The following is a 60948-nucleotide window of genomic DNA, read 5'->3' as shown; positions in this document are numbered from 1 at the left end:
TGCACTTTTGTTTGCCTTTTGAATAAAATACAAAAGTTTTCTTCTAGCTTCTTCTAAAGGTAGACTCACTCCTTAAACAATTCCTATAAATAAGAAAGAATATGTTGATGTAGTCGTACTATATAATGTGCTCTTATAGTTAATCGGCCAAACACACAGGTTTCTGTGTGCGCGCATGTGCATGGTCAGGAGTGTCGGTGTGTGCAAAGTGCAAATGAGAAGATAAGCGATCCATTTGGAGCTCCATCCTGTGATGTAACAGCTAATGACAGTAAATGAGTTGAGTTCTCTGCTCGGGCAGATCAGTGGCTCCCAGAGGAAAAGAGCCCGCGGTTCACTCTAAGTGCTGTGTTGTTATTTCTGAAGTGAATGGAGTTTGTTATCACAGCTTGGCCCCCCTTTTCGCTCCCCCCTCCTCCGTCACTCTGCAGAGCGACAGAGCAAGGCCCCTGCTGTGTTTCTCATGCTAAACACCACATGGCTGCAAACACACACATACACACACTGATTTGGAGGGTGAATGCACACACAGACATTTCTGTTGCAGTATATACGTATGGACACATGGCGAAGAAGGAACTGACTGATAAAGGTGTGTTAAAGCTTGGAGGAACTCATGGCGTGCGACTTGCCTGCTACCGCCATGAATCTGCTTACATGTTACTTATCTTATCTGCTTATCACGTTGGCAGACAACAAAGCACACACACACACACACACACACACACACACTTTTTGGTATGTACCAAAGTAACCAGTATTTTGGCAGGTGTTCCCCAGTTTCTTTAATCAGAAAAAGATAATCTTCCCTTTGAGTACACAGACGCAAATAAGCACACCCACCCACCCACACACACACACACACACACACACACACACACACACACACACACAGGCAACTACAGCCAAATACTTCAATAATTAACTCACATATTATCCATGTTCGCACATCTCAATATTTTGACAGTATGAAAGAGGCCATTCCTTTTAGTGTACTTTTACTTGATATAATTTATGAGACAGATTCTGGCTGCTGCACATCCCGCCCTCTGTGCTTATGGTAACTGGCTTTGAAACATGCTCTGCCCTTAAAATAAAACAATAACATGGAGCAGCGTAGCAGGTGAGTGCTTGTGTCGTGTGTCACTCTTATAGATGCAGCGATCAGGCGTGGGCCCTCAAGCCGACAGGACGGAGGAATGTCTGGCTCTGCATACCAGCCTCAGCTCGTGTTTACGTCAGGAGGAGACTGCGTGGTGTAAATGCTGCATGGCGCTGCTAATGACGTGCGCGCGGGTGTGTTTGTGTGGGAACATGGCAACTGGGAGGGGGTATAGTTTCTATTGTCTGGCCAGTGACTTTAAAGAAACCTCAAATTAGAGATGCTTCTGCTACATCTGGGTCAGTCACCGCTCTTAGCACTGAGTAGACTACTGCTTTTTCCCAAAAAATAAATGTTGTCCAGAAATTGAGATATTATTACGGCCAAGCAAACATTACGTGATCGATCAATGAGCTGCTGAGCTGTATGAGACCAATCCTGACGGCATCTCATCTCCTTGTCAATGTATTAGACACCTCACTCATTAAATACTGCACGTGGCCTTTTGCTGTAAAATGTATAGCATCAGTCCAAATGTTCCCTGAAGATTAATATAAGGCCCTGAAAGCGATGTTTTTTTTATTGGGCTAGATACTTGACTGTTAAATAAATGCTGAATAAAAGCCAGCACACACTTTTTTTTACACCTCTGGAACTCAGAGAAGATTTCTCCAAAAGCTGTAAACTGTTGTGACACATTTTGAAAAGCTCAGAAGTGAACAGGGTTAAAGTTTAAATAAGTTGACCTCAGTCTACAGCTGTGTGGCCTCAAAGAAAGTGCAAGACCCAATAACTGAAATGGACATGTTAACATTAGACTAAATCCATAAAAGTGTCAAATTAAACTTCTCCAAATGACACACAGTCAGATGCGCTTCAGGTGAGTCACATAGAAATAAATCAATTTGATCTCACACTCAAGCTTCAAGACTAGTTTTTTATTATAATTAGAAAATATATCAAAAGTTTAGCAGTTGTTTCTCAGTGCACTTTTCCTTATTTCAGTTGGCACCAGATGCAATAATGATACGTTGGTTGATTCTTTCAACAGGTTTGGTTCTCTTTACACCTATTGTTTCCTCTGGTCTGAATCGTTGGTGAAGGGAACCTTATTGCAGCGACACAAGCCCTGTGAGATTGTTCTTTTCAGCCATTGGCCAGACGTGTCTGGGGAGGGAGCAATAACGTAGTTCCTGAACTGCTCAACAGTTGGACAGAATTTCCATGCAGTAAAACTACAGAAAGAAACTACAGCAAGTAGATCATCATCCTAATCCCACAATGCATAGCAAATCTGGCAACGGGGACCTGTTTTAAATCCAAAATACTCTGTGCTTCCTGCAGTTGGGTCGGATTGAGGCCGCTCATGTTCTCACCACAAATGAACCACATCAGAGTTTGTTTGGAGATGTACCATGAGCACCTCTTCAACAAGGTTTGGTTTTGCTGGTTTGGTCCGTTTTTGATGCACAGCCGAGTACCATTGCCTTGTTCTCACCTGCCAAAAACAAACCACATAAAGGTGGGAAAGAACCCAAGTTCGTTTCCATCCAACCAAACAAGGCAGGTGTGATATAGCGCTATAGGATCCAATGTTTTCACTGAGCGGTACTATTCTACATTCTGCTGTTGCAAGTAGTCAATAAATTAGTCATTTGTCATTTGCCCCAGAAATATCTAAGATTCCATGTGCAGGCAGAATATTCAGCTGGATCAATCTTCTGCAGAGCTCATGAGTGAAAAGCTCAAGGATATTTGCCCTTAAGGGAAATTTTTGGTGCAAATACCTGCAGGATTAGCACACGCTCAGTGAGCTCTTGAGCAAAGACACAGGGGTACAACAATGTGGGGTATGCACCTGGCCTAGACCATCTGGATCAGCAGCGTGCGGTCACACCTGGGAGACAGGTGAGTTTGAGGAGCTCGTCACTCACAGACCTGGTGGCCCTGCAGCGGTCTGCCAGTTCAAATTTACTGCCCTGTTCGGGTTAAAATACAAAGTTCCTGTTCTGAGATCTGCGCTATATAAACATGCAACCACATATTCCACACACTTGACAAGTGTGTGGGTGTGCGCATGCCCACAGACACACAAGCAAGCACCGACACACGCAAACAGATTATCTTGGATGTTTATACAGAACGACTCAAGCACAGATCTGATAGGGCTTATCTGATCCGGGGGCACAGCTAGTTAAATCAAGTGTAAGAAATTCTCACGCACCTGTGTGCGGCGGAAAGAATGCCTGTTTTACATTTTTTTAACTACAGCCAGGAAATGATTGCTACATATTTCGGTCTGTGTTTTACAAATTTTGTCGCAAGTCTAATTTGAACAATACATTCCTTCACTTCCGTTTTTTTATCCCGAACGGGATTTCATTATCTTTTAAGACGATTGTTCCTACCGACTAACACAAACAGTAACAGATTACATGAAGACATTAGCCAATTACAAAAATAAAGTGAAGCTGTTTTATAGTGTCAAAGGATGATAAGATAATGGTGGCATGTTTGAAGTCACACCCCATCCTGCTGCACCAGTTAGTTAATCTCATGTTTGTTTCCTGGATTAGATTGCCGCATTTAACAGTTTTACATGTTAGTGTTACTTTAATGGCAGAGTTGGTTGATGGCAAACACCAACCATCCCTCCCTCAAACACTCATTCTCCATTCCCTATAATATTGACTGCAAAGTAAATAGTACGTTGGCATTCAAGCCTCTTGTGAACCATAGCTAGTGACTATATAGCGTCACATACCAGTGAGTTACAGTTGTGGCTGACACATTGTATTATTTCTGGCTAGAACTAAAACAAATTAAAATATTTCCATTGTGGGCATTTTTGATGGCATCACTATTAATGTAAAGTTGACACTTTTTTTGTATATACACTGACAAGAAATGCTAGAAAATTTAACATCACATTTTTGGCTGACCAGGCCAAAAGCAGAATTAGAGTTCCGGGTTAGTTTTGAGATCAAAAAGATTCCACACATTCTGCCAATGATGCTATAAAGATAACACCCACAGCTAATGTCTGACAGCTGACACAGGCAGAGAAAACTTTAAGATGCCTCACAACTAAAAACACACACACACACACACACACACACACACACACACACACACACACAAATCACAAGACTCTTGATAAATAGTTATTTGTGGATATACTTCGGATTTTGCCTGTTAAACAACCTAAATCTAAAAATGTAAAATGTTAGCAGCATTGTTTACTTAGATTTGAGTTTTTGAATTGCACATTTTTGCACAGTTCTCACACCCTGACACTAACGGGCCATCATACATTAGACTAGTCCTGCATAAAACTAAATGTTTAGGCTTAACTTTATGGACAAGTCCAACATATCTTTATGACAGTGCTGTATTTACATGTATGTTGTGTTTAATAGAAGTTAGGGAATATTTATAGCTACATATAATAAAGCTGTCTAGAAGCCTTGAAGTCCATACAGCACCAATACATGGGGTATTGTTGGGTACATCGTTATGCTGTTCTCATGTTGAGATAAGATATGTGAACAGTGTGTGTTTAGTGTTCAGTTGCTCTAGGAGCACATAGCAGTAGCACTCTTGTTTCAATTGTTAGTTCAAAAGGTAAAAACATGAGAAGATGAACAAAGAGCACACTCTTCACTTGATGTTCTTGTCATGCAAATTCATTTGAAGATCAAAAGAACACAACAATCTGGTTTTCCCTTTTCTTTTGAAGTGTTAAGACCTCTCAGGGAGTTTGATGTATACTCTTAAAAGACATTTTTGGCGTGGTGGGAAAAAAAGCCTTTTTAAGGCTTAGTGGCTATCTGATTGATTGTTTTGTGGACTGTGCTGTCATGCTATGCTATGCAGTGTGCTACAGCTGCTCGGCTGCAGTCAGATCTGATCTCTGGCCCTGCCCTCTGTTACGTCACACACCTCGCTGAGCGTGCCAACCCCTCTGAAGCGACAGAAAAAGCCTGCATACACTGGCACGTTATTGTCATTTGCGTGATAATCTGGCTACAGCAGACACAGAGCGGTGATGAGGGGACAGATAGACCGCTCGTGGTTCTGCCCCCCGACTGTGCAGAGGAGGTGAGAATAAGAAATGTGAGAAGATTGTTGTTACATCTCTGTCTCTGATTGCTGGAAAAACACATGCCTCTGTTGAAAACACACATGAGTATCAGCACCATTTAACAAAAAATGTTCCTTTCAAGTTAAACTCTAGATCACATTCAGCCATCTCAGATCAAAGGGAGACATGCCGTAAATACATCTCATGCAAGTAGACGGCATGAAACTTTTGTAAACACTTTTCTCCAGCTTCACCATCCATACTAGGGTTAAATATAGGGAATTCCTTCAGAAATGTACTCCCTTTTCGGAGGAAAAATACCTGAAGGAACCAGGGATTTTTAGCGTGTGCCCTTTTACTGTATCTGTTTGTTCCCATACTCCTTCACCACAACATAAATGTCAAGCCTCAATGATCAACTCAGACCCTGAAATGTCAATTAATACACTTTCAAGCTGCATTGGTGGTTTGGAATTAGATTTCACACTACAATAGCTGCTTAAAATCCAGCTTTAGAATAAAGGGTTTATTAAGAAAAAGTCACAAATCAAGGAACAGAATGGAGGTAAACAGGAGGGTGCAAGTAATCTTATTTGTCCTGGTGAAAAAGTGATACATCTCTGTTAAGTAACTTTAACGTCAAGGGCAAACCTTCAGGTCTAACTAACCCTGCGTTCCAGATCACATTCTTTTTCTTCAGGGTAGACTGAAGAACTAGAAGTTTTTTGACAAAGAAAACAAACAAAAAAAACTCAAAAGTGGTAGACTATAAAAACCCACTCACCAGAACAAATTCTGCAAAACCCCAGATTATGTTCAGTTTGTCATTTAAATCATTATTTTAGTTATGGTTGGAGAAGCATCTTAGTTTTGGTTAAAAGGAATTCCAGCTTCATACCATTCCGACTTCCAAACCCGCACAACGTTATGGCTTTCTGCATTGGCAGATCGTGGGTAGTCCATTTAGAAATAAAGAATCATCCAATAATGAAATAATTACCAGGGTATACGTGTTGTCACCTTCAATGTACATATATAAAGAACCCTTCCTCTAAACATTGCCATTGATAATTCAGTAAACCCAAGAATACATTTCTAAAAAGTATGAAGTTATGATTAGGGAAATACCATGCTTATAGCGAATAAACTATTGCGTAAGTAAACAACACATGTTTGGGATAGACCTTTGTTAGGGTAAAAACAAAATACTAAGGCTGTGTGCGTCAAAACAGGCAGTCTGTCTGTTGAGTCACCGTCAATAATGTCAACCGCAAGTTATTTTTGTCTGTCTCTGACGTGACATACCAAGCTAATTTCACATGCATGGTACGCAGATCTTTTTTTTCACCTGTAATCATTTAACGATTAAAACATTGTATAAAAATACAAGTATTTTGCATTTTCATAACATTGCATTAACTTGCATTTAGCAGGAGTTTCGGGCCTTTTCATCGTTCAAGCACATCGTTCAAGCACAGATTGGAATATATTGCAATATAACTATTGGATGGAGCACCGTCACATTTGGTACAGACTTTGATGTTTCCTTGAGGATTGATCCGCCTGACTTGGGTGATCCCCTGACCACTCCTGTATATTCGCGAAGATGACATGTGTGAGTCAGACTGAAAAATCTTGGCAACTATTGGGTTGATTTGCTTGACATTTGGTACAGATATTGACGATTCCCAGGAGGATAAATTCTCACAACCTTGGTGATTTCCTGATATTTCTAGTGCATGGTTCGCATATGAATCTACATTATCATCTAAATGCCACTTTTTCCAATAGAATTGTTTTAGTTTTTATTATTTTACATTTTTCTAATTTCTATTTATGTTTCCTAACTTCTTGCACCAAAATACCAAAGTAAGGTACCTTGTACATGCAAACTTTCTTGGCAATAAATTAGAATTCTGATGCCAATCTGCAGAACTAATGATAATCCCTTTATTTTAGCAGCGTCATAGTACAGCTATAGCATAGCAGTAACAGCTCTTAGTTTTGTTTAAATGTGTATACACTCTGAAGATAAGTCTTGTTGTCTAACTTACTGTCAACATGGCCTGAAGCCGCGGGAGAGTAACTCCGAGAGGTGACAATTTATCCTCAGTGCCACACCCTGCCTGCCAACACAACACATGCACTGTAAATAAACTCATTACTACTGTCAAGGAGGGCAGGAACCTTACGCCAACAGTTTCCATAGACGTATAACGCTGTTGGGTTTGCTGTTACAGCCAGAATGATTCTTTCTGACATCACAGGCTGCATTCCTCATGTGAAATCTGACATACTGATGGCAGCCATGCCGTAAATCACCTGGCGAACACAAAAGCACTCTCTCACTCACACACACACACATACACACACACACACACACACACACACACACACACACACACACACACACACACACACACACACACACTCACCTACCATAAATCAGCACAGGTGCTAAGCAGGAGAATAGGAGAAGGGAGTGAAGCTTTAAAGTTAAAACCATAATTATAGGCTTTGTGTTATTTTTAGAGCGGCAGTCAGAGAGCTAGCAATAGGAACAAAAACAATAACAGAATCTCCTGCAGACAAACATGTACGTGTGTGATTCTACCCCATGTGAGTAATGTCACACCTGATTCATCACCTGGGCATCGCAGACAAAGCCTGAAAAAAAAACCCAAGACGAAATAAACGGCAGGTAAATCAAAATGAACTGTGTCTGTGACTGTGGAGGGAACCCCCTGTATCTGGTGATCCCTTTCAAAACATCATTACACAAGAAACCAGTTTAAAAAGAACCGACAAACACACACACACACACAGGCCTAACCTCATCTGCTCAACACACACACGCACGCGATGGCATACTCTCAACAATGACTCACAGCAATTACCTGACACTGTTAAGCATTGTGAAACACTAGCCGGGTTACCCTCAGTCGCCTACTCAGTCAGTCACTGTTTCCTCATATTTCACACTAATCCTTTTTTTCAGACAAACACGGCTGAGCGGCTAATAGCTAAGTATGTTTGGACATGTTGAGTGAATGGACAGCCTAAATGTGATGGGTGATCCGTCATGCTCACTGTAGATAAATCATCTTAAAGCACAGAAACCCAACTCACAATAACTTGGGTCAGTGTGATAAGATACAAGATAGAGTCTGCGTTGTACCAGGTGAGAGGACAGCCAAGACCCCGAAGGGTCAATGTCATACACGAAACAAGCTGAACCTCTGATAAGAGAGGCCTCAAAAACATGGCAGTTATGTAAAATGCTATCTAAACATTGCATAAAGCCGAGAGGCGTCTGGTATTGTAGGTGTAATCCCTCACCTGTCTTGACAATGAGGGACACACTTGTCAAGTGATACTGTGTGTGTGTGCGTAGTTGTATGGAATGTATTTTTCCATCTTGTAAATCTATGGTGTGACCCTGCGCTCAGGCCTGCGTCTGTCTGGAGCAGCTCACAAAATAAACTATAGATGTAAACAAGCACAGGACCAGAGTCCTAGTTTTAAATTCCGATAAATGGGATAAAGCGAGATACTTTCAGATGTACTAGATTATTCTGATTTTGATAAACCTGCCATATGAAAACAAACAAAAAGACCTATGATCTTCCTTTTGTCTTTTTCCCTTGTGCAATTAAATATGACTGTATTTGGGTGTGGGATAAAACTGGAGCTGCCCATGTTTTGTTTTTTGGGCCCTTTCCACTCCTAATTTTTCGGGTCATATCAAGGCCATTTATTTATAGAGCAGATCAAAATCGAGATATTGTTGACTTTTACGAAAAGTAAAAACAAATCAAAGCAATTAGACAGCTATAATTACAGTAATTTACACAATATTTATAACAAATCGAACAAATTGGAAAACGTAAAAAGGATTTGAACAATATCCTCACAGTATAAAAGCATGTATGATTATACAATGGCGAAATAACCAATTTGTTACATTAACACACCCTTGTGTTATACGATCTGACCATTTGCACAAATTTAAAACATTCTGCTCACTCCGCACAATAGTAAAGATATTCATTCTAAAGAACTAATAACTGCACTTATCTCACTTTGTGTTTTTGTTTATTTGAAATGCTCTATTCATATTCCTGGACTTGTTGCTTTTTATCATGTTTCTTATGTTCCTGTTTCTGTTGTATGTTATTTTTGTGCACAATCAGACCATGGCAAATCCCTTGTTTATATGAACATATGTAAACTGTTTTCTGATTCTGATTCTGGAAGTATCCCTAGCAGTCCTATGCAAATGTTGCAGAGAAGGGCGGTCTGTATATAGCCATAGCGGAGAACGTGGAAAAAGGGTCATAAGACACTGAGCGGACAATGTTGTGTGTGACTGAACATGTAAGGGAATCAATATGCAGAACTTTTACAAATTTCTGTTTCTTTTATATTTGGAAGCGTTTTCAATGAAACTCCCATGTTTGCTCGTCTGCTCGTCTTCTGGCCTCAAACTATTCAGTTGATTTGGACTTTGCAGATCTCTCAGCTATACAAGGTTTAAGATGCTGCTAAATCAGCCAGTCAGTCTAGAGTGCAGTTCTTTGTTGCCAGGAAGCTGTAAATACTAGGAATAGTAAATATAATGGCATCAGCAGAAGTTCAGACTTTCACTAAGTAACCGAGGGAGCTCCTGACATAAGAAGATCCGGGTCTGTGATTGCAGCAGCAGCAGCAGCAGCAGCAGGCCTCTCAACCAGCACTGCGTTCCCACTCTCACACATGGACCACCTGGGTGATCTGTTTATGGAAGCCATCACAGCTTCTGGCCCTGAGCACATTCAAGCTATTCATGCCTCTTTTGTTTAAAGAAAGTCAATTTATAAAGTCTACTGCACAAGCAGTATGCCGATCAGAAACAGAGTGACTGGTCCAATCAGTCCAATGCGTTCAATCTGGATACAAAAGCAGCTCGGCCCTATATATAACATAAAAACCAGGACATTAAAGGCATATTCCACTGTTTTCTATTAACGTGATTCCTTTGGTGGATTACATATAAAATACATCTCCTTAATCTCATACAATTATTCCATGCTCCCACAGAAACATCATAACTTTGACTTCACAAAAAAAAAATTTAAAAAAAGGAGGAGGAGCAGGTATTGCGTATGTGTTTCGTGCGAGGCCAAACATTTTTTTTCCACAGGTTAATTTGTAGGGAGCAGCTCCATGCTGTTATCACGCACTACGGAGCACTTTGTTTTGCTGCTGCCGTGAAAAGTGTTTTTGAGCTAACCCAAACACAGTCTATAGTAACAGTGATATTATCTACCTGGGCACGCGGGGCCCACCTGCGGGGCTCTGACACAGCGAGGGAGATGTTTTACCTCGTCTGCACGAATGGGCCCGGAGCAGGGGAGGGAGGCGATGTATGGGGGGGAGGAAACACACGCATAGGAGGGGGGAGGGGGGCGGGAGAGAGAGAGCATTTTACAAGCTAACACGCATGATGCTGTTTGGGCAGGTTGAGCCTGCAGACTTTTCATCAGCTAGTTTTTTCTTCGCTTCTTAACGGCCACACTATAATTAATCAGATGTCTGGGCTGGATAGGCACGCAAGGGCTGGGTTCAAGACCTTTTGTTTGGATAGATGCCTGGTCAGGTGTGTATAGCTGTATAAATAGTTACCGCCTGTTTTTCTCACAACGCCTTTCAGAGAAAGTTCAATTAGAGTGGTGTGGCAGCAGCGGCACATCTCCCGACATGAACCAGCCTAACAGTGCGGCAATTATGGTTTTTCTCCTTTTTATAGCATAATTGGAGATAATTGCACTCGATCGTAACGGAGGTGAACACGATTCACTAACACATGATACTATTTATACCTCAATGAACTGTTCATGCTCTCTTCTCTGCACTGAACCTCAAACTATCAGTTTATCCCAACAATGGCTTCATTTGACTGAAAGGCTTCATAATACAATGAGTTTATAATACAATCACACCACTGAATTAGATAATCCTGTGTATCCACTGTTATCATGGCGCTTACCCATGACCACCAATCCCAGTCAACAACAACAGCAGGTGTTGCAGTTTCTGCCTGTACACTCTTTTCCTTACACTCCATCCACCCATTGCTACCCCCAATGGCCAAACGTGTTCCTCCGGCATGCAGGGGAAGTTCACACATTTTACGAGTATATTCAAAGGCCAAATCAAACAGGAGAGTTGGTGTATTGTGCTATAGAAATCACATCTGCTGAACATCAGATTTTGGCGTATGAGTAATGATTGTATTGGATGGATAAAGGTGTTATTTTATCTTTGTATTGTAATTAATAAACCGCCTGAATAAACTATAATTGTTTCCATATTAATTCACAGTCGTATGTAGCTTCTCCCCCTGCCCATAGAACTCCATAACCTTGCAAAATCTACACATAAAACAATCAATATTTAACATGTATTGGGGCAATACTGTTGCACTGGGGACAATACATTGACTTGCAAAGTGGGAGAAGCTATTTTGGGAGCCCTTGGTTCTGGACTTACAGTTACAATCCCATTATAATTGTGTCCAAGATAATGTTATGATTCCCAGGCTTGGATTGCCGTGGAACTCTCCTGGTTAAATCAAACGGACCAAATATGAACAATTGCATCGGAAAAGATGATGTTGAAAGATGTTGACGTATACCCGGAGAAAGTCTAATTTTACAGGTTACATTGCTAACCATTCATCTATGCAATATATAATAGGGGAGAACGGGGGAATCTGAGGCATCGGGTAATGTGAGCCACCCCCTGTATCTAGGCAACGGAAAATATTTGTGGTCAAGTGAGATATATGTTTTCAAGCCCCTCCCATGGCCCTGAAAGAGAGAACCTCATGGTGCTGTGGTAAGCATGTTTTTTTCACCAAAATAGGTATTTTGCATGTAAAAGTAAATGATCTTGCTGTCAACTTAATCAACTGTTGTGCCAAAGCAAATGTATTCACGTAGAAAAACTTCTATCATACGTGTTGATGAACTACCAACAAATGAAACCATGTGATGCTGATAACTGAAGATAAGCCTGAAATGCTAAGAGAGGTAGTTTTTTCTCAAATTGTGGTGGTGGGGGAAAGTGAGCCAAATGCTGTGGGGGAAAGTGAGCCACTGTCTCACTTTCCCCCACCATGAGGCACAAGTTAAGTTTAGTCTTAAACATATTTTAATGTAATATTACATAACATATGTTTTATTTTAATGTCATACACATTGTAGAAAAGCCATCATGCCAAGGAAATACACCAGGAAGACGACCTGGGGCAACCACATGGAAAGAGCACCTTCTCATCTTTCCCTGTAACCTTCAGGGCTGGAATTTAGAGTAGGCCTAGTTGTAGAGTATGACAGGCTGATGTTATAATCCAGTTGGGTCTTCTCCTGCGTTCTGAGTCCCAGGCTGTTCTTGCTGGTTCTGATTTTCCTATGCTTTGACCCCCAGACACTAGCTGGCTTTAAGGGTCCTTTCATTTGAATCTTATTAAAACCTTTTGAATTATAATATGTTTTATTTGATTTTGTTCAGAGTTACTTTCAAGTGTTTAGAAAATTTGCTTTGCTTAATTGACCAAACCCCATCATTCTTTTACTAGTTCGACATTAGTTCTAGAATGTGTGGTTAGCTTTCAGGATTCTTACTGTTACAATATGTGTTGTTATGGTAGTTTCAGAGTGGAAAAAGTAAGTGGATCAGTTTACCCCACAGCTGGGGTAAAGTGAGCCACATGACAACTTTTTTTAAAACAATCATATTGTCACTGCCCTTTGTCTTGAAAAAATTCTGCTGATGACCATTTCTAGGAAACATCCTGAATTAATGGGAAATGTGTAAATTTGAGTGATAAATCATTTTAGCTCCCTTAGAGGGGAGCAAATGTAAAAAGTGGCTCAGATTACCCCGTTCTCCCCTATATTGTTTTGTAGATGTTACATATGGAACCTGGGTCTCATTTGAATGAATTCAGCAACTCTGGCAGTAGCTTCTTCTCATGTGTAATCTAGTATTTACTAGTATCAACTGTCCGATAATGCAAAAAAAAAAAGAAAAACTATAGGGTTGTTGCATTATTCTGTGTTTCCAAGCAAAGTATCATGTATGATGTCTGACTGTCATGCAGCTGCTGGACATGCTTGACGATTTGTTTAAATATTGACACAGATTTTTGACAAGCTGAGAGGAATAAGCTACAGTGTTAATGGTAGTATAGAAATATGTTTTACACCGGATGGGTGTAAAATGCTGGGGTTTGTTACTCAGCCAGGCAGCTGCTGTTTGCTCCAGTGGATCAATGCAGGACACATTATAACCCCACAGCCAGCTGGAGGAGATTAGGCCTTTTTTCCCCAATCAAACTTCCGATCCTTAATGATATTTATTTACGAATTATCGCCGGATCGATATCTAATAGCATTTACTACAAACAGTAACATCTGCCCAGGAGACCAGGTTTCTAATTACCCATGCAGTGAGTCATGTATAGACTAAAGAGATTACAAAGAATACAAATAAAAATTTAGAAATGAACGAGTATTGCGGGTTGGGGAAAAACAGGTTATTCTAGAGCTTCTACATTGAGTTTGGAACCTATCTCTATAGGCAGACAGAGATACTCGTATTTAATATCTTCGCACGTAGAACTACAATAATAAACAATTTGGTCAAACAATTTGCTAGGTGGACTTAAGTGTCTGAAGTCATGAGATTTTGTCAACCTCTAAAATGAGGTTTTACACCAAAGCGCATGAGTAACGTAGATACACACAATCACACATTCAGTTTATCGGCAGTATAACCTTCCTCCTGTGTTAACTTTCTGCTACCATCCATGGTGTTAGCGGGTCGGTTTCGACCCGTGTCTGAAATCAGCTGTAAAAAACACTAAAAACAATTATCTATCATCCAGTTTGTTTCTCATCTCTTGGTTACCTTGTTAAGCTTCCTTATCCATGAAAATATTGTTTTTAATATTTTTGGTATAGGCGGCTGGGCCTTTTTTTTGTCAGTATGCGCCTCAATTTCAGTTTAAAAAATGGTAAAATGAACCTTAAGAGAATCATATATATAAATATTTGGTTGTTGTGTTACCTGATTATTACTGAGGGGTATGAGAACACATTTCTTAACAAAATTTGTTTTATTTATTTTTTCATATTAATATTATTGACCTTTTTAACATCTATAGTGTTACCGGTCAATTACGACCTATACATATTTATTTCAGAAAAGAGCAAAAAAACTTTTATTTCAGCATTATACAAACACACAATGAAAACCAGAACAAGTCACAACACAAAATATAGATTTGTAAGGTCAAATAAACAACAACCAATCAACAAATCAAACCAATCGAAATCAATTACTAGCTCCAAAACTAGTAAAAAGAAACAGAGTAAAAGTCTCTGTGTGCATGTGCATGTGTGTGTGTACAGATGTGTGACAAAAAGCAACACTGTTAGTGTTCTTTGCAGAGATATTTATTGCAGGTAAAGCACAATCCGTTTATCTTTCTGTCCTTTGTGCTTCGGCAGACCTGACACCTCTTATTTTTAGAATCAGGTGGCCATTTTCACCAAAAACATGATCCAGAACTTGGCTCACTGTATATCTTCTCATTTTTTAATACTGCAAATTGGAGATGTGCACTCTGCAAGTCACCAACTCTATACTGAATTGACTTCACATGTCTGGATATGCCCGTCTGTTTGTTTCACTTTTATGCAGATATAAGGGCAAAAAAAGTCAAAATGAGAACCCCCCCCCCCCCAGAGCTCACATGATTGGGAGAGGAGCTGACTGTCATTGTGTTGGCTGACAGTGCACTTATGATTTCAGTTTTGGCTCTAGTTATTGTTTTTTACATCTTATTCTACAACCGGGTCGAAAACGACCCTAACACCACCATTGTTATAATTTCCACCAGAGCATTTTATAATTAAGTGAAACATTTTTAATTTTTTTTATTTTGTTGAAATGGAGGTTCCTGACAAAGTCAAGAAATTTTTATGCAATAAACAAAATGTAAGTGGTTCTTTTATGCATTTGAAAACCAAAACGGGTCGGTGGCGACCCTAACACGAGAGGAAGGATAAGCAAGCACTCGTGCCACCACACCATTGAGTGGTTGGCTTTAAACACAAATCAGACTCTTTGTCAAGTTCATTGTCTCTGTGTGTGCGCTTCCTACAAGCTAGTTCAGCTAAAAACTACTCCTTGCAACTGAAGAGCTGCGAGTGCCGACCTGAACTGGGTTCAAATAACATAAAAGGGTCACCACAGTGATTTCACACACTTTCACTGAAAACACGACATCTGCCTTTTCGGATTTTAGATTTAGTTATACCTTGTGTAAATTGACAAATAAAGAAACTTAACTTAATAGGTAAGAGAAGCCTAAAAATCCTAAGAAAACTTGGTTTGGAGGTGAAAATCTGAAAACATTACAGCTGCATGCTACATTCATAGTCATGTACTCTCGTGCTTAACTGACACTTAAAGGTTCATGATGTAGGGCTGTGGTCGTCCTTTTAAAAACTGTTAATTGTGGTAATTTATACTGGTGAGAAACAGTAGCTCCAAATATTACCCACACACTAATGTTTTGAATCAGAAAGGTGTTTGTTGGGGTTGTAGGTGGAATGACTCCATGGTAACTGCTCAGTGTTTGCAGTTAAAGCCCCCGAGCTAGATGTTCCACCTCTCAATCAAAGAAAGAAGAGGGGCGGTTAAGGTTCAGACGGTGCAAAAATAGCACTACGGAGCCCCGTGGTAGGTTGAGAGGCGGGTGAAGCATCTCGTGCAAACCACTATGCGTGAGTAGAGTGTTTGGATCCTATTTCAAGTTTAGACAGAAAAGGGCTGAACGGCTGCCAGGTAAACAGTTCATCGCAGGTACTGATTTGGCCCTGTGTTTATGCTTACACAAAAACAGCCTACAGCACTGCTGAATGGAGGTAGGTCCTATCATCTGCAGTGATAAAGCAAGGTGTCTATGGCTAAGATCAATCAATGCTTCTTTTTCTTCTTTATCCACCCTTCCCCCCAGCCCCTAATCTCCCTCCACACTTCCCAGCTCGGCATGCGAGTGGACTCTAGCGTGTGAAGAGTTGAAATGGATGATAACGGCAGATAGGGTCGGTATCAAGCCAGTGTTGCACGCATGGTGAAGGTTCTTTGACAGACATGCACTCACAGTAACATTGTACAGGCAGGATTAAGGGGTGCACTCAGGTCTGCTTCTACCCTGGTGGGAATATGTTTTGAGTTCCTGTAGACTGCAGACCACCATCTGATTCTGGAAAAACTGTTCAAATGCACGAGAGGTGTTTAGTTGCCGGTGCAGACTCTGGCCTGTGCAATGTGAGGGATATAAGTAAGCATAAATATTATTCTCATAGAGTATGCACACTGGCCATCTGCTCATACACAGTAACATATACATGCAGAGTTAGATAATTGCTAAGAAGAAGGGGTGTGACCATCCAATTGGTGCACCTTTTCCGTCAGGGTTATGATTCATTCTTGCCCTATATGTTCATGCGCCAGTTTGGCAAATGAACCCACCAGGCTGGGTCCCTTATGTCGACACAAGCAACTTTGTCTGACCTAAGGGCACATGGCGTCGGGTGAGTCACTTGAGGTCCAATGAGGTTAATCTTTGTTAAAAAAAACGTTAAGATAAGAAAAAGGTGCACTTCCATCAACCAGAGGAGTATTTGATTTAAGTGCTGACCATTGAGGATTTGAGCCAACTAGAGTTAAACTTAACAAGAGGTGACTTGGGGTCAAGGTGGTCATTTGGGAATCAGAGAAGCTCTTTTGTCGACCAGAGGTACACTTGGATTAAACTATCAGAGCTGCACTTTAACTATGTGCGTTGGGGTTCAGACAGGGAATCATATAGGCTACAGTAGTTGACCAATGTGGAAACTTCACTAACAAGAGCTGCACTTGGACTGATCAGTGTGTAACATGGATCAACCAGAGGGAAATTCAGGGTCAAGAGGGTCACTTGTTGACCCAGATGGTTTAAGGCTGACTAAATGGGCACTTGCAGCAATGAGAGCTCCACTTGAGGTTACAAGAGGGACACTTTGACTGATAGGAGGGGCTGCTGGGTATAACTGAGTGCTCCTTTGGCCTGACCACAAAGGAATGCTCACCAACCAGGACAACAAGGCTCTGCACCTTCAAGAGGACCACCCTTTGGGGACCCACATGCCACCCTAGTTTGACATTATAGCAAAAATGAAATCCCCCACCTCGCAGTCTCCTTGCTTGTTACTGGGTAGAAGTATACAAATGTATTGCATGTAGCCTATCAAGGCAAAAAGATAAAGGGGTTAACAGAATTACATCACTACCTTTGCATGTGATCAAGGTCCCAGCAGTGTGCCAGGCTGCTTTTCACCCGTGTTTCACCTGTACTTCACCTCTTTCCCTAATTACTTTAATTATACCCTTGTTGGCTTCAGTTATTTATATGTATTTTCTTTCTGGCAGGGTGTGAGCACCTCGGATAAGAATCCAGGCAAACCCAAAATAGTAACATGTGGCTGCCAAGTGACTGCAGGATATGCTGCTTCATTTGATCATATTTCATCTATTAATCGCTGACACAGACATATAAGAGATTTACGCTCATCAAACCACACTTATGAAAACTCAGGGAGGGACTGCATGTTCAGCATTTATGTCTGTGTCTGTGTGTCCAACTGTTTTCTGTCTGTCACATGTCATGTCACACATGCTGATGGGTGTATTGAGTACAGAAAGTTCTTGTGCTATGTACTAAAACACATGCACGGAAACTTTTTGTTTGTTACTGTTAAGTGTACAGGTGTGCCTCTGATTATATGGACTCAGTGCCCCCCTCCATTTATCTTCCACAACACACAGGTATGATTCGACAGAAGCGCATCAAAGCAGGTAGCAAACGTTTAGAGGACAGCATTGTTGGGTAATTACGGTAATTATTGTTTCGAAGAATAAACTAGATGGAATGTATGATTCTTACTCGTCTTGCACATGCTCAATCTCACACACTTTCACACCAGAGCAGACGCACAGCTGCAGACAAACATACACCCCCATACACAAACCCCTGTACGGGTTCCCACTGTGTTGAATGCAGGAATGAGTGGAATTGATGTGGAATGTCTGATTTGTAGGTTGGCTGTGAAGTAGACATATTGTTGTACCTACCTGTGTGCCTAAATGAAGCATGTCGACTGTCAGAGACTAAATCTGCCGCAGGGAATCTTGGGAATCTCAGCCACGCAGCGCCTCTTGTTGCCGTTCCTCCATGCCTTGCTCACCCACAGCCCGCACTTTGTTTATACAAAGACATGGGGGCTGGACACCCTTCACTCACAGAGAAGAAAGAAAACAAAGATGAGCTACAGGTAAGAAGTCATCCAGAGACATGCAGACAAGGGTTAGCGTGTGAGCACAGACCGCCGCAGAGGTAGAGCTATTTTTGGAACAGTAAAAGACTCACCCGATGTATTTACATGACTGGAATTCCACTCTTGTCAACACTTAAAAGAGATTTCTCCTCCTGCTCAAAGGAGACACTTTAAATCGCAATAGGTGAGCTAAAACAACAAGGTGCCAATTTTAAGAGAGAGAGACACGTTATCAGGTTATACAAGCATGATGTGTCTCTCTAATCTCACTGCAGAGCCAAGTTTACACCTCTGACCTCTATGACCTTGGCAATTAAAGCGATTTCCAAGCATTAAAGATACAATATTCCATTCTAGTCTAAAGTTAGAAGAAGTTCCTGAACCTCTCAAACAAAGCAATTTTCTGAAATATGCCCTGATCCAGAAATCAGGAGAGAAATGGTAATGTGATACTTTATTGATTCCTGTGGGGGAAATTGTTTTTCCACTTATGATTTCAAATTGCGATGTGGAGGATAAACACTGACAACAGGTGTGCTGCCTTTAACGCCAACTCGCCTGAGCACAGGTGTGTGTGTGTGTGTGTGTGTGTGTGTGTGTGTGTGTGTGTGTGTGTGTGTGTGTGTGTGTGTGTGTGTGTGTGTGTGTGTGTGTGTGTGTGTGTGTGTGTGTGTGTGTGTATGTGTGTGTGTGTGTGTGTAGCCGTCTTGGCAGAGTACCTGAAATCAAATACAGCCTCAACACACTTCTGCAAAGAAAAAATAAATGCACGCAGGAACCCCTACCAGCAGCCTAGCGAGGTACAATTCTATCTCAGTGCCTTGTCAGAGTGTTGTACAGTGGCGGTGATAATGATAGCATGCCTGCTGCTGCTTTCCTCAGCTCTGGTTTTAGGCTCACAGCAGTCAGCCTTCTGAGTTTCAACACAAACATTTTGGTTTCAACTCTCCAGCTGCTGTAGCAATTTCATACAGTTAAAGAAAAAAAAGCAGATTCCAACATCTAAATTTGCCAAAAGGATGTGTGAATATGTTTGGTTTCTCCCATCACAACCACCAGAAAAGAGTTTCTGATATCAGACCTGGATCCAGACGTTACCACAGCCACAGGAGTTCACTTTTAATTTACAGAGGAATGACAACATTGCACATGTGTAGTTGTACAAGTTAAACATGATTTACATTGAGTAGCAAAGTAGACTTTGACACTGAAAAATCAAGGTTCATGTTCTCTCTCCTACTAACAGCTATCAAGATATCTTGCTAAATTTCAATGCAGCAAAGCAGGAGCACCTTTGTCCTTAAAAATGGGCTCACTAGCTGCTGCTGACCTAACTGAGGTCATATGTGCGTCAAACCACATTTTCCAAGATCAAGAATGAACTATAAGGTTTCATTACTTTACATGTTTTTCCCTTCAAAAGGGCTAAGACGGATTGCTATAGGCATGTGTCCATCCATACATTACTAATAATAATACATTTACAGAGGGAAACATACTAACTGAACCCACGTCCTGGTCAGAATGTAGATTTACAGAAGCCCACAGTGAACTGGCTGATTCAGATAACATCACTCAATCACTCAATGCCAATCAGCCCACATACCAGTTCAAGGGACAACTAAAAGATAGACTCTGTTTGAAAAAAAAGAGCCGTCATCAGGCCCTTCGTGAGCATGACTGGAAAAACAGACACCAACTTCTAGTACATGTAATTAACGTACTTACCCTCCGAACTCTGCTGCTTTCACACACTCACGCAAAGAGCTTTGAGTATATAGGATATTTAATCATGCTTGTCATGTACGCCCAAGGTTATAATTAGGTGATCAAATTTAAACATGTAGACACACACAAACAGTTCAGGATGCCAAACATAGATGTATATCTGCGCTGTCAGGAACAGACTGGTATAGGCAGCACTTAGTTTATAGTAACCTTATCGTATCCAATGCTATCATTATGACATTCCTACAATTATATTCATACGGGGTTGTGGTTTTGTTTGACTTAATTCAAAAACATGTATGACAGGATCACTATAAAGCACTGTGTAGGTGCACACATACATGAATGACAGTGTACAGAGCTTTACTCACAGTGAGTTGTTCAAATAGCCCAGCAAAGTCCGAGCATGGGAGGAGTGGCGGAGAAGACAGTTTAATGATTATTACTGGCCCGAGGCCAAGCTACTAACTCATGTTCACTCTACGGCCTTTCTCTGCTGTTGTCATCTAGCTGAAAAGTGTTGACAGGAGAAGAGTTAGTGGAACAAACAGACCTGTGATTTATTGGTGTCAGGGCATCAGTTTACTAGAGTTACAGTCCCTACAATACTGGTTTATAGCTACAATAGCTTGACTAAATGTCTCCAGACAAATGTCATGTGGCATTGCTTTATGGATCATGTTTTAATTATTACTACAGGTTAAAAAAAGACTTATTCATTAGCATTTTTGCTTGATATTTGCATATTTGAGCAACAAAGGTAACTAATCTAAGTTATCAACAGGGCCCGCCCAACAGAAGTGTCAAGTCTTATATATGCATTTGCCCATTTTTATTATTGAGAACAATCCTATTTAGATTTACTTGTGTGTAAGGTTTCCCACCAGACGCAAGCTGTGTTCTCACATTTTTCACTTAATGAAGTTATTTTATTTATTTTCTTGCAGTTCATTTTGATAGGTTTTTGTTATGTTTGTTTTGAGGAATTCTGTTCAGGACCACATCTCCTGGCTCTCCTGAAACATTTGGACTGAGGTAAACTAATGTAGGCCTATATGGTATGACCTGGCTGTACCTGTTTATGCAATAATAAAGGTCACAGTTTCACAGTTACATGAAAAGTTTGGATCATGTGAACTCATTTGTTTGTTTGTTTTTTATTTTATTAAACAAATCAGTTAAAAATAACTAAATCCAAAACACAGTCCAACTTTTAGAAAAGAGAATATACTTACAGCAACTTAAGCAATGTAGTATTGTTGTTATGTTTTGATGGACAGAGAGTCCCTCATTCTAAATTATTTTTTGCATCACCGGTTTAAACGCAGTTTGAATCATCTTCCAGCCAGGCGGTGTGTCTTTCTTTGCATGCAGGTGCCATGGTCCTGTGAACTTTACATGACCTGTCAGCCTTTCTTTAATTGCTTCAAATCTGTTGCTTAACCTGAGAGCTTACATATCATTCATTGTGCATTGGGTGGAACTCATAAAAACCCATCTCTTTTATTTGAGCTTTGCTGTAGGCGTTACTTCCCCGTTCCACCCGAGCGCCGGTAAAGGGAGTAACAGGTTGAAGTTGAGACCTTACAGCCCTGTCTATTTTTCCGTTTATTTAGTCTCTTTCTTAATTCCAAGAGTGCTTTTCTGATGAATGCATCCACAGCACTCCCCGAAAGCGTTGCACTTGTGCAAAAAACGCATTCTCCCCCAAAAAACTACTTGAAATATAATTGGCTCTGTCACTTCCGAGAACTGAAGACGAAAGCAAATTAAAGTAGAAACAAATGCATTTCAAATAATGTGGACTTTTTCAAGAATTTTACCTTTCACTGAATGGGAAATCCAGACAGAAAATCAAAAGGTTTTTAACTGTTTTTGCTGATTAAAAATCCAAAGGAAAAAGTTTATTTATTAAGTGCAACATTTGGTTATATAAAAAGAACCCGTTTAGACGGACCCATATGTACCGTAGACGCTATTGTGTCTCGCATCACCTTTATCACAACCGACTCCAGTTTCATTTAACACTAATTATTTTTGGTACCTGCCCTCTCTCGCCTCAGCCCCTCCCTCACTGTGTTTTGTTTCTCCCCTGGCGTGGCACGGTAGCGTCCAATTGTAAACACACATATTATATCACTCAATCGCTTCAATGGATTGGGGCTGGAAACCCCGCCTGTGGGCCGTCCCTTGCCTGCCGAGCCATTATATTATAGCAAGACAAGCGTGTCTCCGGAGACAGATCTGAGTTCAGCTGCTCTAGACTGAGGCTCAGGGTGCCTCCAGCGCTTCAGACGAGCCTTTACAACACAAACACGCGCACACTGAGACCTCTCGCTGTCAGGACCGCTGCACCTGCTCTGATCAACAGAGACAAGACTTAAGGAGACAATTAAAGACAGAAGATCACCCTTTTTTTCTATTGGAAAAATGAAACTTGAAGTTTTCTCCGCGCACCACTTCGCACATCAGAAGCAGCTGGAGTTGTGCATGGACGCAGAGGGGGGAGTCCCGTCTCCTCTATCCGGGGACGAGCTGGGGTCGGACGGGGACTGCGTGGCCAACAGCCCGGCACCTGTCATCCAGAGTGGCGAGGGCGGCAAGGGGAAGCCCTACACCCGCAGACCCAAACCTCCTTACTCCTACATCGCCCTCATCGCCATGGCCATCCGGGAGTCAGGCAGCGGCCGCCTCACTCTGGCCGAGATCAACGACTTCCTGATGAAGAAGTTCCCGTTCTTCCGCGGCAGCTACACCGGCTGGAGGAACTCGGTGCGCCACAACCTGTCACTCAACGACTGCTTCCTGAAAGTGCTGCGGGACCCGTCCAGGCCCTGGGGCAAGGACAACTATTGGATGCTCAACCCGCAGAGCGAGTACACCTTCGCCGACGGGGTGTTCCGCCGCAGGAGGAAGCGCATCGCCAAGAGGTCCGGCAATAAGGAGCACGAGAGCCCGGACATGCTGAGTGAGGACACCCGCCTCCCATCAGCCCCGGAGGAGAGGGTGGGGGCCAAGTTCTCCAGCTCCTTCGCCATCGACAGCATCCTCAGCACACCCTTCATACGGAGGGAGGACAGCCACCACGGTGACGCAGACACCCACGCCCCCCGGTTTTACTGGTCCCCAGGGGCCCACATACTGCCTTACACTATGAGCTATCCAGCACAGAGCATGTACCTTTCAGAGGGGGCGTACAACAGCACAGAGCCCGGCAGAGATGCACTCACATACCGCCGGCAGACAGCACCGGGCATGGTGGCACCTGAGCTCGCTGTGCACGCGCTCAAGATGCCCAGCAAGGCGCGAGGGTTCCACATAGACACTTTGCTCTCGTAAAAAGCACGTGGACTGCTGTCAGTCAGACTAGAAGGCGATGTTTTGACTCATGATGTGCACTTTGGTGGGCGCTCTTAGCTTTCAGTGCTTAAGCTGTTAAACTGTGTGGGACTGTGTCTGTCTCATCATGACTACTGTAAGTCATCTTGCAGGAGAAAAAAAACGAAAACAAACATGGCCTGTTGTCGACATAGATCTGTGTGGTAAAGCAGACAGTTGCTGTCATCGCACGACATTGTGTGTGTGTGTGTGTGTGTGTGTGTGTGTGTGTGTGTGTGTGTGTGTGTGTGTGTGTGTGTGTGTGTGTGTGTGTGTGTGTGTGTGTGTGTGTGTGTGTGTGTGTGTGTGTGATGTAGTGCGTCTAAGAGCTGTTTAGTGAACGTGTTTGTATCCATGGTTCATTGGTCATTTCTACTGTATGACGGCAACCAAGTGCCACGTTGAAACACAAAACGATTCATCTATTTATATGTTCCTGTTTTGTATGACCTGCTGTGTAGAATATTGTTGTATATATAAATGTGTATATAAAATAAATATTGACTGAGCTGCGATGAGAATCACGTGGCTGCACTAGAAACGCATGGAAATGCCCGATGTTTGTTTATTTGTTTTTTCCTGAAATTGATTCATGCATGCTTGGTATTTTTATGAATAAAAATCGTGAAACAATGGGACCCTTGTGTTCAATGTGTTATTCGTAGAGACTTGAAAACATTTCTGTTAGATCAAAAGCAGGTGTAGAGATCAGTGATGGGCGGGAGAGATCGGGCCTTTCACCTGTTCAACAGGAAACATACGTGAGGTAGATTTTGCTGTTAAGGCAAACAAGGAGGGGATTGCTGTGGGTTCATCTAAGTATCTAAAAACATTAAAGCATACATGAAGGTCATAAAGGTTCATAATAGTTGCACTTAGCTCTTACAATTTAGCACGGAATTTCATGATGACAATATAGCCTAAATATTGGTCAGTACCTTAAAAATATGGCAGAAAGAAATTCAGTCATTTGACATATTTCAAAGCAACAATAAAAAAATAAAATTACTGTTATTATCATTATTGTTATTAAGCTACATTACGCAAATACCACACATGCTCAGTCCTCGTGTACAAAAATACTGTGTTTTGATGCAAAAATGTAGCATCTAAGACATGACTTCTCACATAAACAATTACATGTCAAATAGATTAAAAAAAACTGTGTCTCGGGCTCTAAAAATACAAATATGCCACAAAAAATCCCTCCCTAAAAGAGTATCGAGAAGAACACATTAGAAACAATAGACATTTTAAAAGAATTATTATTCTTTTTATCATAATATTTTTTAATTTGATTTTATATGGGCAACCCATCGATATGGATCGTTTGACTATATTTTGTTTTATGGTTTACCGAAATTAGAACATAAAATATACCACATGATATTAACTATAAAATGTATTTTAAGATTTGGTGCATACAATCGGTGCACAAACTAGACGATGCAGGGATAGAGATGTCGTGTGAAATATGTCTCAGTAAAGAAAACAGTCCAAATAAATTCATCAGTGAGTGTTGACTCTTTACGTCAGCCAGATATATAGTGGATGTACGTGCACCCACAATATTATCTGCAAAAACATGTGCGTGCACAAATCTGGAGTATTAACTACGAGTCCCGAGGAGGCTGCAGTTGCTCTCCGCGGTCCTGAAACAGACCCCAGACTCATCAGTCGTTGGTCCAGTGACGAGAGACAATGTCCATGTAAAATCAAGAAATTCTTAATTCTTAAAATATTATTCCTCTCAATTCAACATACTGTACACTGTCCGAAGCCCTGTTGCCTTGAAGGTAAAATAATATTGTCCTAATTATACCCGTTGATTTTGGTATCAAATGTTCTCGAGTTTGTTTATTTGTTTAGTAGCTTATGAAGCGTTTTGTATAAAATAAAATAAAATATTTCAGTCTGACTTTGTTCCAACATCTACATTGTTAGCCTAAGCCTTGTATAATTATACGCAAATTTTACAATACGCAACCACAAAATAATAAGAAGAAGAAGAAGAAGAAGAAGAAGAAGAAGAAGAAGAAGAAGAAGAAGAAGAAGAAGAAGAAGAAGAAGAAGAAGAAGAAGAAGAAGAAGAAGAAGAAGAAATAAGATATGAATATATGTCTTTGAAAAAAGTATGCTCTCCAGTATACTGATATCCCTGCTTTACAACGGGATTTCTTGGAAAAGTGAAGCGAGTGTGACGCTTTTTTTTTGATATTATTATTGTTATTCACAAAAACAGAGGCTCTGTACGTCCAAGTTATTGAATGATATAGTTTAAGCAAAACATGTTTTAACCTGATGTTGGAGCTTTTGACAAATTCTTCTGGTGCAAGTGGATAAATTAAAATAGAACATTTCATAACCAAAAAAGCCATAACAGAAGATTGTTTTTAATAGCTGGCCATACACACTCAGGCCTGTTTTGTACATCTCACATGTCCCTACTGATCGTTATGCATATAGCTACTGTACATGCTTTGGCTGTAAACCAGGAGCAGACAAGACTGGGCTCTGTTCTCAGAGAAGAACGGCAGGTGACAGGTGAGACTCGACTGTTTACAGGGACAATGCTGCAACCTGCAGGTGAAACGCCTGAACAGCATACCTGTCTGCGGGACTCTCACGTGCCTCCAGTCCCCTTTATTGTCAACATCCTCGTTGTCATGGCGCGCAGCATGCTTCATATTTGTAACCAGCCTTTTCTCTGCTATATAACTGGTTGTTTCGACCCGGTCCACAGCACACTGGCCTGTTCCAGAGCTGACTGTCCGAATAAGGCCCCCAGTGTTATCAAACCAAACTTTATAGGGCAGGCACAATGTTAGGAAGTCCAAACAGTCTGTCAATCCGGCTAAACTGAACCGCGCCTGACCTCCCAGAGTCCCGGAGAGGCAGCTCCAAAACTCCCGGCACCGCCACAGGAAGCACGGGCGGAGCGGCCGGGAGAAAACCCAAACAGCCCGAAGAATATTAGATTACCGTTAAAAGGAACTGAAATGCGTATTTGTTATCGTTTTATTTAATGAATTGAGTTCATTAGAGGCCTTTATAGAGACAATATAGCAAAACAAACAGACTGAAAAACAGCTTATTTTTATCAGGTCACTCAACACCTACATTATACATTCAACTGTCGTCTGTATTAGAGTAGCCTATATGCAATACTCAATTTCGTACAGTGCAATACCTCAATTCATTTTGGGAAATATATACCTACTGCCTTTACCCTTCTTATTTTATTTATATTATGACATCACCTTTCCTTCTTTTGTCTTACCTTTATTTCTTGTAACGTCTGCTTTAAAAAAACAGTTTTAACTTGTTGTTTAATGCATCTTAGGTTGTGGCAATCCCAAATTATTCGATGTATAATTACAATAAAGGCCATCTTATAAATTAAAAAAAGTAATAAAAAAGTCATAATTATTTAAAAAAAAAGCAGTGTTTGTATTTTATTTGGGGTAAAAAAAATACTTGTTTGTAAATAATTGTTGATGGTTATTTTTAATGTGAAATATTGGATCCTTATGATTTTGTTTATTAAATATAGTTTATTAAAATATAACAAAATGGTATGTAGCGACCATTTTTATTTTAAACTGGCCTGTAATACATTATCTGATGTCAACACAAACATTTTCTCAAAATCCTATCTACCTAATATTTTATGGGGGATAAACAATATATTTCAGCCTAAACATGAAAATAAACAGAGGGCCTTATTGTGTCGGCAATAGGCTCATATGGGCTTCCAGCCGTGGCTGTGTTCCAAAGACAAAGTCCTCTATCAAAAACACCTCTGAATAGGGTTCGTGGTGGACGCTGATCACTTGATATTTCCAAAAGGCTAAATTAGGAGCTCAATCGCGGTGCGTAAAAGCAGCCGGAGCGTCTTCAAAGCGCTTGCAGAACAAAGATTCCCTCTGCAAAGCCGAGGCATCCTGATCTCGACGGGGGTCATAAGTTTTGATGTCGCAGGAAATTTCTGGGGCCGTTAAGATCCTCCAAACTGCTCTGTGTGTGTTTGTGTGTGTGTGTGTGTGTGTGTGTGTGTGTGTGTGTGTGTGTGTGTGTGTGTGTGTGTGTGTGTGTGTGTGTGTGTGTGTGTGTGTGTGTGTGTGTGTGTGTGTCTCGTGGTGGAAAATGATTTTATCCTCACATCCGTTGTTGTGCAGAGTGCAAAGGTTATTGTTGCTGGTTATTGTTTGGACAATCCTCCAGGCTATATCTAAACTTTAAACGGTTTGTGTCGGCAAAACACGTTCACACACAGACACAGATTTGAGTATGTGAAGAAAAAAAAATATGGAAACATATTTTTGTCTGCAGTTTTTCCGGATGGTGTTGTGCTTTGTTTGATGTCATACGAACAACGTCATGAGCCCCCAGGTAAGATAAGCAACGCAATTAAGTGCATCTACAATTACAGTGAAATATTACCTATATGCATGAGAAATGCACAAGCACAAGAAAAATAAATCGTGACAAAAATGCAAAACACAACCAAAAAACTCTTGGTTTAGCGACATCCACAAAACATGATGCTTCCCCCCACCTCCTCCTCCTTGAAAGCCCAATGATCTCCACTCCGTCGCAGCACGGATGTTGATATTACCTTTATGGGACATATAACTCCATCATGTTGGACAAATCTGTGTGTGATGTCTCCATAGGGGAGGAAACTGTCGACGCCCGCTCGCCTAATTTCGCTTTTCTCTGTCTAATGAACGTGGGGCCCATGGGACCGGCTCTGGCCCGGGGCGGTAAGCTGACACTGGCGCGCTGTGTGTGGTATCCAGGGCCGGGCTTGATGGAAAAAGCCTGCTTCCACTCATGTCAAAGTCATTTACGCAGAGCAACCCCCCGCTTACACACGCACGGTAAGACCACCACCTCTCCATCTCTCACACTCCTCGCCCCAGCCCGGCTCCGCGACAGTTTGTTTTTGTTATCCTCTGGACCAGTTTGGGAGGAAATTATGAGCAAAATAATACAAATAACACAAGATGGTGCTTTTTCTATTGCTCCACTGCGATGCGTTTGTGTTATTATCTGCAGCAGATATCATGTAAGCACATAGTCAATGTTTTGGGCATCGTGGTTTCAACTGCAATCTGGACCTTTTGCTAATAGTGTGTGGTGGTTTGGTTCTTGTCATGAAAATGTATGATGCATTGCGTATCGGGCTGAAATCCCATGATTTTACATGGTACATGCAGGACCAGAGAAGGGGGGGGGGGGGGTGCTCTTTTTTAACTTGTGCGTCTGGCGTGTGGCGCTGTTGATTGGGATGTCTGGGGGAGGTTTGATAGATGGCTTAATTGCGTGTAGTCCGAACTTGGAGAGAGGGGGCGGGTAAGGGGAGGGGGAGGACGAAGACGAAGAGAGGAGAGAATGAGGGGCTTTAACGCTGCTGAGAACGTTAAGTGGACTTGGGACAGATTTGGCAAAAGGGTAAAGGGGGGTGGCTCTATTCGTCACTGATCTCAGGGAGATTTGCAGGCGCAGAGTGCGGATGAGGAGAAAGGAGAGGGGGGGTCAGGGGGGTCGCTCTCGCAGAGGGAAGAAAAGATTTATGAAATGATAGGTGGTCGGCCTTTGTTTGGCTGGACTGTTGCGCGCAATAAGTCGAAGGGGTTTTCGTGTTTCCTCCACTTGAGGGACTATTAAGGCGGTCGATGGCCACCCGGTGCGCCACACAGCACCACTTAGCGACGCTGTGACACCCCAGTGGAGCCTCTGTGTCGAGCTACAGCCCTGGACATTCAGTCTCCAGTGGATAAACCGGCTCCCCCCACTCTCTCTTCCACTTCCTCTCTCTGTCAGTGCGTACCCGCCGTGCGTCAAGGGAGCACCGTGCGTAACGGGAGAGTCGTGCGTAACTGGAGACAAGATTTCACTCCATTTTGCGCTGGGATTCTGAGGACCACTGGTGGTGTAACACTCACTTGCTGAGGACACTGACCGCTGGATCCCGATAGATTTCTCTTGAGAAACATCTCACACGGCTCGTCTTTTCTCCCTCCCTCTCTTCTCTCTACGCCAGTCGTATACGTCAGAGCTGACATGACGACCGAGACCCCTCAGCAGCAGCTGGACCCTCCGCCTCCTCTGAGATCCAGCCCGGCGTCCGGAGTCCTGCACCCCGCCATGCTGAGCCCACAAGCCGCCACGGAGAGTTCGTCCACCGCCATTAAAGGAAAGAAGACGAGCTCCGGTTTACGGCGACCGGAAAAGCCACCGTACTCCTACATCGCTCTCATCGTTATGGCAATACAGAGCTCTCCCACCAAACGGCTGACACTCAGTGAGATCTACCAGTTCCTCCAGGCCCGCTTCCCGTTCTTCAGAGGCTCGTATCAGGGCTGGAAGAACTCGGTGCGGCATAACCTTTCGCTGAACGAATGCTTCATCAAGCTGCCCAAAGGGCTGGGCAGGCCGGGGAAAGGCCACTACTGGACCATCGACCCAGGCAGTGAGTTCATGTTTGAGGAAGGCTCGTTTCGTCGCAGACCCAGAGGCTTCAGGAGAAAATGTCAAGCTCTGAAGCCCATGTATCGGATGATGAACGGCATAGGCTTCGGCACCTCCATTCTCCCGCAGAGTTTTGACTTCCAATCTCCATCCGCTTCTCTCGCCTGTCACGGCAACGGCTACAACTTGGACATGATGAGTAACTCAATGGCCGGGGGGTATGACGGACTGAGCGGCGGCCACCACGTCCCTCACATGTCCCCGAGCCCCGGCTCCACGTACATGGCCAGCTGTCCTGTGCCTTCGAACGGTGAGTACGGACCGGACAGCAGCAGCAGCCCCGTACCGTCCTCTCCAGCCATGGCCAGCGCGCTGGACGGCCACTCCCCGTACGCCAGTACGTCCGCACACTGGGCGTCCTCCGGCGGCTCCCCCTACATCAAACAGCAGCCTCTTGCCTCCAGCAGCCCCGCATCCTCCGGTTTACACTCCGGCATGTCGCCTTACTCCCTGGAGCAGAGCTATATCCACCAGAACAGCAGGGACAACCACAGCACCGACTTATCAGGTACCACCGAAGTCACGTATAGTGGAGATGACGAAGCCCGTCTAGTATCTTTATGGGTTATCACTTGAATAAATTAATATAAACACAAGACAATAATATCCACAGCATGGTTACCTCATCTGTAAGAAAGGCTGCAATTTGCAAAATTTAGTTTCGATCTATGCAGAGGCCTGTGACATTTAAAATCAGGATGTCAGTACTTATGTGAAAGGCAAATTAATACCAAAGAGGGAGTTTACATATTCGTGCATGACGAATAATAATAATAAATAACACATATAATATCGGTCATATTAATATCAGTTATATTTATTTTCCCCTCACGATTTCCGCCTAAGCGTTTCCTAGACTCAACACGTCTGGGCGATAAAACAATTTAGGGATTGAATAAATAATTTAATTTAATAAGGAAGTTGCATCGAATGTTTATTGAATAATAAAACACTGGCTTTTTACTTTGTTCAGTAAAATTAACGTTAGTTTTTTAAATGATTGTGAGGCCAATAAATAAATAAAATTCAGGTTCAAGGAGCTGCTGTATAGAATGTGTGATATATTATCTGTTTAATCCACAGTCTGTAAATCACATCTGTACAAGTGTTCAGGGTAATTTTGCCTCATAAACAGATTAAAGGAAGACGTGTTCCTTGTGTGATCGCGTTCTTAATTCACCTCCCCAGTTCACGCTCATTTACTTTAACATAACACACTGGGGCTTTACTAAAGTCTAGGGGATTTTCACAGAGGCGAGGAACCCCATGCTGGAGCCCGAAAGGGTCCCAGAGGTTAACTAAACAAAGACTGTGCAGGTCGGACCACACCGGCGGAGGATTTCAACACACCGCGTATCCACAAGAGACGGAAGGCCTTGTTAACTTTACGCAGCGTCTTAATTGAGCCTGTACCTTGGATAAACGTGTTTGGAATGGGAAGCACAGGCTCAGGGACTGTACTGTCAGTCAGAGGGGCTCGTGTGTTGTCTGTGAAAACGGGCGCAGGGGCAGCGAGCTGTGGCCCGGAGGATAAAGCCTGCTGTCTTCCCTCTGAAAAACACAGTCACATCTGGAGTCCTTATGACCTTGACGAAGCCACAACCTCCCCATTTATTTTTTCTGTTCCTGGAAATAGAGGCTCACTTACAGACGCTAAATAACGGTCACTGAGTCTGATTTAAATATTCCTGCAAGTTTGGGACTCTCAGGGGGGAAATTACTTGAACAGATTACTTTAATTGGTAATAAATTAAAACAAAAACATTACATATTTATTTAGATTTAGATTTTTTCAAGCAAAACGAAATCAGTGCCTTTTTAAAATACAAATTAATGGGGGAATTATTGCGCCCTGTCACCCTGTTGGAAGCAACTACCCCCCCCCCCCCCCCCCAAAAAAAAATCTCTTAAGTTGTTGCTCTTATATATATAAAGGAATGACTATTGTATCTCACTGTAAAGTAACCTGTAAAGTTGGGAGGCAGTCCGGGGAAACTTTATTTTTTATAATATTTTCAGTAAAATGTATAAAGTCTTATAACAAGATGAATTTTAATGCAAATGTAAATGTCCGTACACATTTTAAACCAGAAGGAAGTTATTACAAATGTTTGGTTTATGAAATAATCGTTGGCTATTCCATATTTTATTTTGAAGACATTTGACATCACAACAAACGATATTTACCTCAAACACTGTGCAGAACTATTTAATGCAAAACTCGTATCGATATGTTAAAATAATAATTGGGCAAATTGTGCATGTGTTCGCCTGTTAATTTAAATATGTGTATTAATTAATTCCCCCCTAACTCTGTCTCTACAGTGGGGATTCCACGCTATCAGAGCCACTCCTCGGTGTGCGACAGGAAAGATTTCGTGTTAAACTTTAACGGCATCTCCTCCTTCCACCCCTCGGCTGGCGGATCCTACTATCACCATCACCACCATCACCATCCCCAGAGCGTCTGTCAGGACATCAAGCCCTGCGTGATGTGAGCTCTGCGCGTGCGTCACTGTGGACTCCGAAAATGAAGAAGAACGAAAGAAGCGGACGTTTTTTTTTTATTATTTTGATTTTTGTTTTCCTTAAGGATTCATACCAGGATGTATTCGCGGTGCCCGCTCTCACAAGTGTGCCTCCTACCTGCAGCCAAAGTAGCTTTTCTGTTTGTTTTTTTGGGTTGGACTTGAGAAACCTATGCATTGAAGGAAAATGAATGAAGAAACCCCAGAGGCCTTTCAAAGAAACCACTCTGCCTATACGAAGCCTGACAAGCGTTTTTCTTCTTCAAAAGAAGTTTCAGAAACACGACGTTTTTTTAAATATGTTTGCTCATGTAACACGTGCAAACTAATTATATTCTATGTAACTATGTTCTATCCTATTAGAGTAACTACACACGTGACGCTTTAGGCTAACCATGAACGGCAACAAACCTTGCACTTATTGTATATCCCTTTGCCAACTTATGTGTCTTGTAAAAGGTTTCAATAAAGCTGATTTATATTTTAGGCTACATTCTCAAAGACTTCTGTCTCTCCATGCAAATTCGTGTAGAAAATGGTGATTTCATTTGTATTAAAGGGAGGTGATATTGAGCATGCATATAGCAGAACAACACTTTATTACAAACTACATGTTGCTTTCTGGCTGTTAACACGTTTACAGTTTCCTCAGCAGCTGTGTCGTGAAGTAACCAAGCAAATTGAGTATTTCCACTACTTGACTATTTACTTCTACTAATTTATTTGGCAGCTGGAGTTAATTTGCAGCAAAGGTTTTAACCTGTGGTGATTTTATAGATAATTGAGTCTTGATTACAGATTAAAGGGGGTTCAATATATATCCCTTGCAAATAGCATCACTAAAATCCTGCTTAACGTCAACACGTCGGTTATTATAATAAGATAATACATTATACAGGATCCATTCTTCTTGTGATAGTTTTTATAATGTCAGCACATCTGCACTCAAGTTAAGTATTGAATCCATGACTTGTACTTATTATACTATCATACTTTTAATTAAGTATGACACCTGCTTTTTTCCTCAAACACCTACAATTAATGAATTGAAAAACAAAGGCACATACAAACAGTACATACAGTTTACATGTCAAAACTGTATAAACTATAGTTACCCAACAAATGGTTGATTCCGTGTGACTTTCTAGCTATAAGAAACCATCATAATTTAATCATTCATTTTCATTTAAAGAAATATTTAAAGTGACATTTTTAAATATTTAATCAGTTTCTGTTTTGGTTTTTAGTTGAGAGTGTAATGGGGATGTCGCAGTAGTGGAATAACTATTCAGGTCCTTTAAACTTAGCAAAGCCTCCATATGAAAATAATACTGTATATACTTGTACTTTATACGCAAGTTAAAGACAACAATTTAAATCTTGATCAAGTAAAAGTACAGAGGTCTTACCAGCAAATTGTACCCTAATGATGACAAGTAAAGGCGTTCATTATATGGCAGAATGGCCCCTGTATTTATACACTTTGTATTATTGGACTATGCAAAACAGGATTTTAATGTTCTGGAAGGTCACAGTTGAGTTGGGTAGTTCAATCTAAAATAAGGAATCCTATGTTATCAGTTTGTCATTTGTTTCGTATGTAAAATCATGAACTTCATAATAACTGCAGCTGTGTATATAAACGATGCAGAGTCAAACGTACAACACCTTCTTCTGAATTGTAGTTGAGTTGAATTATAATGTTGCAGATAACAGAAATACCTGAGTAAAATACATGTGCAGGGTTTGAGTAAACATTCTGAGTTACTTTTCGCTACTGTTGTTGGATAAGGGAGATTATGATTTGTTTGAAGGAAAATCCCATCATATAAGCAAGAACATTTGTAGTCTCACGATGAGAGGTGTGCACTTCAAAAGAGAAATGTCCTTTTTTGACTTAGATTACGGTGTAAAAGGATTTTGTAACAAAGTGGCCACTTCTCAGAAAGTCGATTATTCTTGGTTTCGAACACTTCCACATTTTGCATGTTTTTACAGCCACGTCCAGCCTGTGCAACGCAGCTGAAAAGTCTTTTGCATCCTGAAGCTGCTCCTTTTCCATGTGGACATCCAGGGTTGCCAACATTTGAAGACGCCATGTAAACAAATGAAACGACAGGGCCCAGCGTCTATGGAAATGCAACAAAGTGGTATTTTTAGAGTGCGGTAAACAGATCAGACTCACAGAGAGCTGTGCCTCCTCACACAAACAGAAAGCAGACGGCAAAAGGGCGGCTGCACTTGTGCTGTAGTTTCTGCCGACATGGCTTTTTGGGTCATAAATCAAATGTAGCATCTCTCCGGACAAACATAAGCACATAGGATTCATCATTGCATCTCCGTATAAGGTCGATGATATAGTCTGTGGAGGCACCTTTTTTGTCTTAAAAGCAATGCTGACTAAATATTTTCGCTGGGATGTTTAATATCTGTTACCTCAGAGTTTGTTTGGTACGTTGAGGTTCATTGTGGGTTCTCTGGGGCTCGGTGCGTTCTAAAAAATCTTTTCTGATGTAGCTTAAACGTACCAGTAAAGGGAGATGGAACAAAGATCTAAGTTTGAAGTAATTATAAATGAAAAACACACTTAAAGCTTTCACAAGTCATTTTTCACATTTGAAATGCACACAAAGCCACATGTCAAACACCAATTCACCTGTGGATGAATGACCTTGTGTTGTGAAGCAAAGAATAAGGAAAATATCCCGGGGTTAATCATGACCGTACAACATTCCTTGAAAGACATATTAACGTAATCTGCTCCAGAGCAAGCTTCAGATTCAGATACATTGTCAGACCACCACAGAGTGTGAGGTACTGACTGAATCCTGTTGGTCCCTTTGGAGTGGCCTCTCTGGTGTTTTGAAAACTTTGTTAAAATAAATATCACATCCATCCATTGGTGATGGAGAGAGTGAAGAGGAGCATCAGCCCTCACAAATCAAAAAGAAAAGCATATTTGACTGGACAATAAAGCCCTTTCTAATTTCTTGGATGTAACTCTCCATGATGAAAATCCACAAAGTGTGGCCCTGCAGCTGCTGGATTTTCCAAGAGCAGATTTTTTTTAAGCAGTACTGAACTGTTGATATGATGGAATGCAGCGCCATCTAGTGGCTAAAACCATTATACAGAGATGATTTGTTCAGCGGAACATTATTATGAGGCTTAGAAACTCAGATGGATCGGCCCATTTTACATTTACAGTAATCTGATAAGGGACACGTAAATAGATAAATAAATATAATCAAAAATACTAAAAGCAACTTTCTCACAGTAACAGTAACTTTGTGACCTTGGCCACAGACTAACACTTGCTACATCCTCCTCAATTTAATACCTATATATCTATGAGATGCATTACACTGCTACTCATCCAGATAAAGCTCTGCTTTATGTTAGCATGATGAATACATCGGTAATATTTCAATGGGTGTTAAGGTGAGTTTAATTTGAGAGTTGAGCAGGTGATTTATGCCCACAGGATACTTTTCCTTTGTAAACAGATTAATTAGAGCATTGGCTGGATCAATCAACTAGGGGACATTAAGTCTAAAAGTTAACAGTTTACACCATGTTTACGATAATGTGGTTACACATTTATTCATTAAGCGGTATTGCATAGGACCACTCAGAACATGTACTTATTAAGGATTTATTTTGAGGCCTTTATCATTTGACTTGCCTTTTTGCTTTAATGTTGTGTATGCCTGAACAATGAAATGTCTGTAAAATGGTGGAGATTTTTCCAATCCGAATAGAGGGACTAATGACCGAAAGGGTTGTACGGTGTACAGATCGTAAAGCCCCCCCACCCAAGGCAAATTGTTATTTGTGATAGTAGGCTGTATATATAAAACTAGCTTGACTTAAACCAGGGCATTGGGTCCCTGGGGTTCTAGGGCAGTTGGGTGAGATGGTGGCTGCCTCTCAGCTTTCTGCAGTTAGTCAGAGTAAAGGTCGGTTGAACATTTTTCAACTGCTGCCTGTGTTCATATCATGACAATGGTGACCACAGAAACAACACACAGCAAAATGATTACATTTCCCTGAATTTCAAACTAAACCAGTGTTCAGCGAACATAACAAAACAGTCTAAAAACAAAATCGGTTTAATTACTTAAAAATCTATAATCTAATCCGAGTTGATTAGTTCAGCTCATGTCGCTAGCATTTAATAGATATAATATGATTTGTTGATCGTGTATTTGTAAAATCTTGTAACAAATCAAGTAACAAAACCAGTAAGAACTACGACCTTTCCAGAAAGTGGTATAAAATGGAAATACTCATGTTGAAAGTGCTATGAGGAACTATTAAGTATTTCTGAAACCGTCTCATTTCTCCTCTGATGATCATAAATGACCTGTAACAGCAAACTAGACCATCAGTGCAAACAATGCTATTTTTATTTAGTTTTTCTTTTTGCCTTTGTCATGGGTACGCTCACCCAGGAACAACAGCTGGTGTAGTAAAGCACTAACACTTTTGTCAACAGGAGTTGCAAGAATGAACACAAACTGAAAGTTCCTCGGAGCACCTTAAAGTACAAATATCTCAAAATTAAAGTTTTCCCGGCTGGTTCAATAGTTTGGTAGTTCTAATTTTACTTTTACTTTTTCTAACGGTTCACAAATTGTTGTGTGTGTTTGTGTGTGTGTGTGTGTGTGTTTTTGTGTGTGTGTGTGTGTGTGTGTGTGTGTGTGTGTGTGTGTGTGTGTGTGTGTTTGTACATGCGTCTTTCTGAGGACCTTTAGCTTTTACCACCGGAGTGAGGACATTTTTGCAAAGCGGGGACATTTTGCCTGATGGTTAAGACTTGGTTTTAAAGTTCAGGTTAGAATTAGGTTTAGGTTAGGGATAGTGTGAGGGTTGGGGTGAGGCATTTTTTTCAGATGGTTAAAGTTAGGGTTATGGGCTATACTAGGGAATGCATTAGGTCACCAGAATGTGTGTTTTATGCTCACCTCCTCCTCCATCATGGTGGGCGCAGGGCCAGGGGTGTAAAGATTCAGTCTTTTCTCCAACATCTGTCTACTCGGCTCTGCTCTCCAGATCCCACAGTTGCAGACGTCACGCGGTCACCCACATCTGCACCATCACAACCCGATGCCAGTCTTGTCCTTCTGCTGCTAGAGGATGACGTGGCAGCCATGATCCTGGTCTACTCTCGGCACTGTCCTTCTCCTCTCCCCATCTGCTGCTAGGGCCGTCTGGGAAACCAGACTTTTCTGCAGGGCCTTCATTGCCACCTGCTTGACTTTTAAAATGATACAATCCCCCCGTTTTCCACGGCTCCTTGTTATGTGTTTGAGATGGTTCCCTGACTCTTCAAACTGATTTGTCCTATGCTGAGGCATCTCCTTTTCCACTTCGTTAAAATTTAGCCTGAAGTCATGTGATTCTGTGCTCGCAGTGCAGCTGTTGCTTCTTCTTTTTTTTCCAAGAAGTAGGTTTTCTAAATTTATTGGAACATTTGTTGAGTGAAACCCAGAAGCTCTGCGGATCTGGAAACTGGGCCCGGTGTAAACTGATTCAGTTAACCTTCTTCCCAAGCTGGAAACTTTCTAGCACCCTGGAGCTAGAGAGTTCTGACAAAGCAGAGTTTTAGCAGATTGGGTCAAACGAAGTGCAGATGACAGAAAGTGGTAGCTTCATAAGGAATTAGAAATGGCTTGTTAGCGAAAGCTCACTTAAAAAAAGGAGGACAAAAATCTGGTGGGACATAGAGTACTTGTAAATGGGAAGTGCTGCTGACCCCCCAGAGACGGACACAGGTATATGCAGAAGCTTAGGGCTGCCTGAATGGTCTCTCTTTTTTTTAACAAACACAAGACAATAATGAAATAAATATTGATCTTCCTGACCAAACACTGACATTTGGTTCTGTTTTCACCAACAAACAGTGAGTAAAACTCTAAGGTGAGAGACAGAGAAATGGAGATTTTAGCTGGACAGTCCCCTATCAAACAGGCACTCACAGGATTTTGTGGTAAAAAACAAAGACAAACTTAGTAACAACACAATAAGGAAAGTTAACTCAAAGCAGTATCTTCACAAGCTATGTTTGGACAGTTTGCAGCACTGACATTTGGAGGTGGCTTTTAGAAAGTGCTATAATAGTTTTATATCACAGCAGCCATATGTTATGTCCTTATCTACTTCATGGTGGATGTTCCAACCAGTTTGGAATTGACAGTGTCTTTACAAATGTTTAGATGTACAAGTTCCTCAGAAGAAATCACAACAAATAGCACTACTGGATTTAAAGTATTTGCATGCTTATTTGGACATTATGTGAGCTTCAATTAATATTCATGATACACAGTGTCTGCAGTGTTGGTGAGTTGTGAACTACATGTACTTATACTAGTAGTTTGACTACATTCTGCAGCAGCTTGCTGGTAGTTCAACTACATTTGTATTTGCATAGTAATGACTTTAAAGGGGTAATTCAGAATTTTGGACATAAGGCCTTTTTCCCAAGTTAGCCTTAGTGTTCTTTATCATTGGAGACAGTTTTCAACACATTTCATTCAGTCCTTCTAGTTGCAGAGTTTGCTCGTGCTAGGCTAGCGCACGGCATTGGGGTCAACTAGCCTGCTACTAAAACAGTCTTACCCACTCCACAATACACCGAGGCAAATCAATTATAACGCCAGACAATCGATGTAAATGTCTGTGTTGATAGAATAATGTTAGAAATAAAACCAACCTCACATTGCATGAATCATCGCATTTTGAGAGACTACTTTCTCAGCAGCAGCGGAATTTTACTTTGCTCCGGCTAGTTGTGCAACCGAATCACTACAGCAGAAAGTAAACAGAGCAGCGTGGGACAGAAGCGGAAACAAAGGACTAGGCAACACGGTGGTTCAGTGTGCATTTAGGAATTGTACAAATAAACCCTACAGATGGGCATCACAAAGTTTCCACCAATTTCCAGTTGCTTGTTGCTGCCGGTTTGGACATAAAAACACCGGTGGAAACTGTTCGCAAACGGAGTATTTGTAGCGATAATTTCGGACTGGACGACTTTGAGAAACCCCCGCAATCTAAAGAGCAATAAATCACTGAAAACGAAAGCGGTGCCATCCGTCTTTTCAGATGCACCAACAGCCACTGATGAACAGGTAATAACTTTTGGTAGGCTACACTAGCTAATAAAGCTGGCCCCTTTCATAATGTTAGCCTATTGATGACAACGTTAGTGGAGATTAGTGTTGAATACAACAAATTCCTCATAATAGTCTTCAAAAGCAGACGCATCGCTAATTCCTCCAAACATGGCCATATCTTGTTTATTGAATAGTCTAATAAAATTCCTTCGTGCACTGTACTCTGCGTCTGTAGTAATGACAGCGGCAGGTAAACAAAATATTATAGAGCCTGTAACCTAGGTAATATCAGTCCGCCGCTACCGCAGCCTACTACCAGGAATATAACGCTGCTGCTTAGACACAGCAACCCCCTCAAAATGCAATGCAAGGTTGGTTTTATTTTTAACATTATTCTATCAACACAGACATTTACATCTATAGTCTGGGGTTATAATTGATTTGCCTCGGGTGTACAGTGGAGTGGGTAAGACTGTTTTAGTAGCAGGCTAGTTGACCCCAATGCTGTGCGCTAGCCTAGCACGAGCAAACTGTGCAACTAGAAGGACTGAATGAAATGTGTTGAAAACTGTCTCCAATGATAAAGAACACTAAGGGCGCACTCACACTAGGCAAGTTTGCCTGTTCCGTGCTGCAGGAAGATCCCCCCTTCCCTCCCCACTCCCCCACTCCCCGCTGGCCCGTGGTCACACTGCTCCCAAAGGCCGCGGCCCGGGCACGATTGCGCCATCATACATACGTAATCACGTCATAATACGATACATACGTCATCACCAAGCGTACTCGCTGCTGGAATTAGTAAAACAACAATGGAGAACACAGTAGTCGCGGATTGCCCCAAACACCTCCGAATTTTTGTGGGTCTGCGACCATGGCTGCGACTGAATACTGTCGCCGGTCAAGATTTCTAGCAAACTCTCCACTTCGCGATCGCACAGGAACCCACTCGTGAACCTCTTGCCGCCATTTTTTACAATTATTGTGGGGAAGAAGGGTCGCACATGGACTACGTCAGCAAGCTCAGGTTGCGTATCCGTGCATGTGCGCGTGTCATCTCATTAGCATCTGTACTTTGGCCACGGCACACCTCTCCCAAGTGTGCCGTGGCCAAGGGGCTGTTCCGTGCTGGAATACGGATGGCGTGGTCACACTAGCCAAACGTTCTAGACTTTAGTATGCAAATGAGCTCTGGAACGGGGCCGCGGCCCTAGTGTGAGTGGTCCCTAATGCCTCGTTTCCACCGAGTAGAGCGGGTCGGATCGGAGCGGTTCGGTCCGGGTAGTTTGGCTTTTCATTTGCCAAAAGTTGGGTAGGGTACGGTTTAAGCGCACCTAACCGCTCTGAGCCGCTCCAAATCTCAGTACTCCTCCGTAGGGGTACTGGCCGCCTGAAAGGGTGCCGAAACGGCGGAGCCGTCATTTGATTGGTCGAAAGAATCATTTCCGCCATGTGTAGTCATCTCGGCAAGAGTGAAGATAGTCTTGTGTTTTGGCGAAAATGTGAGCACAGCTCTGTTTATTGTGTGGTGTTTTTCCTCGTCAATAAATTAATCAGTTGGTTACAATGTGTCCCACAGTCACGTAGCTGCCGCAGCCAGTAGCCTACTGTTCGCTCACTGTCTCTGTGAGTTGCGCCGAGCCGTCTCTGTGTGTTTACGCCATAGATAGTAGTAAATACACGCTCACAACAACACGGGGGGAATAAATAAAGAAGCGGCTGGTTTTAATCATTTCCGCCGTTTGTAGTCACCTCGGCTAGAGTGAAGAGAGTTTTGGCGACAATGTGAGCGCGGCACTGTTTATTGTGTGGTGTTTTTCCTTGTCATTAAATGAATCAGTTGGCTACACTGTGTCCCACTGCTACGATGTCATGTAGCTGCCTCAGCCAGCGCTGTTCGCTCACCGTCTCTTATCAGTTGCATCGAGCCGTCTCTGTGCTCACAACACAGGGGGGAATAAATAAAGAAGCGGCTGGTTTGACCAAGCAAAAACAAGAGACCGCTGGCTTGACCACAGTTGTTCCACAGCCCGATAGTTTGACCCACAATCTGGCGGCGGCTATCGCAGTCCAGCCTAAACCCCGCCCTACCAGTAAGGGTAGGGTCGGCGGTGGAAACAACACCGAGATTCTTAAAAGTGAGCTGTCCCGCTCTGAGCCGCTCCGATCCGACCCGCTCTACTCGGTGGAAATGAGGCATAAGGCTAACTTGGGAATCAGGCCCTATGTCCAAAATTCAGAACTACCCCTTTAATGCCATTTTTTATGGTGTGAACTACGGAAACTACAAACTACAAAAAAAATGTATTAAATGTATTAACACATATTATTTTAAAACATTGTTTTGGTTCATGTATGACCTGTGAAGAGCACATTTGTACTTTGTGTGGCTTTTTTTGTATTATATTTTGGTATAATTTCATATCAGATGTTTATTGTCAATTTGATATTTTTTTACAAAGTACTTTGAGCAAGTATCTTTATTTAACCAAACTAGATTTCTCCCTTGGGTAGCTTTGCTGTAGTTAAACTTCTTCCAGTGTGAAGTCATTTGAAATCTGCTTACAGTGGAAGTTGGTTCAGAGCCATGTGAAGTGGCAACATGCTAGAATGAGGGAGGCTCCAAAAACTAATCCTGCTCAGGGCCCACAAAAAGTGTAGCGCAAGCCCTGCTGACATTATATCTTTACTGCTTACTGAGATACCTTTTGCAAGCCATTTATCTTGCTTGCTCAGTGTAGTTAAACTAGGCAGCACATAGTTGTAAGTGTCTGCTACAAAAAAGATGTGCATTGTCAGTGAGCCAACGCTGGATAAACACACATTAAAAAGAAGCAAATGGCAGTGCAATTGTGTCTCTTCTGACAGATGAGAGAAGGAGAGAAAGAGGAGAAAATAAAGAAAGGGGGAAAGAGTCAAAGTAAAGGGGGTATCACCCCCTGAAGAGGAGGGTGTCTGTGGTTGCCAGTGATTCACTAGGGGGCAGAGTTTAGCTAAGTTTTGGACTGCTGCTTAGTTTTGGAAGTTTGTCCTAATACATTGCTGTGCAGCTTGTTGTTAACTCACACAGAACAGTTCTGTTGATAAGGTGCCTATCTGATCATCATCAAAAGTGAGTTTGTTTTTGTGGATGTTTCATTTATGTGTAAAATAGAAACACAAGTAAAGTCACACATCAAAACGGATATCAGCGTGATTAAACTTTTGCTTCTTGAGGTTTCATCTTGTTTTCAAAACAGGAATTATCGAACATTTGACTTTCTTGTTGCAAAAACCACACGCGATTTGCTGACACAAATTGTTCATCTAAATTTTCTCAGATAGTTTCAGCTGAATTATCTTAGTTTTCACATTTTAAACCATTCACAATTATTTAATGACTATAATCCTTATTGTCTGTTGTTGTGTGGATGAATTTAGTCTGATGTTTCAAGGAGCATAATATTTAACATGAACAGAGACGAATAGACCTAAAGATTCTCGTATACTAGGTTTCATGATTTCATTTGGAATGGCGTGCAAATGAAGACGGATAAGGCTGTTCGCGTGTCATTGTGGCTTTCATCTGGGCGTCTAAATCAGAAACAGCTCAATCTTAAGGAAAAAGTTTTCCTCAGCCATTCCCCAAGGCTTTATTTGGATTTTGAGAGAGGCTCTGCTCATTGGTCTGTCTGCTCTTAAATGTGGAGTTTGGGGGGAAAGACTGCCACACTGTGAGGCGCTCTGTGGCCTTGAGAACAGCTTTACCCTCTTCAAAAACCAGTCGCAACCGGAGCACCAAACAGAAGATTAATGTTTTGCACATGGATGATTGGCAGCTATTTATTTGAAAAACCAATTCCAATGTGCTCGCCGGGTGCATGACTTTGAGGTCCTGGGATATTTTGGAAAAATATGTCTGTGTTTAATTAGGCACTTAATATAAACACTGTCGATGACACACTGAAGTTCATACTCGATCTCTGAGGAGGGAGACTTCTTAAGGAAAGATCACAAACTGATGTCACGATGTAAAAAATACCGAACCAAATGTTAATATTTGATTTTCATTGTGAGTTGTGGAGCTTAAAAAGTGCAAATGATGCTCATTTAATCAAGTTTTCCTTCTTTTACCTCCCTGTGCTGCTGATGGTGCATGTGCATCAAAGTGGCTGCAGAGGGCGATATGGTACCATTTAATGCCTGTTTTTGTGTGATAAAATTACTTACAATCTTGTGAGACTGGTGGCCACCATATGTGGCAACACAGGCATTGACTGATGATGATGTTGATGATGACACCTAGGAATGTAAACCAGAAATAAAAAATGTGTGTTTATTTATTTAGTAATATACAGTATAAGTATACTATGTGTACATATATATATATATATATATATACACACCACATATGTATATATATATATATATATATATATATATATATATATATATATATATATATATATATATATATATTATATATATATTATAACCAAATTCACTTTTTTTGACAGGAAATTAAACTATTTTATTGTTTAACATTCATGATAAGTATGTAATAACAAAACTGAAGTATTATGATCCACAAACTGAGGCAATAAATGACATATCTATGAAATAGATGTCCTGTCAGGGGTGTAGATACTCAACAGATAACACATATACTTAGAACAATGTTTCTCCAATCTATAAACTCAGACTACTTGATGGTTACAGAGTAAAACCAACGTTGGAAAGTACATTATCACAAGTTTACTCAAGTAGTGTTCCTTTTGAGTATACTGTGTCTAGCCCTAATTATTTTGAAGTAGGCCTACTTGTATTTTATTTCAGTATTGGCATTTTCAGCTAATTCACACCTCATCTGACTCACAGGGAAATATTTGAACTCATTCAGAATGAAATATATAACATGTTTACAGAAAACAAAACTGTAGGGGAGAACGGGGTAATTTGTCACACGGGTTGGTTGTCACAATCGTTATATCTCGGAACCAGAAGGCGCTGTCTGTGAAATTTTGGTATGCAAATATCCAGAATTGGGATCAGAGGTCACCTACATAGTCTTCCTTGGAGTTAGACTGCTGAATTTGAGGTGAGACGACTGTTTGTGTTTTTCATGTCAAATTGAAAATATTTAGCTCCTCAGTATTTTTCTTCTAGGCTTTTACACAATGGGTTTATAACAAAACACTTGTTACCCATACAAAGTGTGAAGGGTAAACTATAGTTTAGATTGTGGTTAGCAAGCTAATTAGTTGTCAGATGGTTGTTGGCCTTGATGCTAGCAAGAAATTCAAGTTGGGGTTGGTCGTCACATTTTTTGGGGGGTTGGTTGTCACATGTTATCTCAAGGCTGCAGCCAGAAAAGGAACCCAATAACGAAAGAAATTGTCAAGCTGTATCCTCACTGACACCCCAGAGAAGGAAAGAATAGAGCAGGAAAAGGCAGCTAGCATGCAAAAGAAAAAAGGGCAACAAAATCAAAACAACCCAGTGCATCCCAAACTAGACCAGCTGCCAAGGCTACAGTAAGTTATGTAGGCCTATTTTTCAACTTGACAATGCAATTAAACTTTCAAATTTAGTTCTACTTTCTTGCCTTCTTTTTAAGATTATTCCCATTAAGATAACATTGTGACAAACAACCCCATAGTGTTTGACAACCGACCCCTTGATGGGGTTGGTTGTCACAATGTGTAAGGGTGTCTTTGATGATTAATTTCGTCTTTATTACAATAAGATAGAAAAAGTGAGGGGTACACATTTCAAGCCAACACCTTAAGCTTCAATTTAATGTAGGAATGACTATTGAAAGATGTTTAGGTGATGAGCAATTCTCACTAGAGTAAAAAGTGTGCCTACTTACCCCGTTCTCCCCTAGAGAAAAATTACCTTACTTTGGGTTAGGGACAATTTTGAATAAAACATGACTGTTTTGGTCCATTGAAAAAGGAGATCCACTTTTGTTTTCGAAAAATGTGAAGTTTACTTTAGCATTATTTTAATAACTCACTTTATGTATGTCATTATTTTAATAATTATTATTTTAATAATGACATGCTTAAATATTCAAAGTACATACTAAGAATAATGTGTCACTTAAATGTTGTTGCTGCGTTTTGACATAGTCTATTAGAAGATCTCAGTAGGCCCTACTTGAAACCATAGACAGTATAGAATAGATAGGAACCGACTACTGATGATGACACGCCACTATCCTGCACCTTTAGGCGCTGACCACGAGGGGGCAGGAGTGTGTCGCACATTAAGTGAAAGGTTATTACAAAAGTCTATAGAGATACAGTAGCCTTCTTCTATGTTTAAAATGTGTCCAGTTTAAATTACATTATTATAACCATTACATATTTATATCAAATAGAAGGACGTTTACATAGACATAGGTTTAGCTTTTGTGTTTGGTCCATGATATTATCTCAGGATGTGGTCGGTTTTCATTGGGATCTTGTGACGGATGGAAGGCTTTTTGCTGCAGATAAATGGCGGGTTTATCATGTCAGTTTAAATAATAGAAATAAAAAAGCACTATAGAAACTAGTAAACGTTGTAGAAATATTGAGTCCACACAGCTCTGGTGCACCCACCACCACCACCCACCCGTGGGTTGATGGTTCAGTTCCCGGCAGGCCATGCGGTAGATGCTGCGGTGCGTCAGTGTGTTGTCAGCAGGGGTCACTGGTCAGTCACGGCCGCCACGCAGCACTCACCGCCCCAGACCTCACAGGGGGGGAACCGTCCGCTACGCGTCTGCCTCCTCGCGAGATCTCTGACGACACATGCAAATCACACAACAAAGGGCCGCGTGAAAAACACACACAGGTGAGAAGTGAACTCCTCTCACACATGGTCACGCTCTTATCATGGGCTGTAAAGAAACATCAATGAAAATCCTGAAATTCTGATAGTTGTTCTCTGTAAATGTGTCAATCAGGTCAATTTTCCAAGATAAAGATACGAAGTTGACTTCTTAGTTCTCATGCATTAGGCCCATGTTATTTATTTTTTAATAACATAGGTCTTCAGGCTCCTATAGCTTGATATCAATTAAGAGCAGTATTTGTGTTTTTCTATCAAATAAGATTTATTTTTAAAGTTCGAATTCAACTAAAATGCACAGACAGGCCTCAACAGCTAAGTTTGGTCCACTTCTCTCAATAAAGACATTTTGGAAATATATTCGTTTTTGATAGGCTATATTTGGGGCATTTAAGGAATATTCATGTGAATGTATAAAAACCTGTTTACATTTTTGTTGAATCCATAAACTTAAGAGAGCAATTGAACTGTATTATAAAAATGGTGTGTTGGAGTTTGTAGGAAATTCTACATTATTTGCCCTTTAATAACCTATATGTCACAGTTGAAGTGACTGCAGACATATTAGCTTATGCAATAAAACTCTTTAGGAAAAATGAATGCAAATGTTTCTATTTGCACGCTCCAAATTCTTACCAAGAGCGTGGGAGCAATAAACCTGATTTTCTTTATACATTTCTTAAGACAGGTTGCTTAACTAATGTTATATTTAAATAAAAATGACTGCATTAATTAAATGTTAAATATCTATATATTATTAGAGTGTAATACAATTACACACGGTCGGGTGAATATATGATAAAAGAAAAATATATTTAGGACAAACTTTAAATTGTCTTTGTTATTTAATCCCGTTATTTTTATGCTTTTCTTGATGATACTACTAATAACATACTTCGATTGTAGAATCTACATTTCCATTCTGTCAACCTAAAAAGATAGGCCTAAACAAATGAACATCCATCCCTTAATCGCCTACATCTTTGTGATGTTTTTAAACGATTAATTCCATCAAGCTGAAAAACTAAATAATGTTGTTTTTAGGATTTGCAATCAACACAACGAAACACAACTTTGCAGAAGCCGTGGGGGAATTTTGATGGCTCTGTTAACACCCGCTCAGTGTGAATGACATTTGGAGGTCTTCATCCCACCTCGGCCCCAGCAGCCGCTCGCACCCAGGGGACCCTTTTGTCACCTATCCCGACCAAATGATCTTCATTTAACCTTTAATTAGTTTCCACACACCGCCCACCGGAGCTGCCGGGGTGCGGGTGGGAGCCATCCCACTCTTTCATCCGTCTGTTTATTCAGAAGCTCAGCCACAGCCGATGAGACTTTCTCACACACTGATTAGTAGCAGCTCATTTTGCATTAATCGGTAAATACCTTTGGCCTAAACGGAGGGTTAAAGCATCCCACAATATTTTTATAACAAATATGTGAACTGTTAAATGTGGAAAAGGCCTACAGGGCTGATGTGACACAGATATAACTACTATACTTGTCGGTTGCCTTTTTTGGTCAATTTTGTGAGCTGTGTTTCAGCACCTTTTGCACTTTTACGAATTTTTGAGATTTAGAAGATAGGGTGTTACATCTATTTGTTCAGATGATTAAACGCTCGTAGACCCTAAATAAACTCACTTAATTCGCTTTTAAAATAAAAGTTATTTTATGGTTTAGAATATTTTGAATTAAAGAAGAATAATACAGCAGGCCTACATGTCTCGCAATTTGGGCCATTAAGTGAATTATCAGCCAGGCACACCCTTAGCAGCATTTTAAAAACTCCATGTTTAAGCTGAGGAGAGAGGGAAGGAGGAGGGGGGGGGGGGGGGGGTATAGTAACTTTTGTCGCCATAGCTATGCCACAGGTTCATCCCGTCCTCCAATTGGATGCTGGAGCACACATTCGGGGAGGAGCAGCTCCTCGAGCAGCCAAAAGGGAGGAAAAAATGTGAAGCTTAAAAAAAAGTTCCTTGCTTGTGACTCGTGTGCTCATCCAGCCTCATACTTTCAGCCTTCTCAGTCTCCCAGTCCCAAATGTTCACTGCAGCAGCGCGCGCTCTCTCCGATTCACCGTGGCGAGCTTGAATAAGGACTTTCCACACGAGTCAGAAAGAAGGGAGAACAGTAAAGGAATCGGAGGACACGTCGAAGTTCTGAGATTTTCTAGGGGGAAAGCAGTTCTTTGGGGAGCTTTTACGCATTGCGCAGGATGCAGGCGCGCTACTCCGTGTCCAGCCCCAACTCGTTGGGAGTTGTGCCGTACATCAGCAGCGACCAAAGCTACTACCGGGCCGGCGGTGGATACACCGGGATGCCGGCGCCCATGAGCATGTACTCCCACGCGGCACACGACCAGTACCCGGCCAGCATGGCGCGGGCGTACGGGCCGTACACACCTCAGCACCAGCCAAAGGACCTGGTCAAGCCTCCCTACAGCTACATCGCTCTCATCACCATGGCCATCCAGAATTCACCGGAGAAGAAGGTCACCCTCAACGGGATTTACCAGTTCATCATGGAGAGGTTCCCCTTCTACCGGGACAACAAGCAGGGCTGGCAGAACAGCATCAGGCACAACCTGTCGCTCAACGAGTGTTTTGTCAAAGTGCCCCGGGACGATAAGAAGCCCGGTAAGGGCAGCTACTGGACCCTGGACCCGGACTCCTATAACATGTTTGAGAACGGCAGCTTCCTACGGCGCCGGAGGAGGTTCAAAAAGAAGGACGTGCAGAGGGATAAGGATGACAGGGAAGGCAGGCAAGACAAGGACACCCCGGGCAGCGATCAGGACGTGCCGGCGCAGGGCTCTCAGCCGGTGCGCATCCAGGATATAAAAACGGAGAACGGGACCTCCACGCCGCCACAGGCCGAGTCCCCGAGCCTGAGTACCGTACCCAAGATCGAGAGCCCCGACAGCAGCAGCAGCAGCATGTCAACAGGAAGCCCGCACAGCGTACCCTCCACACGGTCACTCAGCATGGATGGACAACAAGAGCACCAGCACCCGCACCACCACGGCCAGGCCCCGGCGCAGGGCTTCAGCGTGGATAACATCATGACCCTGCGAGGCTCTCCGCAGGGCGCAGAGCTCTCCCCTCCACTCATCGCCTCCTCTCGGACAGGTATCACCCCATCGCTGTCGCTCAACTATTCCCCCAACAACCAGACATCCGCTTACGGCTCCACTACGGCCTGCAACCAGAACGTCATCTCCACGAACTCCAACGCGACCTATCACTGCAACATGCAAGCCATGAGCCTGTACGCGGGGGACAGGTCCTCTGGAGGCGGCGGCCACCTGGCGCCAGCAACCACGGTGGAGGAGGCTCTGCCCGACTATTGCATCACCACGACCACCGCGTCCCCGCTAGGACACGGCAACCTGAGTCAGGCGGGTCAGGAGGGCCACCACGCGCACCAGGGCCGACTCGCGTCCTGGTACGGGGACCTGAGCCACTTGAGCCCGGGTTATCCAGCGCAGCAGCAGAACTTTCACTCAGTGCGGGAGATGTTTGAGTCCCAGCGGATCGGACTGAACGGCTCCCCGGTCAACGGGAATAATAGCTGTCAGATGGCGTTCCCCTCCGGCCAGTCCATCTACCGCACCTCAGGAGCTTTTGTTTATGACTGCAGCAAGTTCTGAAAGCCAAAGGTGTCTTTTTTAAATTAATAACTCTTAATATATGTTCTCTATATTTTTTATGTTCTTTTGTTCTCACACTCCCGTATGGACATAAGAGATTCAGAGACTTTTTTTTTTTGTCGAGGCGTGTGTAACACCAAAAAACACGTAAGTTTTCTTCCCTCTCACTTTGAGAATTGTTTATAGAGATGACTCAAATACCAGCTTTTGTGACTTTATAGACTGTAAATTATAGCCTAATATAGTAATTTATTTTTTAGGAAAAGGAAGTGGTTGGATATTGAGGACCAAACACTTAAAAAAGTTTTTCAAGTTTTTGTTATTGCTGCCTTTATTTCGCCCAGTTCTTGTATAGAAATAGAGAGGGGGACTTTGTAGTCTATACTGACTTATTTTATTCATTTTGTCTTATTTGTTGAAAACTATTTTTTGAAGGCATTACATTGTGCTTGTTTAATAAAGTGCCGTCTATTTGATTTTAATTTGAGTGGTTTATTAGCAGTGGTTTGCTTAATCAAGGGAGTGTTTTTAAATTAGAGGTAGATAATCAGGTAGGGGAAACATTTGATGGAGTGTTAACTATTTTATATTATATTTCAACCCACTAAATGCTCTAATAATGGTGGCCACTAAAGAAGAACATTATATGCAAAGTGTAGTTTTTCATTTTAACATTCGTGTCTCAGTAAATCCACATTATTTGGATGTTCTAACATGATTTAGATTTGTTTTACGTATAAGAAAATACTATTGATACACAGTAATAACGTTTAGTGGGATTTGTTTGATTTAAGAATTTATATTTGATCAAAAGTGACCAGGGGCTCTGCGGCCTATCTTTGCGCTGCAGAGCGACATCAGATCTCAAACTGAGAGGATATTTAAAAAAGGAAAAGATTATGGGCATTTTTACTGACAGTAGAAAAGCTTGAGGTCAACCTGCAGGTTGTGTATTAACAACATCAAATGTGAAGTGCAGGCGGTAAATAGATCCACGTGTGGCAGCAGGGCGGTTTGAACTCACTAAATGCCTCGTCAGCAAAACAAATCGGTCATTACAAAGTGAGCAGGCTTCCGTCTGGACTGCTGTTTGTGGATGATGGGATGCTGGGGATGAAGAAAAAAGCAAAAAGCTGCAGCTGTATTTTATTCGGGGCTGTGTGCCGCAGAGTAGGTTTCGCTGCACTGTAGCAGGTCACAAAGGTCTCGCTGATGCTCGATGAGGACGGTTTGATGATATGATCTGTGCTGGGAGGATAAAGTGCACACTGCTTTGCATCGTGTGTCCTGCAGGCTCAGGAGTTACAGCAGCACTGACCTGCTCTGGCTGGTTGACATATTGCTGCTGTCAAATGTTTACTTGATAACATGCTTGGAATCCCCCCCCCCCCCCCCCTTACACACCCCACCACACCCATGCCTTAACTCTAATGTGTGCAGGCAGATCCCCATGGCAGCGTGCATGAGACATCAGTATTGAGATTATACTATTCAATTACATATTTATATATTAGTCATAAAAGTGTTTTGGCCCACGCAATAATGTCATATTGAAATAAATGATAAACTGAATGGAAACTATTCTGGCAATATCAAAATTAACCATACTAATAATAATAGCCTACTAACCACTACAACAGCAATAAAACACCACTACTACAATAATAATAATAATAATAATAATAATAATAATAATAATAATAATAACAATAATAATAATAATAATAATAATAATAATAATAATAATAATAATAATAATAATAATAATAATAATAATAATAATAATAATAATAATAATAATAATAATACAATTAAAAATATAATACTAGGGCGTCAAAAGTGAATTTTGTTTCCCGGTTGGACGGTTTGAATGCTTAAATAACCAGATTTTTTTTTAAATATATATTTTATTGTTTCTCTGTTTATTTGAGCTCGTGGAGCCTGATGTGCACTGCTCCAGCAGCCTGCAGGCGCTGAGCGAGCTGAGACATTTTCACTCTCATGCAGACAGTTGTAGGCTAACACCTCTGGAACCACAGCAGTGTGTGAGTGTGTGTGTGTGTGTGTGTGTGTGTGTGTGTGTGTGTGTGTGTGTGTGTGTTTTTAATGAGTAAGTGAAAAAAATCCAGCGCGCCAACACTTTCCCCAGGGCCACCGGTCAGATGAGTCAACCCCATAAAACTAACGTAAACAAGGCGCCAACAATTGACTCCGGTGCTGCATCTTATCCACAGGAGGTTTAACGTGAGATTCAATTGCAAAATCACAATCCATTACGTGCAGAAAGCTGCCTAATAATAATAATAGTAAAAATACTAGATTGTTAGGCTTTTGCTTCTCAACAAACGTCTTTGTGATTGATGTGTCGCTTAAAGGGTCAGGAAGGAAAATGCAGTCACGGCTGCTGCGACTCATTTTTCATGACGCGGAGGAGACAAGAGGAGGTGGTGGAGGTCAATGGAGAGGATGTCAACAATGCACTTTAGGAAAGCACGGCGAGAAGCCTGCAGTAAAGCCTGTCACTACCTTATCTGAACTGAACCACCTTCGACGGGGCTGCAGGGCTTACAGGCCGGGGGCTCGGGACTCGCGTGCAGACTATTGTAGTGGCTGTTTACAGGCCTGCAGCTAGACAGAGAAAGAGAAGAAATTAGGCCTCTTCAGACGGTGAAACGCTGCCAATACAAAAGCGCATTCAAAAGGCCCAATTAAAGAATTATTAGGTAATTATGCTATATTGTGTAAGAGTTTTTTTTAATGTTCAGTTTAGTAGCCTATATTAACTAACATGAGTGTGAACTATACATCGCCTGAGGGCATCACAGATGTTTTCCACGGTACCAGGTGTCTGCAGATGTCCCATTTGGCACCGCGGTGTTCACACTATGACGAGCGTTACAAAGACGACTAGCAATAGCCCAGGCCTATATTAATCCGAGAGAGCAACCTGATAGCCCTCACCTCTTGTAGTAAACGCTTGGCAGATGCCAAAGTATTTAGAGGAAACACAGCAGGTTAAAAAGAAGCACGTGAAAGCAGAGTGAATTCACACAAGATAGCCTACTTCTGTTTGAAGGAGGAACTATTTTCTTGCACAGACACCACTTCGATTTATTTTAAAAACGCTTCTTTATTTAGGCGTAAACCAAGAATATATAGCCTAAATATAGGCCTACCGTATTTTTCATTTTAAGAGTCTTTATGGTTTGACCCGTTATAATTAACTTTAAGCTTATTTTTGCAGTTGGAGCCAAAACCGTAAATAGGCCTACTACAAAATCACGCTGTAGCCTAATCGCTGACACATAGCACAAGAAGCACGTTTTCATGCCACAAATCAAAGAAAAATCCCACAATATTAGGCTATATGTAATTTTGCTTTTGAGGTTTTGTAAAACTTTTTTCAAATTAGAACAATTATGTATTTAATAGGCTATAGACCTAAAAGACAGAGAATATTGGATTGCAGATTGAAGGCATTTTACATTTTGGGTGACCACGTATTAAACAAATGCAGCCTAATTGTAAGACTCCCACAATCGTCTTCTCTCTTAGTCTAGGTGTGTGTGTGTGCGTGCGTGTGTGTGTGAGGGAGAGAGAGCTCGGTTTGTTGTGTCTCAGTGGATCAGAGCTAAAAATCCCCTCCAGCAGAAGCGTTGGATGAGATCGCTAAACTCTAAGCACCAAGAAAATAATTAACTCAGACTTTTTCGGCACAATTATTTTTTTGGGGGGAGAATTCCGGCCTGAAATAAATAAACAAACAAGTTCTAGTTTAGATTTGTAAACCCCTCGGAGGCTTCATTTAGCGCAAGTGTGGGGAAATAAACAGTTAAATATGTCCGAGGATGAATTTAATTGTGATGGTAATCTTATGCGTCACTGACAGCTGCTTATCCTCATGGATAAAAGTAAAAAACAAAAAAACACTTTAACTTCAATTACAGGCTGAAGGCTACTTTTATTTAATTTAGTGACTTTGTATTTCTTATTTTGTGTCACTTTCATATTTGGAGAGCTGTGGAATTAGGTTGCTATTATTTTATAGGCCTATGCTATGTCCCAAATAGCCTCGGTTTCTTCAGCATAACCTCAAGAGTAGCCTACTCTGAAAAAAGGAAACATATCAATGTTGAATAAGAAATGCTATTCAGTGATTGAGGCCTATAGTATTTAACGATGATAGCCTTAGTATAGGTTTTGTTATCAAAAATGCAACAAAAAAAAAGATAGATTATTAAAAATAGCCAACATTATTTATCTTATAGATCACTTGGCCTATTCAAAATATGAGCTGGATTTCGTTGGACTTATATTTTGGTTTAAGGATAAATACATGATGTTTTAATCTAAAACGTATGTCACAATGTGCTCCAAAAACTCAGTTGTAACAATTGTGCGTCAACCAAAAGGCGTAGCTTAACTGCAGTTTTATTTGATAGGCCTACATTATGTCCCCCAAAACGCCTATTAGGCTTTTCATTTCCAGAAAAATGCTGTAATATTCTTATCTTCCAAGGACTTATGGATTCTGTGGCCACCCCTTGAGTTTAAATTGACCGTAAGAGCTGTGTAATCTCCCTTAAAATGTTTGTTTAGCTGCATGGACGTCTTGTATTTCTTTTACATTCATGGTCCAAATCTAGATCAGCTTTACTTTTTATTCGAGTGCCAAAACGAAAAGCTGATCAGAAGACTCGCCTAATTGTTGTTGAGGGGGTCCGCGGTGCACCTGCGAGGGGGCTCACACACAGTGTGTGTTTTCGGCTCTCAGCGCGGTTTCAGGGGCCCAAACAACCTCAGAGCCACATCTGCTTCCAATACCCAGAGTCCGCACAGACGCAGTGCTGTCCAGGGCGATCACAAAGAGACTCTTAAATGTCCCTGTAGGTGTTGTCCCGTTCCCAGAAACACACAGAGGCGATCCCACCCTCCTCGGACCGCTCACCGAGACAGTCAGGGCTCCGCACGAGTTCAATGTCAAACCGCTCGACCCCCAAAATAATGCTGGTGCTGGGAAGTATTGCTACTTTTACTCAGGGACTACTTTGTTTCATTAGGTAGGCTACATGAGTATTTCTATTTATTTTCTGCTACTTTATAGGCCTATACTTGTGGAAGTAGGCTAGTATAATGTCTTTCAATTTTAATGTGACAGTCTTTACTACAGCCTACAGATGCAGATTTACAACATTCTCATAAGATGCATTTCTTAAGATAAAACCACCCAACTGTATAGTAAGTTTGAACATTAAAACACTGCTTAAACTCTTTTGCATAAATAATAATAATGATAATAATGCAATAATAAATACCACTGCCAGGAGCCATTCTCATAGTGAACACATTTACTTTTGATAATGTGCAAAATGTAGGCTATTTAATTAAATATTGCTGACAGCCAACTTGACCTTGTATGCACGACTTTTATAACATTACATTTATTTCTATTTATCTAAAATAATGTTTGATATGTAGTAACATATTTTAGCATTTTAATCACATTCTTATTATTTTAAGTCTTTAAACCAATCCATCAATGAAATATGTTACTTGTTAAAGAGAAATAAGAAATCTCAGCTGGGTTAGTGAATGTATCTGTGTAAAAACACTAATGACCATCTTCAGTAACATAGCACCAGCAGTGTCCAGATCTGGGCTCTATACAAGCTCTCCCTACCTACTTTACCTTTCCGCCAGGTCTGGACAGACAAGAGGCGTTTAAGAGAGTGGGACTCTGGGACTCCGCGGGCCCCGGGAAAAACGCACTTCCTGCCGAATAAAAGAGCTGCAGTGTGCTCGCGAAAATAAAAACCCTGAAAAATGGAGAGAGCAAAGGAGAGAGAGAGAGAAACGACAGGAGCTGAGCCAACCGACCTCTGTACAACCAGGGACACCACACACACAGTGTAACACACATGCAAACCTGGAGTTGTTGCCTTCATTTCTCACACGTTCATTGGGCCTAAAGGGATGAAAGAAAAGCATGCAAACCAAAACACACAAAAAGAAACAACCATTTAACATCTGGATGCAACCATCTTAGTTCTTCTATTAACATTATTAATTGTACCCATTTTATTTTCTAAATCAGTTTGATGCAGCATCAGAAAATGTAATCAGACACAGTGGAACATCATGTAAAAGGACCTTTATTGTACCCAATGATTACATATTCTTCATTTATATGTCAGACGATTAATAAACCCATTGATTCCCATTTACAGTAAAAAATAAAAATCTTCATCCTTCCATTTACTTTTATATTTTGCCATTTCATCCTATGAAAGAAAGTCACAGACCAAAAACAAACAAAAAAAGACTTGAATAAACCCATAAAAAGTTGCAATCTATATAAATTAGAACACCATCAGTGTTTGAAGTATAAAAAGGCATCTGTGCTATGTGATAACACAACATGATCGACATGACATGACGCTGGAAAGAAAGAGACAAAGACAGATAAAGGCACAGGCAACTTGTTTTCCACCTAACACCTTTTAACGAAAAATAAAGAGGAAAAGGACACAATTACTTCATTTTGAGAAAAAGCCATACAAGGTTACAAATATTGTGTGTTTCATCCACCGTTGGTCTCAGTAGCAGAACGCAGGAGTGCAGGAGTGGCAACATGTTTGGGCTGATCCTTCCTCAGGCGTTTGGGTTATTCTTCATCAGAGCGATGTCAGACTCCACCATCTCGGTCACCAGCTCCTGCACAGGGAAACCAGGTCACAAGTCAATATTTCATTTCATTAAGTAACTTTTCTGAATGAAAAATTACACTAAAACAAATACATCTCCTGATTAAAAAAAAACACACAGTAAAGCCACTGGTTGTAATTAAAATGATTTGTTTTTATTATTTACATTGTGGTTTATAGTACGCCTGCCTTGACACACCATGAGAATTATATCTTGGCTGAAGAAAGTAAATAAATACAATTATAGTTCTATATCCACAAGGTGTTAGGGATTGGCAGTAATTCAGTAGTATTTATTGACTTTCAGGCAACATGTTTTCTGAACAATCAATGATGGTTAGAGCTAGATATTGAACCTCTGGGTTTTTTTTTGTTCAGGCATCGATTGAAACCCTAAAATACCCAACATTGTCATTGCGTGTCAGGAGTCTTTTCCTCACATCACCCGGATCCTGATTTAATTTATAATCCTTATACTTTTACAGTGTATTTTATCAATTTATTTTTCAATTATTGTCTTAAGTTCTGCTTGTGTTTATACACATTTTAATATCAGGGAACTTTGGATTTTTTTGTAATCAAAAAGGTTTGTTATAAAAAAAAAACGTTTATATATTTCTAGCAAAAAATGTATCACTTTGGAGGCGCCCTTAGCTCAGTTGGTAGGGCGTCCCCCCCATGGGCCTCGGCCAGCAGCGGACCCGGGTTCGAATCCAGCCCGCGGTCGTTCTCTGCATGTCACTCTCCTCTCTGCCCCATTTCAACTCTGTCTCTACACTATCAATAAAGCATAAAAAAATGCCAAAAAAATATCTTAAAAAAAAAAAAAAAAGTATCACTTTGTTTTCAGTGTAACCCAAACATTCCACACCACAGTCTATGATCAGATAGATGTAATTAAAAAACAAACAAAAAATGTATCTGTGTCATTGCTTCACATGTGTGGAGACAGTTGAACATAGTTTTATTTGATTTTATATATGGATGTGCATACCTTCGCAATATCTTGAGATATATTGGAAACATATTTCCTTCTTTTGTAGTTATTAAATTCCATGCATTCCATCAAAGTTTGGCATAAAAACGTTTCCAATGAAAGCAGGCAATTTCATATTCCCCTCATGTACAGTAAGTTCATATCAGTCTGATACAACACATGATCACTCACTAAGACATAACAGTCGACCCGTACTCGTTGCTAATTTTTCTCTTGTGTGGATTACACAGACATCTGTAGGCATATTGGTAAATCCTTTTTTTTGTCAAAAGTGGTATAAAAAAAGGTAAGCTATACTAACTTACTATACAAGAAATATGAATCCCAACCACACCTCTCTAACCCCACCTACCGTCTGCTGCACATATATAGACATACAGACACCTGGTTCTCTACAGTACAGCCGAGTCCTCCCTTTTCTAACTCCGCCATCTTTTTTTTTCTTCCAGCTAAAATAATTGAATGTCTGTATTTGTGTGTTTCACATTCATATGTTCACAATATTGAATTCAAACCACGTCATCCCATCCCCATCCAGGTGTGTGACACGTACCTCAAAAGTCACCTTTGTCTTCCACCCCAATTCCTTGAATGCTTTGCTGCTGTCGCCTTGGAGGTATTCCTGTTAGAAAGAAAGAGGAGAGGGAGAGGGAGGGAGGGAGAGGGAGGGAGAGAGGGGGAGGGGGAGAGGCGGGAAAGAAAAGCAAATCATCTGTCATGTCTGATCTGATGTGTCGCCCTCATATAAAGACATACTGGGATTCAACTCAATGTCCAAACTTGACAGCTCTAACAGGATGTAAGCGATGGAGGGTGATGATTGGACACACACACACACACACACACACGGTTCTCCTCTCTCTGGGGCAAGGGGGGGGTGGGGGTCACAGAGTCTCGCTGGCCATCAATCCCCCCCCTCTCTGCTCCCCACCACCGATGCGTCCAGACAGCCCCCGTCGGTGCCAGAGGATGATGAATTGTGGGACTCTGGTGGTGTGACCCCCCTCTCACCCCTCCACCCCCATCTACCCCTAACTCATTTTCTCCCCTGTTGTGTTTTGCACCGGGTTCAAGATCCAGCAAGACCCTGCTTGAGACCACCAAAGAGCCAGTAAAAAAAAAACTCTTCCTTGCACCTCCTCTATGTTTGCTAAGCTTCATTTTCTCTCCCTCTTTCTCTGACTTCTATTTCCATTTCACTTTTCTTTTTTTTTCCATCCGAGGCATCATCCACACAAGTTTGTATCAGAAACACACATGTTGGCCTCAAGAGATCTAATCAAATGTTGTGGTGAAATCTGAATAAGGAACAATCTCTTTTTTTCAATTAACGGATACACTTCATGTATTTTCCTTTCTTTATTTGTGGGTTTCTCTCTGTACAGAGATTCAAATGATATCTGCATATATACTGTATATATATACTGTATATGCTCGTACTGAAAAGCATGTACACAAAGACACATTTCACTCTCATGCAATTGCCGAGCATCACATTCCAAAACTATGGGCATTAGTTTCTGCCATAAAAAGCCTGCACTCCTCTGGGAAGGGTTTTCCACTCGATTTTGAAACCTGGATGCAGAGATCTGCTTTAATTCAGCCAGAAGAGCCTTACGTTGATTTATAGTTGTACATGGAGGGGTTACAGTGTAGCTACAGAGCCTATGCATGTGGTCGCCACAGCTACAAGCCTACAGGCCCCTCCTGAGAAAAAGTGTAACTGTGATTGGTCAGCTTGGCCTCCAGGTTTCAGATGCCGCTAGGGATTAATTTAAGTGAAAACAACTCGAAGCAAGAAGGAAAAAGAAAAGTAGGGTCGACGTCTTCTTTTTGGTAACATTTTAAAATAGCCTGCTCCACTGCAAATGTCTTGCCCACCACGATGGTCATGAATACAGCAACTTCACACAATAGTTTGATATTAACCAATTGAACAAGATGGACCTTCCCATTGTTGCGTTTATCACAGTGAATGAAATAATGTAAACACAGTTACTGTGGGGAATATAATTGAAACATTGCACGGCCAGATCACGTCCAATACATACTGAGCGTCAAGAGAATCAACAGGTGAAACTCAATGCTGCATTACAAATCAATATACAGCATCCAAAGGTATTGGTTGGGGTTTGAGGTTTGGACTCAGTTCAGTTCCTCCACACAAAACTTGGAAAACCATTTGTATTTGGGACCTGGCTTTGTGTACAGGGAGCATTGTCACATTGAAAAAAAGAAAGGGTCTTCCTTAAACTGTTAGCACACAATGGAAGGACATGTTGGTCTAAACTGTTTGGTATAAAAATGTCCAATAATTGGAACTAAGATGCTTCATCAAAACAAATAAAGAAAACAGCTCGCGGTCAGAAGCACACATGCGACCGTGTTGTAAAATAAAGGGCAGTGTTTTTGTCTGACATTGAACCTCTTGAAAATGTCTTTTCTGGCTGATCTTATTACAGAGGAACGCTCACAGTGGCACTGGCATAGTTCAGCCTTTTAGAGAGCAGGGACCCACATCTCAGCGAGGCTCCACGGCGCTTAATCACACTCTCCTGATTACACACAAAGGCAAGAACACTGAACACACACATAGTAGTGAACAAGTACAGGCCGATTCAGTGTGCGACGACGCTCACCTGGAATTGAACCACGTTTTCAAACTGAGCAGCCCTTTAAAAAAAATATATTTTAACTTCACAGGGAGCCCAGCAGATTAAAGCTTCAGCCCATTTTCTCCTCCGTCTGCAGCAGCAGGACAAACAGCTCTTTCTCATGTGAGCCGCTCTGTACATTACTCACAGCCATTTTTGGCTCTTTGGCCATAACTGGAAACATTTTGAGACTAATTACCTACAGCAATGAGAC

At 41.4% G+C, this 60948-nt stretch overlaps 4 protein-coding genes across 4 annotated transcripts in view; 3 read left to right on the top strand and 1 right to left on the bottom strand.

The window, feature by feature from the left end:
- Positions 1-22595: 22595 nt before the first annotated feature.
- foxq1b (forkhead box Q1b) lies at positions 22596-24357 on the top strand. The gene has a single exon (XM_080032995.1). The coding sequence runs from the start codon at positions 22778-22780 to the stop codon at positions 23684-23686; it is 909 nt and encodes a 302-aa protein (XP_079889121.1). The 5' UTR covers positions 22596-22777; the 3' UTR covers positions 23687-24357.
- A 5437-nt stretch (positions 24358-29794) lies between these two features.
- On the top strand, positions 29795-32760 carry foxf2b (forkhead box F2b; the record flags this gene model as incomplete). The annotated part of the gene is made up of 2 exons (XM_080032550.1): positions 29795-30770; positions 32588-32760. The coding sequence occupies 2 exons, from the start codon at positions 29795-29797 to the stop codon at positions 32758-32760; spliced, it is 1149 nt and encodes a 382-aa protein (XP_079888676.1).
- A 15968-nt stretch (positions 32761-48728) lies between these two features.
- On the top strand, positions 48729-50809 carry foxc1b (forkhead box C1b). Its single transcript, XM_080032433.1, has one exon. It carries the CDS (start codon positions 48946-48948, stop codon positions 50377-50379), a length of 1434 nt encoding a protein of 477 aa, XP_079888559.1. The 5' UTR covers positions 48729-48945; the 3' UTR covers positions 50380-50809.
- Positions 50810-56511: 5702 nt separating this feature from the next.
- Positions 56512-60948, bottom strand: part of gmds (GDP-mannose 4,6-dehydratase) — a 148801-nt gene continuing 144364 nt past the window's right edge. Inside the window, exons 10-11 of the mRNA XM_080032494.1 lie at positions 58634-58702; positions 56512-57093 (exon numbers count right to left, since the gene is read on the bottom strand). Coding sequence (XP_079888620.1) covers positions 57031-57093; positions 58634-58702 — 132 coding nt within the window. The 3' untranslated portion in view covers positions 56512-57030. The remainder of the gene's footprint in view (positions 57094-58633; positions 58703-60948) is intronic.

This window comes from Ammodytes marinus (assembly GCF_949987685.1).
Source record: "Ammodytes marinus genome assembly, chromosome: 8".
In the NCBI taxonomy this organism is placed as follows: domain Eukaryota; kingdom Metazoa; phylum Chordata; class Actinopteri; order Uranoscopiformes; family Ammodytidae; genus Ammodytes; species Ammodytes marinus.
Note: the sequence above shows the minus strand (reverse complement) of the source record. Positions and strands in the feature narration are given on the sequence as shown.

Coding starts and splice junctions, on each gene's coding strand:
- foxc1b (XM_080032433.1), top strand. CDS start 48,946: ATGCAGGCGCGCTACTCCGTGTCCAGCCCCAACTCGTTGGGAGTTGTG.
- foxq1b (XM_080032995.1), top strand. CDS start 22,778: ATGAAACTTGAAGTTTTCTCCGCGCACCACTTCGCACATCAGAAGCAG.